The sequence below is a fragment of the Eulemur rufifrons genome, chromosome 20 (assembly GCF_041146395.1).
Source record: "Eulemur rufifrons isolate Redbay chromosome 20, OSU_ERuf_1, whole genome shotgun sequence".
Classification (NCBI taxonomy): domain Eukaryota; kingdom Metazoa; phylum Chordata; class Mammalia; order Primates; family Lemuridae; genus Eulemur; species Eulemur rufifrons.
The window spans coordinates 27,014,843-27,086,931 of NC_091002.1; the positions used below are offsets into that span (position 1 = coordinate 27,014,843).

Here is a 72,089-nt window from a genome sequence, read left to right on the forward strand (position 1 = left end):
GAGGGGAATTGCTACAGCCCTTAACAGCCCCTTCTACAGATCTTTCCTTTTCCTGCCTCCCCACACTTTCAACTTCGCATGTAGGTTGGAGGTGGGTGCTCACTGATGCAGGCATGACACGTTTTTGCAGTCTCTTCCCACGTTCTGCTGAGGAGGTCTGGGCTCCTTGGGGGTGTTTGGCATGGGCTCTGTTGTCCTTGATCTTCTGGACTCGTGAAGACAATGGGAATATTTGCTTCTAACAAAATCTCATTGCTCACATATTAACTCACTATCTTGAAGAAATATCCAAGAAACCAGACTCAGGTTCTTAGAAATAAGCCCCACTTTTGTGTGTGTGTGTGTGTGTGTGTGTCTGAAGGTCCTCGCTATTCATCCTTCTTGCAACAGGGGAGACTCATTATTCAGGCCTGTGGGAAGAGAAGGGAGCCTTTCCTTTAGAAAAGATGCTCTTTATCTAAAGGTGGAAGTTTGAAGAGTAGGGAAGGTTTTTAAGTAACACACTCAGAAACAGAAGTGAGTTATGGGAGACAACTGGATTTCCACTTACAGACCTATAAGGAATTATAATAAAATTTTTTTAAGATTTCTTAACCTTTGGCCGGGCGCGGTGGCTCACGCCTGTAATCCTAGCACTCTGGGAGGCCGAGGCGGGTGGATCGCTCAAGGTCAGGAGTTCGAGACCAGCCTGAGCAAGAGCGAGACCCCGTCTCTACTAAAAATAGAAAAAAATTATATGGACAACTAAAAATATATATATAGAAAAATTAGCCGGGCATAGTGGTGCATGCCTGTAGTCCCAGCTACTCGGGAGGCTGAGGCAGGAGGATCGCTTGAGCCCAGGAGTTTGAGGTTGCTGTGAGCTAGGCTGACGCCACGGCACTCACTCTAGCCTGGGCAACAAAGTCAGACTCTGTCTCAAAAAAAAAAAAAAAAAAAAAAAAAGATTTCTTAACCTTTGAAACATCCTCATTTTTCTTATGCATTGCCAACTTCCTTTTAATGGCTTACAAGAAAACCATTAAAAGTGTCCTTGTTGTTATAGAAAAGGAAGGAGAGTGTGGGACATTGAAACTCAATGACTCTGGTGCCAGGGAGGTGAGAGACTCAATGATCTGTTCCCTATTGAGGCCCAAACTCTGGGCCTATCCAGTGTTGCTGCTGTAACTGTGATGGTGACAACTGAACTGGAGAAATGCCCTCCTGGGGTAACTTTCTTTCCACCTTCCACCATTGCTGGGCATGGTCTTTCTCTGTTTCTTGGAGGAAAGTCCAGGCTGGCCTCATAGTTTCTCTGGGCTCATGGATAGTGAAAAGTCTCCTGGTTATTTTCAGTTGGTTAGAACATTCTCACTTTAGTGACTGGGTTGTCTGTGTTTTAGATTGCTAGCTTCTCGGTTACCTAGTCTGGAATGTATGAGGCAAAAAGAAAAGCCAGGAAAATCATCACCAGGTCATTACACAGGTTCTGAGGTCTCAGCCAATCTTCCCTTTTCTCTCCACTTTTTCAGCATTTTATGTTTGTTTTATTTATAACTACCAAGGTTTTTAGCTGTATTTAGTTGGAGAGATAGAAAAGTATGTCTGCTCCATCCTTCTGGAAGTAGACGTCTCTTATATGTTTTCTTTGTGTTTCCCATTACTAATCAAATTTTATAAATGTTTAAGTCTTTGGGAAAACTACCATGCAAATTAATCTAAATGCCTAACAATGGAGTTAACTTTTTTTTTTTATATGAACCCTCCACATTTTGCTTAAATGTCACTTGGAAACATTTAACCAAAGCATTCAGCTTTAAGGTCTTTTTAGCAAATTGCAATTTGCAATGCCCACCAAGAGGTTTTCTTGGGCTCAATTAAATCTCCAGACTCACAAGTCTACCATAGACTTGGCACCAGTCTTGGCACAAGACTGCCATCCACTTGGCACCAGTCTACTCAGAAGTTTATAGCATATAGTCACGAAATATATATCATGAAATGGTGGTCTTCATGGTAAACAACCGAGAAGGCCAACATTGCAGCCATCCTAAGGTCTCAATGCTAGTTGGGACAAGCAAAAAAAAAAAAAAAAAAGAAAAACAACAAACAAACAAACAGTGGACTGGCCAGAAATTTAACAGAGAGATCAGGGACATAAGGCAGCCAATGGGAGACTTGATAAGATCTCACCTTTTCCTGGGTCTGGAAGGCTGTGTGCATGTACAAGGCTGCACACATGCTCAGGAAAGACTGGAGTAGCTCTAGTGAGCTATTCATTCCGGGATAAACCCGAGATCCTGTGCAAGGAGAAAGGGAAAGCCAAGGCCGACTGGTAAACTGCCTGAACTTTGAAAGCAGTCCCTGAAACATATTTGGGCTTGACCACGAGTCTGTCTTTGACCAATGCCATGTTAACGGACATGACACAATGAGAGATTTGAAGTGTGCTTGCACAGTGGAGCTTGGCCTTCCATGCTCCTGCCTTTCACCACGAGAAGAATATGCTGGCCACACGGAGGAACATGTGGAGCAGACCTGGTCCCCAGCTAAAAATCATAGCCAGCTGACCTCTGACCCTAGCCAACACACATGTGTAAGCAAGAAATAAATATATTATTGTGTGGCATTGAAATATTTGCCATTATTTGTTATATAGCAATAGCTTACTGATATAGTAACTGGTACCTGGGCTATGGTCAAAACAAAAATCTAAAATCTATGGCAGTGGCTTTGGGACCAAGTTATAGGCAGCACATAAACTGTTATAGCAAGCTGAAAAATCAGTATTATGTGAATGCAGTAGCGAGGCATTTGGTAAAACTGTCCTCTGTGATAATCTGAAAAGCAGAAACTGTACCTAGTAAACTTTCCATGTGAGTGGTAGGTATGTGATTGTTCCTGAATAAGCAGATAGACTGTAGTAAGTTACATCTTTTTTAGCAAATATCAGCTCCTTCTCACCAATTCCATATAAAAATATTCTTCCCTGCCTCATTTGTGTTTGGCTTAGCCATAGGACTGCTTTGGCCAAAGGAATGCTAACGGATGTGACATAAACAGAAGCTGGTGGATATGACACAAGCCCATGGTCCAAGGAAAATCAGAGCCTCAGGAAATAAACCTGAACCCATCAGAAGCTTAGATCAGCCAGACCAATCCCAGCCCAGATGAGCTGAATTCCAGCCAACCTGCACATAGATGACTGAGTAATAAATCTTTGTGGTTGCATGCCAGAGAATGCATGGTCATCTGTTACAAAGCAATAACTAACTAATATACTGACCTATTAATGTTCGGGAATGCTGGACTCAGACTTTGTCTTCTGCCATCTGTCTTCACTCTCTTCATTAGTAATCATTCTGCATGCCAATGCCTCCCAAATTTATGTCTCAAGCCCAAGCCTTTTCCCCAAACTTCAGATTTGTATCTAACGTCCTGTTCAATATCTCCACTTAGATATTGAAAGGTCATCCCAAACTCAACACGCATGTTCAAAAATAAACTTCTGATCTCCCCACTCAAAGGGGCTACATGTACTGCTTTTCCTAACACATCTGATGGCTACTGATTATTCCAGTCATTCAGGCCCCAAATCTTGGGGACATTCATGACTTCTCTCTCTTACTCTACACATGAACAGATCCTATGGGCTCTATATTTAAAATATATCCAGAGAAATTTAGCCTCTGCTTAGGATGGAGAAATCCAGAAATAGTAATCTTCACCCTTACAACAAAAATTAAAAGTTGTATAATCTACAAAATGAAATCCTTTCTTCAACCCACCAGACAACTGAGGTTGCAGGGCAACCCACTAACCTGAAATCTAGGGAGAAACAGGTGCCTCCAGGAAGAGATGGGTTATGAGCACATGCCTCCCTGGGGCAGATGCTGGATACCATATAAACTGTTAAGAAAAATTCACATAGTTTTACCAAATTGCTAAAGTGTAAGTGTGGGCTAACATGAGAACATAAAACCCCTAAGAGCCACAGACAAGAAAAATTCACATACACTTTCAGGCTCTTCTCTACAGACCTTACTGAATGCTTGGAAATATTGGGTCAGAACAAGAGTCCAGAAAAAGCTTCTCTCCTGGTACAGGCCTAGGGGAGGAGAGCAACAGCCACTATACAGAAAGACCCAAAGCCCCACAAAGAACCTTCACACCTGTCTCCCATATGGAACAAAACCTTAGGCAGCTGGGAAGGGAAGCAAATCTACTTGTTGTCAGATAAAGGAAATGGAAAAAACATTTTCTACCACTGGGGAAGGAGCAGGAAACTGTCCTGGGCCTAGACCATTAGGGATCCCCTGTTGAGATGCCCACGGAAGGACAGTACCATTGAGAAGGCTCCACCCCTGGGACCCAAGATCATAGTGACTAAGATTGTGACTGGGTCACAACAACAGAGAACAGCTCCCTGCCCCACCTCACCAGGTTAGCAAGTACTGAGTAATCAGTAAGAGCAATATTCTGCTGTGAGAGGAGCAAGAATGCAGAGAGAGACTCACTCTGAGACCCAGGTGCAAAGGGGAGACCTTAAGCAAAGTTAAAGCAGCTATGGAGAAAAATCCCCTGTGTCCTAGCCCATCCTAAGCACAAGGTAACATTAGAGGAATTAGAAACCTGGGTGCATTGAGCATAAACAATAAAAATAAATAGTAAAACAATAAAAACAATTAACAGTACCCAAACTTAGTTTTTCTAACAACTAGATTGACTCAACCTCACACAAAAACTGTCTAGCAAAAGAAAATATGTGCCCATTTCCAGATGTAAATATCATTTAAATTGGTCTCTACTGTCCTACACAGATTTCTAGATTTCTACCAGAAATTACATGACAAATTACAAGACAAAATCATTTAAAATAATTATATTATATATAATATATATCTCATTATTAATATATAATATATAATATATTAATATATTGTATTGTATTATTTATAATTATAAATATGTATTTTATAGTTATATAAGGTATATATTTATCTTATTTTATATTTATTTATATCTTTTAAATATATATATTTATATCTTTTCTTCTCTCAGCTTCTTTAAAGGACAAAACTATATAAAGTAATAATTATAATAATGTAATGTTGAGTCTATAACATTTTAGATAAAATATGTATGACAAATTATATACAAAAAAGAAAAAAGGAATAGAGTTATATAGGAGTAACACTTCTATATCTCACTGGAATTATGTTAGTATAAATCTGAAAGTAATTCTGATGAGATATATATGTTAAACCTTAGAGCAATCAACAGGAGAGAACTAAAAAAATGTAGTGAAAAATTAAGATGCTCTATTGCAAAATATGCACTTGGTGCAAAAGAAAGCAGTAAAGAAGAAATATAGAAACAAAAAATACACGAGGCATATAGAAAATAAAAAGTTAAATGGCAGATATACATCCAACTATATAAACAGTATTATGTGAATGAATTAAACAATTCAATCTCAAGGCAGTTGGACTAAAAAAGATAAGATACAACTACATTCAGTCTATAGGAGACATACTTTATATTTGAAGATACAAATAGATTAAAAGTAAAAGGATAGTAAAAGATATATCATATCAACAGCAACTATAAGAAAGCTGGAGTAACTATAATAATATAAACAAAATAGACTTCAGAACAAAAAATGTTACTAGAGATAAAAAGGAACATTACATAGAAAAAAAACACTGCAGGAGGGGCTTCAAGATGGGTGATCGATAGCATTTCATGCCCACCTCCTCCATTTAGAAGAACCAAAATAGTGTATAGACAATCACACTTCAAATACATTATCTAAGAGAGAGTGCTGGAATCCCAGCACTTTGGAGGGCTGAGGCAGGAGGATCCCTGAGGCCAGGAGTTCAAGACCAGGCTGGGCAACATAGCCAGACACTGTCTCTACAATTTTTTTTTCTAATTCACCAGGCGTGGTGATGCATACCTGTAGTCCCAGCTACTTTAGAGGCTGAGGTGGGAAGATCTCTTGAGCCCAGGAGTTCAAGGTTACAGTGAGCTATGATCGCACCTCCGCTCCAGCCTGGGTGACAAAGTGAGTTCCTGTCCCTGAAAAAATAAAAGAATAGTATGGAAGTTTCTGAAAAAACTAAAAATAGAACTACCATATGATCATACAATCCAGCAATCAATGTATCAAAGAGATACCTGAAGCCTCATATTTATCGCAGCACTATCCACAATAGTCAAGACATGGAATCAACCTAAATGTCCATGAACAGATGAACAGATACAGAAAATGTGGTCTATGTACACACACTAGAATACTATTCAGCCACTTAAATAAAAAAGGAACGAAATCCTGTCATTTGCAGCAACATGGATGAGCCTAGAGGACATTATGTTAAGTGAAATAAGTCAGGCACAAAGACAAATACCGAATGTTCTAACTCATGTGGGGGTTAAAAAAATTTGAGCCCATGGAAGTAGAGGGTAGAATTGTGGTTATTAAGAGAGTAGGAAGGGTAGCAGGAAAGGGAGACTAGAAAGACGTTGGTTAATGGATATAAATTTCAGCTAAATGGGAAGAATGACTTCTGGTGTTCTGCAGCACTGGAGGGTGGAAATGGTTAACTATATTGTATATTTTTAAAAAGCTAGAAGAGCAGATTTTAAATGTTCCCTACACAAAGAAGTGATAAATGTTTGATGTGCTGAATATTCTAATTACCCTGATTTAATCATTACACGCTGTGTGCATGTATCAAAATATCACTCTGTATCCCACAAATATGTACAATTACTATGTGTCAACTAAAAAGACAAAAAAGAACATCTACAAAAAAACAAAAACAAAACCCTACAGCTAAGGCGCTGAACAGTGAAGGACTGAAGGAGTTCTCCCTAGAGGGGGAGGAAAGACAAGAATGTTTTCCAAGTAGCAGCAGCACGTCCTGGTGGAGGTTCTCCTAGTGGTGGTATTTCTCGGACAGCCGCAGTTCTCACTAGAGCCCCAGGACGAGGCCGGTTGTGTTAATCCATGGAGATCTCTCTCCCCTCACTTGACTGTGGGGAATTGGGCTAAAGTGACCGAGTCCACAAAGCAGAGAGAAAAGGAACAGTTCCGTGAACGATTTATGGTGGCTTAAGCTTTGAAACCACCAAAGAAAGTCTGAGCGGCAACTATGAGAAATGCGGAAAACTTACAGACTGTGTGGCTTGAGGGATCCCGGGAGCAAAAGGTCAAGAGGACTTGGTTTGGTCATGTTCTCCTCCCTGGCTGAGGGTGGTGTTGCCATGGCTGCAAGGCCTAATTCAGTTGATCGATTGTGGGAGAGTGGTTGAGCCAAAATGGTGGCTAGAGAGGTTCATGTAACTGTGAAGAAGCCATTTGTTGGTGGAACTAAAGAAGATATTGAGGGACATCTCCTTAGAGATTACTTCGAGGAATATGGAAAAATTGGTACCATTGAGATAATTACTGATAGGTTTGTCTGGCAAGAAAAGAAACTTTGGTTTTGCTACTTTTGATGACCATGACCCTGTGGATAGAACGGTATTGCAGAAACACCGTACCATCAATGGTCCTAATGCAGAAGGAAGAAAGGCTTTGTCTAGACAAGAAATGCAGGAAGTTCAACCTTCTAGGAGTGGGAGAGGTTGTTTTGGGGATTCACATGGTGGTGCTGGTGGTGGTGGTGGTGGACATTTTGGATCAGGACCAGGAAGTAACTTTAGAGGAGGATCTGACAGATGTGGAAGTGGGTGTGGATTTGCGGATGGCTGTCATGGGTATGGGGGAGGACTTGGAGCTGGCAATTTTGTAGGTAGCCCTGGGTATGGAGGAGATAAGAGGAGGATGCAATGGTGAAGGACCTGGATATGGCAGCCAGGGTGGGGGCTACAGAGATGGTTATGACAACTATGGAGGAGGAGATTATGAAAGTGGAAATTACAATGATTTTGGAAATGCTAACCAGCAACCTTCTAACTATGGTACAAGGAGGAGTGGAAACTTTGGTGGTAGAAGGAATACGGGTAGAAGGAACCAAATGGTGAAAGGAACTGTGGTCCAGAAGGCCATGGAGGAAGTGGGGGTTATGGTGGGAGGAGCCAATGTAAGGTTCTTCCTGTCTGCCATGGGCTTCACTGTGTAGCAAAAGGTGAGAGCCCAGAGGTGACAGAACAGCTTCAGGTTATCAGAATAACACTGGAAAGGAAACTCTTACCTCAGTCACGCATAAATACGCAGTGATACGGCAGAAGACACCAGAGCCACTTTGTGAATAGATTGGATTATTTCATAACATTTCCTTACTCTGGAGAAAGGATCATAAAGAAAAATGCCTTTGAAAAAGATCCTTAGCTGTTTAATTGTTGTTTCTTTCTAGTGGTCTTTGTAAGAGGATAGAAACATTCCTTCTCTGGTAAGGTTAAATATGTAAGTTTTCAACTGACATGTGAAATTTTTTACAGACTTTTTTCTTAAAGTGTTTAAAAGCTGTTAGCCAGGATCATGGTGTAGTAAGACTTAATGTTTTTCTTTTAAAAAAATATTGGAGTGCATGTGTAGAGTTAAGAAACTGTTGTGCATTTGTGATTTAATAAAATAATTTTAAAGGGAAAAATAAGAATGTTTTCTCTCATCACTCTTTAAAGCAGGAATGAATAAAAAAATTAGTGATTTTTAAAAGATAATACATAGTAAGAAAGCTAAAACTTAAAATATGTCTACTAGGTGTTTCTATACAGTATATTTACAAAATGATTCTGATTTTATCTTTCCAAGAGCAGTTGCTCTGGAGAAAGTAATAGCAGCCTAATAGTAGTCTCCAGGGCTTACATTGCCCTCTCAAGCCAGCTACCCCTTCACAGAGCAAAGAACTAAAGAAGCAAGTGTCCCCTCCTCACCCCTCTCTCCTGCGCCTTTTGTTTTTACTGGAAGCATTTCTGAATAACAAATACAAAATGATATTTGGACATAAACCAAAAGAGCTACATGACCACCCCGATTCAGGACTGTGTTTCATTTGAAGAGAAATGGCACAAAAAGGACAAGAATTAGCCTTCATCCACAGGGATACGGCAACAAAAGCCAAAGATCACACAGAAATGTCATTTGCAATCTCTGAGCCAAGGCAAAGCTAGTATAAGCTCATCTGTAAAATGAGTGGATTTGACCAGGTGGCCTGTGATGGCCCGTCCGGCCTGGCAAGATAGTGTCACAGCCCAGATCTCCCACCCTGCAAGGACTTGCCCTCTCTGCTAAGGCAGATGCAGAAAGACATCAGCCCTCTGATGTATAGAATAACTACATTGGGATTAAAGTAGATCAGTAAAGTACAAATTTTCACCATAATTGTGGGGTAAATTAATATTCATTAGTTTGAAATTTATGTATGCTGTAAAACTGTGGTGAACTACAGTCTTAAACACATAAACCAAAGACTTCTCCCTGAGTATATAAAACTTGAGAGTAAGCCCAGTGAATTACTCCCTAAATCCTGAGAGTCCATAATCTGCACCCATGATGGCTCTCCGTTATCCATTTTTTTTTCCAGGTCACCTGGACAAGGGCATTTCTTGTCTCATGAAGAGTCTGAAACACCTTCTATATACTAAAAAAAAACTTCAAGAAATTATGATTCAAGGATTTGAAACCCTAATGTTATTGGCAAAGCCTCATTTTTACGGAATATAAAATACTCTGTTCATTCTGCTCCTAATAGCTCGTCAGGAGGAGCCACTATTAAATCACATTCCTGCAGCATTTCCGGGTAGCGGGACACTGCTTGCTCGATTTCCACTGAACATCATACAGGAGTGATGAGCTTCATGTCTTCCATTGATTCCAGGGATCAGGGAGATCTGTAATTTGATGCCAAGATGATTATCCTGTTCTGCCTTCCTTATTTGGGGTGCTGCTGTAAACTGTTCCCTCCTTTTTGGAGAAAGACAGACTTTCCAGATTCCATCTTCTTGGCCAGCTCTTCTGCTGATGTTTTATTAGCTTCAGCAACTACAGAGTCAGAAGTAATGCCTTCCATTGATCTGTTGCGTTTTGCAAAATATTAAGAACAACTTCCTGCAACACTTGTGTTGCTGTTGCACCCTCTTTAATGGCCTTTTCATATAGCCCAATAACACCATAGGTGTCTTTACTTGCTAACAACTTTGCTTTGTAAATCTAGAATTTAGCAAATTTTTCAGCCTCAGAAATAATGGGAAATATGGTAAACATTTCATTAGAAAGTACACCCCTTTCAATGAGCTGCAGACATTCTGTCAGGGCACTGTTAATCACATTGGGCAGTTCACGTTACGCTTTCTTTTCTTCTTCTTTAATGCCCTTCCAGAATGAAATATTCATTTCCTTTATTATTTTTTTATTGTTGTTTTAAGTCTCATAGGAAGCCATTTATAGATTTTCCCCTTAGATTCCTGCTGTTCTTCCAGTTGTTCCCTTTGATCCTCTGCTGTTGCCTTCTTTTTAATATTTGGGTTAGTTTGGGACCTTTTTGGGACTCCTTTTCCATTTTTTATTGTGTCACCAGTTTGAGTTTTGGGAGCTGTCTTGTTCAGAAAATGGTTCTGGGAAAGAGCCTTTTTCAACGTGGAGTCTAATATCCGTGATTTTGTTGAAAGCTGTGGTGGCATTTATCCCCATTGGTTCCATTTGGTCTCACGCTAGGGGTGCTTGGAATGACTGAATTAAAGCTGCCAACTGTCAAACTAGGCTTGACAAAAAGCTTTTGGCTTCTGAGTTTTGCAATACACATGATTATTAAGGTCTAAAACAAGGTTGACTGGACTGCTAATCTTGCTTAATATTGAGATGTCTGTTGTTACATCATCCCTGAAGCAAATCCAGGTATGTCCTTGGTTTGGTATGTTTTACTTTCTGTTCAGTAGGAGGGTATGATTGTAACTTACATGTTTACATATTTAACACTGCAACCTTTATATCCTCGACCTCTGTTTTATTTGTTTATTTATTTATTGATGCTTGAGTCCTACTAAGGGTCTGAACAAAGTGAGAGGAAACCATCCTTGGTGATTTTTCTCCTGGTCTTGCAAGATCTACTCTAGAGAGTTCCTGTGACTTTACTGGTAGAAGCCTGACTTGTGTTTCTCCAACAAATTGTATTAACTCTCTGTTTCAAAACAGCACCATTCATTGAACTTTTGCCTAAAGCTTGTTTAGGAACCAAACTGCTCTTGATTCAATTATGAATAATTCTTTGGCATTTGTATGTACCAGAATTTAGCTTCCTCTTAGAGTCCGATAATGTTTGAGCCAAGTTCTCTTTGTTTATCTCTTAGAAAGCTACCCGAAGATTCATTTTCAACATGGCTATTGCCCACAGAGCAATGTCCTTGATCGGTTACCTGCTGCTTTATGGTTTGCAAATCCTATACATTGCGTGACCCATGGGTTTTCTTGGCACTTCTCCTATAGTGGATGATCCAGCTCATGCTGCTACTGATGACTGCTGGGAGGCTTATAGTTTGGGTTAGAAGAAACACATCTTAAAATTAGCCTTTTGCTCAGCTTTGGTGGCTCCAACTTTGGCTTCTGGGATTGTGTAACATTGGCTGGTCTGGGCTGAAGTTTAATGCTGATGAGCCTTGTAGCTTTGACAGGCAAAATGGCATGGTTGGTAACATTCTTTTTGGGCAGATTTAAGCAGTTACTCTTGGTTTTTAGAGAAGGCTTGGTGTGATTGGGCTCTTTGGGTCTCTCTTGGCTGCTAGGTCCTCCTGGAGCTTTCTCTAATATTTTTAAGTATAAAGAATGAGCATATATAATTTATTGTACAAATCAGAACACTTTGAAAGTAAAAGAAAACACTCATTAAAAATTACATTGTCATTGGTTTTTAACTATGATTCCACACAAAATGTTGAATTTTTTAAAACTTTTGGCTATGTGACCTCCACTCTCTGCTTTAATTTTTAAAGATTCCATAAACTAGGAAATATTAAAGGCAGCTCTAACTGAGGATACATAAGACCATTATGAGAGAAAAACTATAAAATTGCAAATTGAAAGTTATAAAAGAAAATCTAAATAATTAGAGGTATACCATGGCCATGAATGGGAAGACAGTATTGGAAAGTTGTCAGTTTGCCCAAATTAATATATGCATTTAACGCAATCAAGTAATAACTTCTGAAAGGGCTTTTCATGAAACTTGACAAAATGATTCTAAAATGCATTTGGGCCAAGAATAGCCATGACAATTTTGAACAAGAAAAGGTGAGATAAGTGGCCCAAAAGAGGTATCAAAACTTACAGTAAAGCTATTTTAATTAAACAGTGCAGTATAGGAATACCTCAGAGATATTGTGGGGGAATGTTGTGGCTGGTTTGATCAACTATCCAGACCACTAAAACTTTCTCCACGTCAACAATAAGGCTATTTTGCTGTCTTATCATTCATGTATTCACTGGAGTAGTGCTTTCAATTTCCTTGAAGAATTTTTCCTTTACATTCACCACTTGGCTGTTTGGTATAAGAGACCCAGCGTTTGGCTTGTCTTGGCTTTCAACACGCCTTCCTCACAAAGCTTGATCATGTCCAGCTTTTGATTTAAAACGAGGGATGTGTGATTCTTCATTTCACTTGAACACCTGGAGGCCATGGTAGGGTTATTAATTGACTTAATTTCCAATATTGTTGGTCTCAGGGAATAGGGAGGTCCCAGGAAAGGGAGAGAGATGCGGGAATGGCCATTAACTAAGTTCACCATCTTACAGGAGACAGTCTGCGGTGCCCAACACAATTACAATAGTAACACCAAAGATCACTGATCACCGTAACAGGCTTAGTAATAATGAAAAAAGTTTAAAATACTGTGAGAATTACCACATTTTGTGGTACAGACACAAAATGACCCCATGCTCTTGGAAAATGGCACCAATAGATGCTGTTTGTTGCCACGAACCTTCAATTTGTAAAAAATGCAGTATTTGTGGAGTGCAATAAAGTGCAATAAAATGAAGTACGCCTGTATTGACAGAGAGAGAGAGACAAGTAGATCAATGCAACGAAGGGCTCATCACAAGAACCACAGATTTATAGACACTTGATATACAGCAAACGTGGCACTGCTTATCAGGGAGTGCTGAATAGTTTATCCTTGTAGAACAGATAAGATCCCTACCACTTATAATACACATGCACGTGCGCACACACACACACACACACACACACCAGAGGAGTACAGCTAGATTAAAAACTTAAATGGAAAGGTGAAAACTTGAGCAAAAATTGCAAATTTTTTTTTTGTATAACAATATCTCCCAAATGATACCAACACTGCAACTTTGTGGACCACACTAGAGGAACAAGAGGAACTCTCCCACATGTATGTGCCCAAGAAAACAACTATAAGAATATTTGTCGCAAAGTTGTACTAAACCACTCAATAAAAGCTTCAATGTCACTCATGAGAAGAACTGTGATGTAGTCTCACAAGAGAAGACCACAGAGCAGTGGAAAATTAATAAAATGAAACTCCATATATCAACATGGATAAATCCCACAAACTGTGCTAGGCATAAAACATAAAGCTGCAGAGTGCTCTGTGCAGTACCATAGCATTTATATAAAGTTCCAAACATGCAAAGTAGTACTGTATGTTGCTTAAGGATTTATACATATGCTGTAAAAGTCTAAAATCATGCTTGAGACCAGTAAACACCAAATTCAGGACAGTGTTTTTTAAAAGGACCTGAAGAACATAAAAGCAAAATGTTACTGTTTTGTAATGATAGGAGGGTAGGTCCGTGGATTTTTTAATATTATTTTCAATACATTTCAGAAGAGGAAAATGATTATTCGACTTACCGGCGATTTCAAAATGTATGTGTTAAAATGAAATAATGCTTGCAAAAGCCCTGAATAAGGTAAAAACTGCTCTGAAAATTAAGGATTTTTCATGATCAGGGGCAGGATGGAAATTTCTTTTCTTGACCTCTTTGATTCTCTCTTGGGTGGAGGCAGGGCCAGTTTGCAGCTCTGTACATCAGGGTTGAGACATCCTTGTGTCCTGCATAACCAAAGTCTATCCCTGACTCAGTTCCGAAGCTCTGAGGGAAGGAACGTGAGGAGGGTGTGTGGAGGATGGTGTGTCTGCCACAGCGGTGACAGAGTGAAGGACAGGGGTCTTGAGTGACCTACAGGTCTCTGCAGCTTCTTCTCCCTACTGGAGCCCTTTGGAGAGGAGCCCCTTGGAGAGGGTGGGACACGATGTCACAGGGCAGGCAGCAGCTGTAGGGAAAAGATCATTCATTTGTTTGTTCACTCATGTATTAATTCCACAAATATTTATTGAGCGCCTAGTATGTGGCAGAGTCTGCTTGGTCTGGGTTCATGGCACAGATCAGAAATGAAGCCCCTACGTGCTTCACCCCAATATCACTTTCTGGGTTCTGAACTCTCTCCTATACCTACATTCATCTTTGCTACTAGTCAGAACCTCCAACTCCCTTGGACAGGTTCTATTAGTTCACCGTAGCAATACCTTCCTTATTCATCCCAAAGATTTATCATATGAAAACAGAAATACATTTACCAGGGGGACTCTGGAGCTCGGGTCTTGACCTTCATCCCACTCCCACACCTTGGACCCCTACCTTCAGGGCTCCAAGGAACGTAATTTGAAAACCTTTCACCTCCAGGGCACTACACAATACACAGAGTTAGAAGCCTCTGGGAATTCCAACAGTCATTTGGAGGAAATAAGAGTGTTCACAACCTTCTCCTGAGGATGGATCACCCCTGGGGGCACCGTGTGACTTTATGGGCTTACCCTGGACTCCTCTTTCCAGCCCATGACTGTGGCCCTGACCTCCCTCCCTAAGGACTAAGACCCACCCCAAACTCACCTGTCACAGGTTCTACTTCCTGCAGATGTAGGTCACTGTGACACTTATCACCAGCAGCACCTTGAGGCCCAGGAGGAAAGCCACAAAGATAAGGGCAGGCATCTCTGGACCTAAATGCCAAGGAGCAGAAGGAGCCATCAAATGGGGCTCTGTGAGTTTAAATCCCGTCTCTGAGGTCACGACGCAGGCAGGAAATTCCAGAGCCTCCAAGTTGCACCTGATTCTACCTGATTCCAAGCCTATGTCTGTTCTCTACACTTAGCTCTCTCGGAGATGAGATTACCGTGACCCGTGAGCCTCACCTTGAATTTGGCTCAACAAACACCGATTTGAATACCTAACATATACCAGCCAGTATGTCGGGCTTTAGAGGTACAAACCTGAAGACAAATCAGCTCCACGTCCCCAGGGCCTTGTGATCATTTGCCATAACCTTGCTACAATCTTGGGAGTTTGGTATCTTCAGCACCATTTTATAGATGAGTAAACTGAGGCTCTGAGAAGATAATTGACTCAGTTGCCTAAGTTGACACAACTATAATTACTGGAAAGTAAATTTTAAAGTGTTACCTGAATTCATATAATAGTAACAGTAGCTGACATTTTATTGTAAACATATATGTAGATTATATAGAGAGTTTATATGTATTAATTCATCTAATCCTCATAAAGACTATGAATTAGGAACATTTATTAGACCCTATCTGCAGATGAGCAAACAGAGAAGTTACGCGCCTGTACAAGGATTAAGCAGACGAGCCTGCAGTATCCCTGCATCAAACAACGTACAGCCCCCAGGGTGAGGCTATTCAAACAAGTCTTATGTACAGGCAAACTCGCTTCCATACAACTCAAACAGACCAGGCTTTCAACAAGAAAGCCCTGCTGACAACCACCACCAAGTCTAAGTGAGCACACTAAGCTGAACTCTCTCTTGGAAATTTTCAAAGAGGTTGAGAGCCATGGGAACATTCTTTCCCCAGAAATCAAAGAACCTTTCAGGATGGCCACATATAAAGGAAGCCACTGGCCAGAAACCATTCTGGTTATTTAGGGAATCACAGGCTTGTACAAGATCTCAATTATAATCAAGCTTCCTCTCCTCCCTGTGCCTTCTAGAATCCACTCAGGATACAGAAGTTGCTCCAGGTGGCCACGGGAGAAGAGGTGAACCTACCTGGGCTCCCAGTGAACTTGTATACGGCGTGGGCTGCTGTGGAGAGTATGAGGTTGGCCCGTATGGGAGGCTGCGTCTCATGTTGCACCATACAGGTGAGCACCCGCTCAGACCCCTGCACCGACGCGTTCACCAGCAGCAAGCCTTCCAGGGTGTAGGACCCATCGTTATTCTTCTTGGATGCAGGTTGCTCAGTTCCTTTGAGCATATGGCAGTCCTCCTGCCAGGTGAGTTGTACACTCTGTGGATAGAATCTCTGCACGTGGCAGGTAGCCAGCACCAAGCCAGAGGAGGTGGAAGACTGGGACACTGTCACTGTAGGGGGAACTGGCAAAGCCCAGAGAGAATAGGCAATTACTGTGGGATCCTGGGAGCTCCTTGAGGGTGGGCTCATATGCCCACAGCCTAGCCCAGGGCCTGCCACAGGGGAAGATTTAGGTATTGGTGAATAGATGGATGCATAGGAAATACATGATTGAATGAGAGTGTGAATGGATGAAATGCATGGTTGGATGGATAGATGAATGGATGGATGGATAGATGAATGGGATTGATGAAAACCATCCTAATCTTTCTTTTCTTTTTCATTTTGGCCATTAAAGATTTAAAAAATGAGGTATGAATTCCATTGAAGAAGCTATAAATCATTTGACCCACTCTATGACTAGATAATTCTAAGATTTGAAGATTCATAGGCTCTAAGTCTTAGATTTTACACAGGAAGGAACTTCAGTTTAGAGAGGTTAAGTAGCTTGCCCAAGGTCACAAGTGGCAAAGCTTGGATTACACCAGAAATAGTATGTTTTACCTTTCTGCCATTCTGACACCCAGACTAAATGGCCATATACATTTATGATCTAGGCTTACAAAATTATGATCTACTGACTTCTAGAATTTTTTCAACCAGATTTTCAACTATGCAGTGGAATGCATCCACAATGGGGAAAATTTGAGAAATTTGCGATCTTATAAAACGTTAAATATTTCAGCAGATTTCATATGAACACACAACATGGTACAGCTCTAACACTAAACTAAGGGCAGGGGGATCTGGATTCTGGTCCCTGCACTGACACAATAGCCAACTGCCAGACCTTGTGCAAGTCACTTTCCCTCTGTTTCCAGAAATTATGAAATCCTCTAGGGTCAATTCAGTTCTATAAGTCTAGTTAAGACGAATTTCAGCTCTTGGTCGAGGGTACAGAGAGTACTTCCTTACTTAGTGCAGTTTGAAGGGGCTATGAGCATCTGAGCCCAAAATATCCTTTTCTCATCCTCAAACCCAGTCAGACTTGTAAAATTCTATAAATGATGCTGCTAATGGGTTGGACAGCCAAGGCAAGGCACCATCCTGGAACTTCCTTCCTGTGCTCAGTCTCTCCTTCTCAGCACACAGGCACGGCACAGGGTTCTCACCAAGCAAAGTGCTAGATCTGAGAAGGGGGGACCCAGGATGCAGAAAGCCTGGTAACTAGGGCAGTGCCCATGGAGAACAGGCTAGGGTAAGATGCCACCAAGCAAGTGTCATGGGCTCTAAAAAGTGGCAAAGACCAAAAAAATGATGACAGGCTCAAATGGCCCATTCCAACCACCAGTGAGCTCTCCTGGCTGTATGGTGTTTGGGGCAGTGTCAGGAGGACAGAGGCCTGGGCACAGCTGATGACAACTGCTTCCGTGCACTGAATGGCAGTGTTGGAGGCAACGTGTGCACACGTTTTCTTATTTAGTTCTCACAAAACCAAATAAGGTAAATACTGAAAGCTACTTGGTATTGGGGGGAGGGGACAGAAAGCACCACTTAGAAGGGACCCATACAAAATCAGGCCCCAATTTCTAGAAATTGTCAAAAAAGAATTGGATGAAATTTCATCTTGAAAATCATTGAAATTATAAAAATAATTTTATTTAATTTATATTTTTATGTAAGTATAGAATATCACTGCAACTGTGCACCAACTCTTAGAAGGAACAAGTATTAGGAGTGGAAGGAAGCTGGCATAATTTTTTCCCCAAAACTAATACTATAGTACCAACAAATCTTTCATTTTAAAATTTCACATTACCAGCACAATCATTTAAAGGTAATTTTGAAAATGTATTTGAATTATTTGAGTGTTCTAGCAATTTTCACAGGGGCCTCTTTTCATCAAAGTGTCCTCTTCTGAAGTGCCCACAGTGTCATCATTGTAGATTTTGTCTTCTCTTCCCTTGTTAACTGCTCAAGGGCTTTGCCTGGGATCCCAGCAATTCCCCAGTATCATTTGCATCAACTTCTTGAAATACAACTTTTGCAAGACCTCCAATTGCACTTTGCAATGGGTATGAATTCTATTTGCATGGTACGGTCTGATGTTTGCCACACTTCAATTAAGGCAAGACCCACCTCCTTTAGCAGAGGATTTCTGGGCTCCAAACCATCTCCCCAGCCACCTGACTTCAGGGCAGCAGTGCTGGACAGTTCCACTCACGCTGAGTCCCACCTGGAGTTCCCAAAACACTGTCCCACTTCTCTACCTCAGATTTCGCTAGAGCCGTGAAATGCCATCTAGTCCATGCAGGCACATGCCAGCCTCTCCTCTGTCATGGGACAATTCTGAGGCACAATCTACACAGTTACTCAGAGGGGCTTCAGCTTAATAACTCACCCTGTCTTTGTTGTCCCCCTTCCCTGTCTCTTTCTCTCTGCTCCACCACCCCAACCTCTCAGTGTCGCCTCCCAACCGCCTGCCCCTACATCCCAGTTCCAGGCTCTGCTTTCAGGGGAACCCAAACAAAGACATCCACAAAGACATTTCTATGACAGGAGACACACTCTGAAATACACAAAGTGTTGAGTAGGGAGGGGTTTTCAGTGGGAGTTAATTTTTTTTATAGGCAATCAATTAACTTGGGAGTATTTCTATTTTCTGACTTTTGCTTCTCTACAAAATCATCCTAGCTCCAGGGAATGACCTAATACACCCTCAGATAAGGAGGACCCCCTGACCGACCGTTTTCCTATTTTATAGCCAAAGATACTGAAGACAAGACATGAGCAACTTGCAAGAGGTCCCACAGCTGGGAGACAGGGCAGAGTTGGAAGCTGGAGTTCATGCCAAGGTCTCTCACTCGCCAGCTTTGCAACCTTGGGCACCTTCTTTGAACCTCAGTTTCCTTCTGTAAGCCATGAATGGGACAAACAGTACAGGGAAGTTGTCAAATAAGAGTGAGGAAGTTGTTAAATAAGTGAACCCACAAAAATGTGCTCTACTTCCTGTCTGCCATGCTCGGTCAAGGCACTAATATCCATATAAAAGGATGTGTTTACTTCCATCATGATAACACACTTATTCCCCTATTTTTTAGTTAAGAAAACAAACAGATTTTGTAAAATCCATTTTGTTGATTTGAACGTCCAATGCACATTTAAGGAATTAATTTTACTGCTATGCAGCCTTAGACCACTCACTTGCCTTCTCTGGGCTTTGAAGTCATCATTACAATGGGATGATTATTAAGATTCCTTCTGGGCATGATACCTTGTGACCTCCCTGAATTCACAGATCTACCAAGTATTGGTGCAATCCAGGAAAATTAATAGAAAAGTTAGGTTCATACCCAGGTATAAGTAATAATCTAAAGACATCATAGTCCCTGAAATTTAGAAGTTCTTAAAGCCTTACAAATCTTCTTTAGATAAAATAATAATAATAAAATTAAATTCCCGGAAGATAAATATTCTGTCTCCAGACAAGAGAAGTGAGTTCTGAGAGGGAATGTGAACAATAACAGTAATAATAATTAACAACAACAATTGCCACTTCTGGGTGGTTAGTATGGGCAAAGTACCGTCTTAGGGTAATGATACCTGTGTTTACAGGTATTATTTCATGGAAACATTGCCACAGCCAAGCGAGAGTCGTGCCATTTTTCAGTGAGGAAACTGAGGCTCTGAGAAGTCCACAGTCCAACCCTGCGCTAACTCGGCCAAGCAAAGAGAAAGATCTTACCACGGAGATACTGGTCCAGGCTGATGGTTTTCTGGAAAAACTGTGTCGAATTCTGCTCGACGTGGCACACAACGTAGGAGAATATATCCTCATTCTTCAGTGGGACCAACACACTACTTGTCACATTGTAGGTGTGTCCACTATGGCGGACGCTGGTCTGGGGCTTGGGGAGCTTGTCTTTGTTTTTAAGCCACGTCACAGTCACGTGACGGGTGGAGAACCCGGATGTTGTGTAGGTCAGTCGAATGCTTGTGCCCGGCTCAGATCGCTGCAGGGGGCCTTGCAAGTTGTAAGCGTGGGCACGCCTGCCTGTAAGGAGAGACCCTCCCGTAAGAGGGCACAGCCATGCCCGAAATCCCAGTGTGAACAAACCCTCAGTGTCTGCATTAAGAACCCCATTGCTTTCCCATAGGGTTTAAAGATTACTTTCTGATAGGAGCTAGCTTCTGACGCTGATTTCAGAGGCTGGACAGTGAAACTACAGGGACCACAGCAGTTTGTAAGGAGGCCGACACTTGCTAACACCGCATGGCAAAAATCAAACACCCATGTCACATTTACCCTGTTTCTGGGCTCTTCCCTAACTCACTGAGTTCTCCCAGCACCCCTAGGAGTTGTTGCTATCCCCATTTCACAGACAAGCAAACTGAGGCTCAGACCAGCTAGGTAACTTGTCTAAGGTCCACAGCGGGTCAGTGGTAGAGCTGGGGCTCTAAGCCAGGCAGTCTGGCCCTAGGGTCTGTGCCCTTGACCACCCCTCCACCCCACCCTCAGGCCCTGAAGAGGGAAGAGCATCTCAATGCTTAGAGGCCAGGTCTCTGAGAGAGGTTAGGCGCACGGGCCTTGGAGTCCTGCTCAACCCAAGTTTGCATTCCCAACTCCTCCCCTGGAGCCGGAGCAACTGAACTCTCTAAGCCTCAGTTTCCTCATCTGTGTAATGAGGATGATTCTTAATTCTCAGTTAAGAAATTAAGTAAACTAACTCATGTAGAGTATGTGGCACATAGAAAGTACTCTATAATTGGGAACTGTCAGCATCATATACTCATAGCGATCATCTGAGAGATTGTTATTAATCATATTTTTAATGTTAACAGAGAAAGAAAAGGCTCAGAGAGGGCTAGTGACTCACCCAAGGGCCTCACAGTGAACAGAACTGACATCGCAAGCCAGGAGTTCTGACTCTAAGTTAAGGGCTTTTTTGTTACATCACAGCTCCCGCCCCTACTTCTGCACAGCCGGCTCTGCATGAATCAATGGTCTTTGATATTGTCCCACTTTCAGGCCAGCTCTGGGCTAGGCTCTATGGAGACTGCGAACAGTCATTGCAGGGCACTTACTGTGGCCCCACTGTCCAGATACCAGGCAGGAGTGAAGGAGAGGAATCCTCACCAGGGCCTCTCCAGGTGGGTATAACAATTATCATTACACAGATGAGGACACTCAGCAAGGGAATTGCTTTGCCTGACGTCACACAGCTGGGCAGTGACAGCCCTGCCGCAGGCCTTTGATCCATTTGACTCCAAAGTTTGGCCACCTCCAAATAGAAGAGACAGTCCCCGCTTTAGGGATGTGAGAGTCTAATCACGGAGAAAGGTGTCAATGACATAAACCCCAGGCCCTGGGCTTTCCGGAGGCCCCGTAGTTGAAGTACCGATGGTGAGAATTGAATGGTATAGACAGATATGCCCACATAGGTCAGGAAGAAATATATATCAGAAATAGAACATTTGAGATTGATATTTGAGAAAAGACTTGAGATAACGCTGAGGTTTGTATTCTCAGGCAGGACAGGAGAGAAAAACATAGAAAAACTCATTGAATTTGTGAACGGATAGCCCTGCATTCTAGTGCCAGCTCTACTATTTGAGACGTCTGAGACCTTGATCCCGGTGCTAGCTTTCTGGGCTCTGTCACAGGATCAGATAACATGTGTGCACAGTAGGTGCTCTGTGGGTGCCAGCCAGTAGGAACAGAGGCATGGGGGAGGGGTGCTGATGGAGGCTTTCATGGACCAGGTTGGGGAGGGACAGCTTCAAGGGTACATTAACACCCAATAGAAAGGGGCCTGAATGCCAGAAAAGCAGGGGCCGCCCTTCCCCGTGCAGACCACAGGGCACCACGAAGCTGTACAGGGAAGTGCCAGACTGGAAGGGATGCTCCCAAGGGGTTAATCTTGCAGCTGTGGGCCAGATAACGCTGTATGCAGGAGAAAAATAAGACAGAGGGAAAAACTCAGCATGAGTCAATAAAGAAATACCGCACTTGCTTCTGATCAGAAGGGGCCCGCTTGCAGTTTTTCACCCAGACCTGTGTATCCTGCTGGGTGAACGTTTTTCTTATTTCTGCCGGACAACAAAAAAAGCGCATGGAGAAATGTAAAGCCAAGTGGGATCATTCCCCTGAGGGTTCTTACAGCAGCCAAATAAAGGCCAGTCCTGTCGAGGAGAGATAGAAGGCAGGATGGAGGACCCTGTTGGGAAGCTGGGCTGGTTTTGCCTCGCCCGCCCGCCCGCCCCTCTCGGGTGGTGGCCGCGCTGGAATACACGTGCACAGACGCACACAGCCACGCTTCCCAGGGGAGCTGTCCTTCCCCGCTCCACGTGGCTCTGGATACATGACTTACCCCCGGCTCAGGGCCTGGCCAATCTTAATACACCCTCCACTGTCCACCCCACACCTATCCCCCCTGGGGACAGCAATGCATTCCCCCAAACTGATCGGAGCTGCACCAAAGGAAAGCATCGCGCCGCCCTCGGGGCCTGAACTGCCAGCGGGCAGCGCCCCCCCGTGGACAAAATTATCTGAGGCCACGGATGAGACTGGGAGGAACAGGAGGGGAAGGAGAAAGGAAGAAAGAGGAGGAGAAGCTGCACCCATCGTATGTGAGGACCTGCATCGACCCTCTTTCTCAGCAGAGTAAAGAATTCTGGACTCTCCTTAAAGTTGACTTCCAGAAACTTCCAACGGAACCAGTCTTGGTTAATAGCCTCCCCAGAAGGGATTTTGGTTCCCAGCAGCCCTTAATCTCCACCATTTCTTGCAGTCAGGTGTTGGGTGAAGAACTTCCAACACGAAGAGCGCATGGAATTGGGGAAGGGGAGTCCCACTGCTGCTTCTGGGTGAGGGTGTGGGGGAGGGAGCGAGGGCATCCTCCCTTCCTTACCTGCATCCAGCGCTGCCCTGAGTCTCCACCCTCTCCGGCCCTGCTGCCCAGAGGGCTGGGCCAGAGGCTGCACCCACCTTGCCCGTGCCTGGGCGGCTGAGCTCGCAGGGTGATGTTGGCCTTGACCGGGGGCTGCTCATCCTGGACGATCCAGCAGGCAAACGCGCTCCCCTCCAGCGTGGCCTCCGCCTGCCGCGTGTGCTCCAGAGAGTATGTCCCGTCGGGGTTTCCGGTGACCCGGGGGGATTTCACGGTCTGGATGGTGTGTCCGTTCTCCATCCAGGTGAGATGCAGGTGGGAGGCGGGATAGAAGTGGCTGGCGTGGCAAGTGAGGTTCACTCTCTCTTGCACGCGGACGTGCGTCCCAGAGGCCTGGGCGGTGATCTTCAGGGTGGGGATAACTAGACAGAGGAGCAGAAAGTAAGAGCTGGTGAAAGCAGCCCCTGCCTGCGGCCCCTCTCCCCCCACTGTGTCTCCCTCTCCCAGGGACCAGCCTCAGGATTGCTCACTCTTTTTAAAGAAATAATTTTTTCTTGTTTGCTCAATGTAAAACAAATCCGGCTAAATGTTAATATTCATTAAATACAGGTAGAGGTACACAGGAGTCCCATATATACTTCTCTGTAGTTTGAAATATTTCCTAAGAATTATTAAAATGCAATGGCCATGAAGACAGGGACTTTATTTTGCTTGTTGCTGTATCCCCAGCACTGATAGCAGTGCCTGGCAAACAATGGATATTCATTATTTGTTGAATGAATAAACATTTAAAATAAAAACAATAACAGTGATATTAATAGAGCAAGGTACTTGGAAAGGGATGCTGGGGCCAGGTCATGACAAAAAGATCAAACATTCCTAAGTTACTTACTGTGTGCCTGGCACTGTTCTAGGTGCTTTATAAGGAATAACTCATTTAATCTTCTTAGGAAGCCCCAAAATTCCATTTTCTCCTAAGCCCACAGGTCTTAATATCCTTCTCATTTTACAAGGAAACTGAGGCACCGACCCCCACCCAATGCCACTGCCCTTTCACCTCGGAGCACTTGGGAGAGATTCATGGTCGCTTGTAGGGGGTCCTTCAGGGTCCTGTGGGTGACGTTGCAGGCGATCTTGGATAAGACATCTTGTTGGGCCAGTGTCACCCATGCCTTGCTGGTGATGGAGTAATTGCCTTTCTTATCAGTCACCGGGTGCTGAGCTGAGGCTGGAAGTTCACAGCTGTTCTTCAACCAGGTGACATTGAAGTCCTGGGAGCTGAAGGGGCCAGCGGTACAGTTGAAAAGCACTGAATCTCCAGGAGTTGTCCTCTGAGACGGGCCCATCAGAGAGATGAAGGGCTGCCCAGCTGGGATAGAGAGCAACTGTGACTGCACACGGTGAGTGGGATGCATCCAACACACAACAGTCTGTGAGTGGCACCAGGGATCTGCCAGGCCTGTGGACCTACTATGTGCCCTGTCTGCTTCCAACCTCAGAGAACATACAGACACACGATAACAAGTAAACATGCGAATATGAGTATGATTATAACTGGGGCTCAGTGCCTTCTAGGAAACCCAAAGAGTGCAGAGAGAGACAATACAGGGAGAACTTATTCTACAAGGGTGGTGGGAGAAGGATTCCTTGAGGAGGTGACATTTTGAGCTAAAACCAAGGAATGAATAGCAGCCATCCCTGCGAAGGGACAGAGGAAGGACATTCCAGATGGCAGAGACAGTGGTGAGAAAGGCCTGGGGCTTGAGAAATCAAGAGGTCTGTAGGACTTCGACGTCATGGCAAAGAAGTCCAGGTTGAGAAGAGCGTTGTGGGACATGGTGACGATCTTGATTCTACTCTGAGTGTGATGGGACACTGTCAAGACTTTAAACAGAGGGGCATGGTGGTCTGATTTACATATTTTGGAAGATAACTGGGGTTGCTGTGTGGAATGGGCAGGAGAGTGGCAGGAATGGGAGTGGGAGACCCACAGGGAGGCTGGCACTCGCCTCCAGGCCCAGCTGTCTGTGGCCTGGACGAGGGTGGTGAGGAAGGGGGAGGGGCTGGAAACGCATGTGGAAGGTACGGCCCACTGGACTTGGTGATGGACGGGATGGGGGACGAGGGATGAGGGACAGTGAATGACGGATACATGATTCCCAGTCTTTCTCCAGAGCAGCTGGGAGGATGGTGACCTACTTCTTGAGATGGGGAGAACTGGAGAGGGACCGAGCTGGGATAGGAAAGGTATGGTGAAGACTCAGGATGTCCATTTTGGACGTAAGTTCATGATGACTCGAGTGTGAAGTCAAGGGTCGCTGCAGCAGGGATGGCTGGCCTACTCGGGTTCCTCCCCTCAACACCTCCATGGGTGTGCATCCTCTGCTTGCTCACCTCCAGTGATGGGGAGCTCTCTCCACCCTAGGCAGCTTCATTCACCCTCATGTAGCTTAGACTATGACAAAATACTTCCTGCTTCTAACCTGGGATCTACCTGCTAGAGTTATCCCAGGAAAACCTCAGAATAAGACGTGTCCCTCCTCCCCAGGACAGCCCTGCTGAGATCTGGAGTAGGGACCTCTCCAAGTCCTCACTGCGTCCCCTGCCCCCTGCTCTGCACCAGGTCGTGAGTTGGGTGCCGGGGCCACAGAGATGAGTCAGGTAGGACCCCTACCCTCAGGGAGCATCTGGTTAAGTGTGTGTGTCTCGGGGGCAGAAAAATAGACCAGCAAGGAGAACACAAGGTGACAGGGGACAGAGGGCAGCCTGTCCTCTTGGCACACAGCTCTGGTACCTTTTCATGTTATGTTCTCATCACACCACCTGCATGCAGCAGCCTGTGGTTTATAAAATGCTCAGGTGTGTGGGCTCATTTTCATCCATATCCCAGCCGTGGGATGCTATTAATAGCACTATTGTCCCCAATTTCCAGAAGAGGAAACAGGCTGGCTGAGGTTTAGCGACTTGCTGGCGGTTGCACAGCCTGTCAGTGGTGACAGGGGGTGGTAGGCAGGTCTGAGTTAGCAAGCAGAGGGCCCTTCCCGGGACACGCAGGCGCCCTCACTCAGGTTTCTTTCTCTCTGTCTTTCCAACCCTCACACCTACGCAGGACTGGCGGCCACCCAGACCGGAGTTGACAGCAGGGAAGCTGGGTGGGAGATGGGCTCCTCTCTTTCCCCTGACCCACCCTAGCCCCTCACCCTTGTGTCATGCCCTCCTCCGATGCCCAAGCTCCCACCATCTCCCTTTTCCCACAAGGTCCATGTTGAGGAAAAGATGCACGACAGCACCTGGCAGGCAGGAGAACGGCCCAGCCAGTCCTCGGGGCCTCCGTCTCCCACCTGGAACATGAGGTGGCTGGGTTCGGTAATCCCTGCGGGCCTCCCTGCCTGCTCCGAGAGTCTCTGTGGTCAGGACTCGGGACTCACCTGTGAGTCCCAGCAGAAGGGTGGGCAGGAGGGAGCCCAGCGCCTGCCCAGGTGTGGCGGTCATGGTGAGAGGCTCACAGTGTCCCCGGTCTGTGCTGGGCAACAACGCTTGGATGAGGCTCTGCACAAGCCCAGGAGCCACTGCCTGGTTTCCCGACAGCCTGGAGTGGCCCTTATACTCCCCAGCTGCCCAGCCCTCCCCAGCCCCACCAGGCCTGGAGCAGACGTTTGAGCCACAGGGAGAGAAGTGGTCACTGTGGCCAAGGCCTCCTCCCAAACCCCAAACATTCAGGGCTGAGGTCTCCAGCCAGGGGAGGCATCTGTGGCTTTTGGCTGGGCGCTGACGATCTCTGATGTCCCATGAGCCATCGGGGAAGGGGCTCAGCCCCACCTTGAGCTTCGAGCCCCAGAGCAGGCGTCTGAGGGGTGAGTCCCAGTGTCCCCTCTCCCAGGGGCTCCTCCATGCTGAACAAACATCCCTGAGAGCCTGCCCTGTCCCAGACCCAGAGGTGGCTTCTGGAAGTACAGAATGGATCCGAGGTGGTCCCAGAAGGGCTGGGGAACATATACGACCGACCGAGACCAAACACAATGAAGAAAGTGCGTGGATTTTGACACCTAACCCCGGCCTCACCACTTAACTAGGCTCACAGTGTCAGACAGGCCTTTCCTGTCGCCCGGAATTGTCTAGTAGGCTACAAGTTGGGGAAACAGCCAGCAGTGTCCCTCGCCGCCCCGTGAAAACAGCCTCTGCCCTTGGTCTCCCCATTTCCGTGCCTTAACTCGGCTTCCCAGGGGTTAGCCCAGACGTAGGTACTGACTGTTTTCATCTGTTTCCCTGATAGAAAACGATGATTCACCTTGAAGATTGCTGCCTTTTGTTCACTGCTGTCACCGGCCACCAGCACAGTGCTGGGCACAGACTAGGTCTCTATGGACCTTTGGGGCCAGGTGTGTTCTCAGGACTGATTATGAAGCAGCCAAGCCTGACCTGCTTCCCAGGCACCCCATCTCCCCGGGTCTGTACACTCAGCTAACTGAGGGGAGTTGTCAGCCGGGGGGAGACTGTTATGAAACCTCCTCCCTCCCTCACAGCACCCCCACCACCGCCCCGCCAAGCAAAGTGCTCGAGCAAGATGCCTCCCAGAGGACAGGGTGCCTGCAGGACGAGAAGGCTGGATCCCTTTGTCCTGGGTGTCTCCTGAGGCAACAACGGACTTGCTGATCCACCTCGATGCCACCCTGAGCAGGGGAGCAGGGACTGAGAAGAGCCGGCAGGACAGCGGCCTGGGCTTCCTCCATGCGGAGTGGCAAGGGTGCTAGGTCCTTGGAGGGAACCTGAGGCCACTGAGGAGGGTGGCCAAGCTTAGAGCCTCTTGTCTGTGGCTCACTCAAGAGGGCTGGCCGCTGGCTGGGGGGCCCAGGAGCAAGAGGCTGCAGCATGGGAGCTGTGAGCCTGGGTGAGGCACCCGCACAGCACACACACGCATGCACATGCACACATGGACACACGCACGCACATGCACACATGCAGGGCCCTCCTAGGGATCACACCTGTGCCCCAGGAGGCAGCTGGCCTCCAGATTCCAGCCCTAGTCAACAGCACTGTCGGGCGAAAGAAACCTTTCCCCATCTCCCCTCCCGGACCCCAACACACCAGAGGATAGAAGGGGCTCGATTCAGGGAAGGAAGGAGGAACAAAAGAACGCTTCACCTCTCCCCCTTCCAGATCCCTCAGCAGGGACTTGGGGGACAGTGCTGGAGCAAGGGGAGGAAGTAGGCGCTGAACTAGACATAATGTTGGCCTTTTCAACCAGACTGGTTTGGGCTAAATCTTAAACAGGGGCTGACACAGAATAGCTATTTCATAAAGTTTGATGAAATTATTCATCTATCGTCATCCATTTGTTCAGTAATTATAGAGCAGAACCTTTCTGCAAGGTATCCAGAAATGATGGGCTGTGCTTAAGAGAACAGAGGGGGCAGGAAGGAGAAATTTGACAGAGCCAAGTTGAAAGCAGCATTCAGAAATAAAACTGGTTCAGGCTGGGCACGGTGGCTCATGCCTGTAATCCTAACACTCTGAGAGGCCAAGGCAGGAGGATTGCTTGAGCTCAGGAGTTCGAGACCAGCCTGAGCAAGAGTGAGACCCTGTCTCCACTAAAAATAGAAAAAATTAGCCGGGCTTGGTGGCACGCGCCTGTAGTCCCAGCTACTCGTGAGGCTGAGGCAGGTGGATCACCTGAGCCCAGGAGTTTGAGGTTGCAGTGAGCTATGATCATGCCACTGCACTCTAGCCCAGGCAACAGAGCAAGACTCTTGTCTCAATTAAAAAAAAGAAAGAAAGAAAGAAAGCAAACCAGTTCAAGCTGGCACTCCTGCAAAGTTCAAAGTTTCAACCATCACACCCACCATGGTCAAGTTACTGGAACTTCCTGAGCTCCCGTTTCTTTACCTGTAACAAAAGACGAGTGGTGTCTACCCAGTGACTGAGTCTCATGCATACAAAGTCTGGAGTTTCAAGCATAAAATAGGAGCTTAATAAACGTGAGTTTCCGTCCCAAGGAATGTGACCCTCCCCAAATCCTTCACACCCCTATACCTGGTTGTCTCCTACCTGCCCTCGTCTCTCAGCTCATAGGAACAGTCACAGCCACACACGGGGTTTTAGATCTTCTCGTATCCATTTTAAAAAAGTAAAAAGGAACAGATGAAATTCATTTTAACTGCTATTTATTTAATCTGATATCCAAAGTCCTAGCAATTCAACATGCAAACAATACAAACATATTGTGGTATTTGACATTCCTTTCACAAGTCTTTGAATTTTCTACAAAGTAAAATTGTAGTCCTACCAAAACAATAAACTTGTATTTAACAGACAACAAAATCAAAATTTACACTGCTTTAGTTTTGAAAGTTAAACTTCAACTAATTACAACTAAGTAAAATAAACAAGTCAGTGCCTCGGTGGCACTAGCCACAGTGCAAGTGCTCAGGAGTCACGTGTGGCTGCTGGCTACCACAGTGGCCAGCGAGGTCTTGGGTAAAACACCCTTCCTCAGGGAATCTTCCCTACCCTAATGCCTCCCTGTGGGCTCAGGCACTTCTCTTGTGTAGCATTTATGACAGCTGTAGTTAAAATTTTAATTTGCAGTTAGTGCATAATAACTCTTCCCCTTATTTGACTATAAGCTCTGGAGGATGGGGACCACATCCTTGATCACTCCGTGATTAAGTACTGGGAGCTGAGCAGGTGCTCAATGAATATTTGTTGGATGGATGGATGGATGGATGGATCCGTGGATAAATGAACTAGGAGGAGGGTATGTGCTATGGGGTAAGGGAAAGAAGGAGGCACTCCCAGGGAGAAAGCACAGATGGCTTCCTGGAGGAGTGGGCTTCCGGGGCTCCTGCATCTGCCTTTCAGCTTCAAACACATCCTCTGCCCAGAAAGAGGAAATGGCCAATGCCAGGGCTGCAGAGGGTGGGGAGCTGTGGCCACCTACCTTGTGAGGATGGAAGGCTCGAGGAGAAGTGGGGAGGTTGGGGTTTTCCGAGGCGTGGCCTGAGGAATCCAAGGTACCCACCGGGCTCGCCCAGGCTGGGCCACATGCCCAGTGGGTAAGGCTCGGCTTCCTCTGAGTGGAAGGCACCTCCTTCTTCCCAACTTTAGCACCAGTGGGAACTGAATCACACCCAGCCTAGAAGCACAACCTCTTATGGGGGCTGGAGCTCCAAGAGCCCCCTTCATGAGTTTGGGCCCCTGTGCTGGCATAATGGGTTTGGGACCAGAGGGACAGAGAGCCACTAGCTCTTCAGAAAAGGGACATTGATGGTCCCTAAAATTCAACTCCTTGCTGCAAGGACCCATGGATCTTTTACCCTCCCCCCATCTTGTTGGCCCGGGCTCAGACTCAGCCTAGACCAGCCACTCATGTCACTCTGAGGCTCCTACAAACACAGAGCCGTCTGTCCCCAAGGTGGTGATCCAACTCCCTGAGGGCAGGGACCCTTCCTCGTCCACTTGCTCCACGCCCGAGTTCTTGGTGCCTAGCACAGCCCTGACACTGAACAGCCTCCGAACACGTGTTTGTTAAATGAATGTGTTTGATCACTGATTTATTCATTCCTACAACAATTTTTTATAGAGCGCCAGTTATGTGCCAGGCCCCATGCAAGGCACTGAGCAAGTGAGCAGTGAGCAGGACGGGAGAGGGTGAGAGTAAGGGAATAAATATGCGGTGTAATTCCAGGCTGGGGTCGCTGGTACAGAGGAAAATAAAGAAGGCAGAGGCGAGAGAGTGGCGGGGTGTGCTGTGCACAGCCTGCACGGGAGGCCCTCTCTGGGGAGGAGCTTGTGAGCTGAGACCCAACCGAAGGGACAGGGAGGAAGGGACAAAAGGATGAAGGGACGGGGAGCCAGAGGGAGTCCAGGGGAAGAGTATCCTGGAGAGAGGGACTCAGCACGCAAGGCAGACATGAGCTGGGTGCATCTGAGACACAGCAAGGTCACTGTAATGGCAGCAGAGAGAAAAGCAGACAGCCACGGAGAAGCCACAGGCCATGGTGAGGAGGTTGGATTGCAATCTGCGTGCAGTGCCTTGGGCTGAGAGCAGGGTGGGACAGGATCCAATTCACAGATTGGAAAAACACTCTGGTGGCCGTGTGTGTGTGTGTGTGTGTGTGTGTGTGTGTGTGTCTCTGTCAAGGGAGGGGAGTTGGAGGAAGGCAGGGGAGGAGCGGGAGCGAGAGGCCGCTGCTGTTGGGGACGGCTGGGCACAGGAGGCTGGAGCTGGGGGAGACACAGGTGGTGGGGTACTGGGGATAAGCACATGCACGGTTTCAAAAGACATTGCATGGAATGAGACCACCCCGGGAAAGCACAGAGATAGATGGAGAGGGACAGAGGGAGGGTCTCGGGTGGGTTCTGATCTCACTCTGCCGCCAGTTTGCAGGGCGAGCTTGGACCATCTCTCTGGGCCTCAGATTCTCTAACCAGACATGAAGGGGATTGAGCCAGGTGCTGTAAGGACCCTTCTTCCTTGAACACTCACCGGCCTGGTTTCCTTTCAGGGTTTCAGCCTGGTCCCCGCCCCACTCACCACGATGCCTACAGAGCCTGCCAGGGGTGCAGTCCCTGGGGTGCCCAGGGCCCCACACTCAGAGGGACTTGCGCGTGAATTCCTGCTCTGCTGTCCCCGTCTTGAAACACTTAGCAACTGTGGAACAAGGGTGCTGCCACATGCCCGAGGCCTTCCACCGCGAGGGGAGGGAGCAGGCATGATGCGGGTGGGAGGAGGCCCCTCAGGTCGCTGGACCCCTCTGAGGCATCCCAGTCCCTGCTGTCGCCAGCACCATCCTCCACCCGCCTTTCCAGACTCTGCAACCACAGAAAGACAGCCTTGGCATTCCTGCCTCAACTTCCTTTTCTTCTCTCTTTCAGAAGCTGAACAAATAGTCAAGGGTAGATGCCAAAATTTTGAAATTCTGACATAGCCCAGGGTTTCTGAAGATATTAGCCAGGACTGCCATGCAGATCACAGCCCCGGCCCAGACGGAGACTCCTAGAGAGGTCCCAAAATCTGCAGTTAAACAAAACAAAGCAACATTCTCATGAGTTAAAACTTGGGAAGTACTGATTGAAGCTAGTGAACCAGCCGGGCTCGGGAAGATGACAGGGACATTGATTCTGTCTGGGTTGGGGGTTGGGGAGGAGGGAAGCCAGGGAGAGAGAGACTGACTACTCGGCCACAGGCTCCTTGTCCTTCAGTGGCTAAAATGCCACTCCCTGGAAGCCTTCCCTGATCCACCACCCAGTGAACTGAGGTGACCCTGCTGAACGCCCTGACCTTAGCAGAGGACCTACTACCTCTCCTCATAATTGGCTGGTTGTCCTTGTTACTGCCAGACTGCATGTGCCAGGGAGGCCAGGGATGGGGACTGTCTTGGTCTCCATGGTATCTGCAACACCAAGCACAAGGCTTGGCACATAGAAGGTGCTCAAAAAATACTTGTTCAGTGAATGAATGAAGAAAGAGAGTTTGGACTTATTGGGCCAAGGGTATCATTCAGTCCTAAGAATTTGGCACTTATATCAGGGCGAGGGCTGGCTACTGCCTCTCTTCCCACTCCTAAGGAGACCTTCAGGAGGGCCACCGTCAGAATTCCCATCCCTTGGCTGATCTGAGGGTGATGGAGGAAAAGACTGGCTGGGGAAAATTCAGACTAACATGTTAAAGGCTAACATACTCTTTTACCTTTCAACAGTGATTGTGATTCCCAACATGCTATCTGTTAACCCAACTGGGTATCTCACTGGGAAGATTCAAGTAGTGGAGGAAAGGAAAAAAGCCAAAGAGATTTGAGGGGGCAAAAGAAACCCTCTTTAGATATTTCACACAGTCCCAATAAACTTCTCTGCTGCAGGAGCTGAAGACTTCAGCCACTACGGGTAGACTGGCCCAGTGACCCCCGTCCCCATGGGAACAAACAAACGCAGCAATGGGGGATGAAGGTGAAGGTCAATGCCCCAACTGGAACTAAGACTTTGTGTGGACTTTGAGGCGCTGAGCATTGGGCGGGGCCCATGTGTAGGAACAGGGGCAGAAAGGGAAGTCCAGCGAGCTGAGGCGACTTGCTTGATAACACGCAGCCAGAGAGCAGCGAGCCAGACAGGAGCCCATGGGGAAGTTGCAGGAGGCTCATTTCAGCTTCAGAGGAGGAAGGACTTTCTAACAATGAGTGCTGTCCAGCAACGAAACCACTCACCTCCTACGCTGGAACTCCTCTTCGCCAGGGCGTGCGAGCACAGCACTCCTGCCAGGGACGCAGGAGAAAGGTTCTGGTTGATAAGTGATTGATTTTCAAGCCAGAGGTCACAATGCCTTCATGGGGCATGAGATCAATTTAGTGGACCTAAACCAGCAGTTTTTAAAAATGGGAAAGATGGAAAAGAGAGAAGAGAAAAGAAGGAAAGAGAAGAGTTTGAAGGGGCTAGAAGAAGGGGTTAGAGAGAAGAGAAAAGAAGAGGAAATATCTGAGTTTATCCCACATAGCAAGGCCAAGGGCTGTTTCTTGAAGCTGTGTACACGTGTGTGTTTGCACTGGGTGGCAACATAAGACCACCGGGAGAGCCTGTGTTTTAACCACTAGGCTGCACTGCTGTGTGAAGGGCAGAGGAGTGGGCTACGGAGGCCCAGGGAGGGAGGGTGACTGCGGCGGCTGGGGGCGGGTGGGGGAGAGGTCAGGGAAGTCTTCATAACAAAGGGATCCTTGAGATCTGTCTTGGAGGAAGAGGAGTTTGATGGCTTGACAAGCAGGCAAAGGCTCTCCCTTCCTCCAGAGACAGTCAGTAGAAACCATGCCAGAATAGGAGAGAACGTGGGAGTTAGAGCAGGCCAACCTGGTTTGAACTTTTTAGTTCCAGCTTCACTAGCTGTGTGACCCTGGACAAGTTACCTACCCTCTCTGAGCCTCCGTTTCTTCATGTGTTAAATGGAGGTTATTGTGAAATTACAGATTATGTATGTAGTGCATCTAGCATCAGCACAGTGCCTGGCAAATATTAACAGTGGAGGCTTCATGCTAATTACAACCCTTTTATGACAGTTGCCTGAGTTCGAATCCCAGTTCTACCATTTACCAGGTGGGTAACACTGGGCAAGCTGCTAGCCTCTTTGTGCCTCAGTTCCTTCATGTTTAAATAGGAGTAACAGTAGCACCTACTATATTAGATTATGAAAATAAAATTAATTAATACATGTGACATGCTTAGAAGAGTATCAGGCAAAAATCAGGTGGATAATAGAGGTCGGCCACTATTAATGCTTCTACGTGCTACACGCTGTGCTGAGAGTTTTATAATTTTATTCGTTAATTATACTAACAAATGATTGTTGAGGGTTTCTTATGTTCCAGGAAATATTCAAGGAGCATCAGAGAATCTCAAGTACTTTAGGACATGGTTGGAGCCCTGGTGTGAGACAGAATTTGTTTTTGGCAGAGAGTGGGAGGGAGAATAGGCTTTGGGTGGGAGGTGAGGTAAGTGGTGAGAAATGAGGCTGGAGAGATGGAACAGGTCAGATCATAAAAACCATTTCACATCATGTCATCCTATAAACGGTGGTGGGCCCATGGAGATTTTCAATCTGGGGAATTTTTATTCTTAGAATTTATGATTCCCCAGTTGTAAAACTCTATGACTCTATGTGCCAAAGTCTTTATGATTCCGATTATAGTTCTATGATTTTGTGACTCCTGATATTTCTTACGTGCTGTAGTAGTCTGAGATTTAAAAATGGCCACAATGGAGACTTCTGGTTTCAGCTCTGACATGTAAAGAACTTGGAAGTCATTACTCCTGACCTTCCAACAAGAAAAAGCTAGATAAGCTGAAAATCAATCATTTTCCTCAAACCCATTAGAGAATTGGGGTTGCAGGGCAAACTGCCACCCGAAAACCCAGGGAGCCAGGTGCATGCAGAGCAATGTGGGTCCCGAGATCTGCTTGCCTGGAGCAATGCCATGAGCCCGTGGGAACGCCTCACTGGTAATCCTGATAATTGCCAAGGCTAAGTGCAGACTGGCATGAGAGTGGGGAGTGACTGGAGACCACAGCCATGGGGAGGGGAGGGAAGGCCTCACACTTTTGCAGGTTTTCCCTCCAGAAAGCTCATCGGGTTCTAGAAGGAAAGAGCTGAGAAGGCCCCCCTGTGGCCCTGGCAGGGCGGGGCAAAGAGCAGTTGATGATGGAGCCCTCCCAGACCCTTTCCCTGCTCTCCAGAGGCAAGGACTTTGCCAGAGGGCAATTCTAAAGCTTCATCCCAGCTAGGCAAAAGGGGCTCTGCTTCATTCCAGCCCTCTCCAGATGTCCTGTCTCACCTGAGGGGGCAAAGAAGCAGGGAGAGGGGGAAGCTCTACCCATGAAGACGGAAGGGAAACACTTCTGAAGGACACTCTACTGAAGCGACAGGCCCACAAAAGACTGAGACTTAATTATAGGGTTAGAGAATCTCCCCCCTTCCCCACGGTCACACCAATAAGCCTCCAGTAGAACACAGCCAATTACAGCTGAGGCTGAGAGACACAGGCTCTCTCTAAGGAGCAGTACAAAGGAAAACTCCAGAGCCAAGCAGGGAGGAGAAAACAAGGACATTAAAGGAACTTGAAGTCCCTGGTGCCAATGGCTAAAACAAGCATTAAAGGGAGCCCAATTCCTAGCTAGATTAACATCAATCCTCACGCTAAAGATCTATTTACCTCAGTATTTATTTTCCTATACAACACGTTCAGCTTTCACCAAAAAAGTGACAAGCCATGCTGTACAGGGTGAGCATCCATAATCTGAAAATGTGATATCTGAAATGCTCCAAAATCCGAAACTTTTGAGCACCAACATGACACCACAAGTGGAAAATGCCACAGCTGACCTCATGTGGTGGGTTGCAGTCAAAATGTAGTCAAAACTTTGTTTTATGCACAAAATTATTAAAAATATTGTGTAGCCAGGTGTGGTGGTGCATAGCTGTTGTCCCAGCTACTGAGGAGCCTGAGGCAGGAGGATTGCTTGAGCCCAGCAGTTTAAGCCAGTCTGGGCAACATAGAAAGACCCCATTTCTAAAAAAAAAAATATATTGTATAAAATTACTTCAGGCTATGTGTATAAGGTGTATATGAAACATAAATAAATTTTGTGTTTAGACTTGCGTCCCATCCCCAAGATATCTCAATATGTATGAGCAAATATTCCAAAATCTAGAAAAATCAGAAATCTGAAACACTTCTGGTTCCAAGCATTTCAGATAAGGGATACACAACCTGTATTGATTTCCCAAGGCTACTATAACAAATTACCAAAAGCTTCATGGCTAAAAACAACAGAAATTTTCTCTCTTACTATTCTGGAGGCCAGGAGTTGAAAATCAGTATCACTGAGCTGAAATCAAAGTGTTGGCATGGCTGAGGGCTCTGGAGGAGAATCGCTTCCTTGCCTCTTCCAGCTTCTGGTAGCTGTTGTCATTCCTTGGTTTGTGGCCAGTTCACTCCAATCAAGACCACTCTGTGGTCATGTCACCGCCTCATCTTCTGTGGGTCAAATCCCCCTCTGCTTCCCTCTTATAAGGAGATGTGTAAAAAGAACAATGTTGGAGATTCATACTCTCGATTTCAAAACTTGCTATAAAGCTATAATAATTAAAACAGTGTGGTAACTGGCATAAGGGTAGACATATAGCCCAATGGAATAGAATTGAAAGTCCAGAAATAAACCCATACTTCCATGGCCAATTGATTTTTGGCCAGGGTGATAAGTACAGTCAATGGAGAAAGAATAGTCTCTTCAACAGATTGTGCTAGGACAACTGGATTTCCACATGCACAAGAATGAAGTTGAGTCCCTACCTCACACTGTATACAAAAATGAGCTCAAAATAACTCAAAGCCTAAATATAAAATACAAAATCATAAAATTCTTAGAGGAAAACATAGGGGTAAATCTTTATAACCTTACATTTGGTAATGGTTGCAAAAGCATGAGTAACAAAAGAAAAAAATTAATTAATTAAAATGAAAAACTGTGCATCAAATGTCATTATCAAAAGATAAACTATGCAATGGGAGAAAATACTTGCAAATTATATATTTGATAAGGGTTATCAAATATATATAAAGATATATAAAGAGTTCCTACAACTCAACAACATAAAAAGGCAAACAACCCAATTAAAAAATGGACAAAGGACTTTAATAAACATTTCTCCAAAGAAGATATATAAATGGTCAATAAGCATATGAAAAGATGTTCAACATCATTAGTCATTAGACAAATGCAAAATCAAACCACAATGATATACTACTTCCTACCTACAAGCATAAGTATTTAAAAGGATAATTAAAAAAAGAAAACTACAAGTCTTGGCAAGGATGTGGAGGAATCGGAAACTTCTACACTGTTGGGGAGGATGCAATGCAGCCACCATAGAAAAGCTTTCCAATTCCTTAAAAAGCTAAACCTCCAGGAATTCCACTCCTGGCTTTATACCCCAAAGAATTGAAGGCAGGGGCATGCCGATATGCCAATGTTCATTGCAGCACTTTATCCACCATAGCCAAACGGTGGAAACAAGCCAACTGTCCATCAACAGAGGAATGGCCAAACAAAATGTGGTATATACATATTATGGAGCATTATTCAGTCATAGAAAGGAATGAAGTTGATACCTGCTACCAGTATAAACCTTGAAAACATTATGCTAAGTGAAATAAGCCAAACACAAAAGGACAAAAATTGTATGATTCCACTTTTATGAAATGTCTGGAATAGGCAAATTCATAAAGACAGAGAGTAGATTAGAGGTTACCAGGGGCTGGGGGAAGGAGGGAATTGGGAGTTACTAAATGGTTGCAGAATTTCAGTTTGGGGTGATAAAAAACATTTTGGATATAGATAGTGGTGATAGTTGCAGAACTTTGTGAATGTAATTAATGCCACTAAACAGGACACTTAAAATTACTAAAATGGCAAATTTTATTTTATATATATTACCAGAATATTAATAATAATACCAAAAAATGATGTACAATAATAAGTATTAGCAAGGATGTTGAAAAGATGGAACCTTCTTATATTGCTAATGCAATGTCAAATGGTGCATCTGCTGCATTAAAATTTGGTGATTCTTCAAAATGTTAAAATATAGAGTTACCAAATAACTCAGCCATTCTACTCTTAGGTATATAACTAAGGGATCTGAAAACATATATCCACACAAAAACTCATACACCAATGTTCATAGCAGCCTATTCATCAGAGCCAAAAAATGAAAACAACCCAATCCATCAACTGATAAACAGATAAACAAAATGGAATGGTGCAATGGAACATTACATCACACAATGGAATATTATCCAGCCATAAAAAGGAATGAAGTGGTGATACATGCTACAACATGGATGAACTTTGAAAATACTATACTAAGTGAAAGAAGCCAGACACAATATAGAACCACATTGTATGATTCCATTTATATGAAATGTCTGGAACAGGCAAATCCATAGAGACATAAAGCAGACTGGTGGTTACAAGGGACTGGGGGAGAAGGAATGGGAAATAATTGCTAATGGGTATGAAATTTCTTCTTGGGGTGATTATAAGTTTCTGGAAGTAGTGGTGAGGATTGCATATCTTTGTGATTATACTATTAATATAATAGTATAATAATAAGCACAGAATTGTATACTTTAAGATTGTGAATTTTATGGTATGTGAATTATATCTCAAAAATTTTAAGTAAAGTAATGAAGGAAGATACTCTATGCTAACACAAATCAAAAAATGCTGGAGTAGTTACTTACTTTTTTTAGACAAAGCAGACTTTAGAATAAGGAATGTTGTCAGGAGTAAAGAGGGACATTATATGATAGGCGGTCAATTCTGCAAGACTCATAATGATCTTAAGCTCCTAACGACAAAGTGTCAAAACTCATGAGACAAAACTGACAGAATTGAAAAGAAAAATAGACAAATCCACTATTAGAGTTAGAGACTTTAATACTCCTCTCTCATTAATTAACAGATCAAACAGGCAAAAATCAGTAAGGATATAGATGACCTGAATCACACTATCAATTAATTTAATCTAATTGACATTTATGGAACATGTCATCCAATAACAGAATGCACATTCTTCTCAAACGCACATGGAACATTCATCAAGATAGACCACATTCTGGATCATAACATGCACCTTCAAAACTTTAAAAGAATAAAAGTCATACAAGTTATGTTCTCAGACCACAAAGAAATTAGACTAGAAATCAAAAACAGAAATAGAGCTGACTATATTTGGAAATTAAACAATACACTTCTAAATAAACTAACAGTCAAAAAAGCAGTCACGAGAGAACTTAGAAAATGCTTTGAACTAAATGAAAATAAAAGTTATCAAAATTTGTGGGATTTAGCTAATGCAGTGCTTAGAAGAAAATGTATACCATTAAATTTGTATGTTAGAAAAAAACTAAAGTTCTAAAATCAGTAGCCTAAACTTCCACCTTAGGAAACTAGATAAGAAACAAAAAACTAAATTTAAGACAACAGGAGGAAGAAAATAATAAAACACTAGAGCAGAAATCAATGAAATTGAAAACAGGAAAATACAGAAAAATCAAGAAAACTAAAAGCTGGTTCTTTGTAAGGATTAATAAAATGGATAAATCCCTCACCAGGCTAACCAAGAACAAAAGGAAGAAGACATAAATTACCAACATCAAGAACAAAAGAGGGGTATTATTACTGATCCCACAGAAACTACAAGGATAATGAGGGAATACTATGAACAACTCTATTCATATAAATTTGGTAATTTATATAAAATGAACCAATTCTTTGAAAGACACAAACTACCGAAACTCACTTAAGGAAAACCAGGTAACCTGGATTGCTCTACGTCTATTAAACCAATTTAATTAGTAGTTTGAAACCTTCCATAAAAGGAAACACCAGAACCAGATGGTTTCACCGATGAATTCTGCCAGACATTTAAGGAAGAATTAATACCAATTTTATATAATATGTTCTGGAAAATAAAAGAGAAAGGAATAATTCCCAACTCATATTATGAGGCTAGAATTGCTCTAATGCCCAAATCAGATAAATAAACTACAAATATCTTTCATAAACATAACTGCAGATATCCTTAATAAAATATTAGCAAATTTAATCTAGCAATATATAAAGAGGATGATAATATATCACAATTAAATGGGGTTCATTCCAGGAAGAGAAGGCTGGTTCAATATTTGTAAATAAATCAATGTAATACATCATATCAATAGATTAAATAAGAAAAAGCTTATCAATAGACACAGAAAAAAAGCATTTGACAAAGTGCAATGTCCATTCAAGATAAAAGCTCTAAAAATGCTAGGAATAGAAGGGAAATTCCTGGCCGGCTGCAGTGGCTCATGCCTGTAATCCTAGCACTTTGGGAGGCTGAGGTGGGAGGATGGCTTGAGGCTAGGAGTGAGCTATGATCATGCCACTGCACTCTAACCCAGACAACAGAGCAATACCTTGTCTCAAAAAAAAAAAAAAAAAAAAAAAGAAGAGGAAGAAAAAAAATTCCCTAACCAAATAAAGAATATATTAAAAAATCAATATGCAGCATCATACTTAATGTAATAGAGTTAATGTCTTCCTGATAAAGTTCAGAAAAAGACAAGAATGCCCTCTCATACCATTCCCATTCACCATCATACTGGAAGTCCTAGTTAGCGCAAGGAAATAAAATAAAAAGTATCCAGTTTGGAAAGGAAGAAACGAAACTGTTTTTATTCATGGATGACATGATTATTTACACAGAAAATCCCGAAGAACCTACCAAGCAAACAAATGAAAAACTTCTGGAATTAATAAGCAAGTTCAGCAAGGACATAGGACACAAGGTCAATATACAAAAGTCAATTTCCTTCTTATATGCAAGCAATAAACCAGTGGAATTTTTAAATTAATAAATAAGATTTATACCTAAGTACTTTGCCTGGGGGGATGCTTTTACAATAGCATTTTACAATAGCTTTTACAATAGCATGCCCCCAGGCAAAGTACTAAGGTATAAATCTAACAAAATATGTAGAGAATCTGTATGTAGAGAGCTATAAAACATTGACAAAACAAATCAAAGATCTAAATAATGGAGAGAGTAAAGAGACAACCAACAAAATGTGCAAAAATACCATATTTGCAAACCATACATCTGATAAGGGGTTAAGATCCAAAATATATAAGGAACTCGACTCAATAGCAAAAAACCAAATAACCCAATTAAAAACTGGGCAAAAGACCTATATAGGTATTTCTCTAAAATAGACATACAAATGGCCAAAAGTATGAAAAAACATTCAACATCACTAATCATCAGGGAAATGCAAATTAAAACAACTGTGAGATAACACCTCACACCTGTTAGAATGGCTATTATCAAAAAAGCAAAAGGCAAAAGGTAAGTGCTGGAGAGGACATGGAGAAAAGGGAACAATTGTCCACTGTTGGTGTGAACTTACGTTACTTATTAACTTACATTAATACAGTCACCATGGAAAACAGTCTGAAGCTTCCTCAATGATTAAAAATAGAACTACCATATAAGACAGCAATCCCACTACTGGGTATATATCCAGAGGAAATAAAATCAGTATTTCAAAGAGATAACTGCACTTCCACGTTGACTGTAGTGTTATTGACAATGGCTGAGATATGGAATCAACCTAAGTGGCCACCAATGGATGGATAAAGAAAAATTTAGTATACATACACAATGGAACACTAATCAGCCTTAACAAAGAAGGGAATCCTACCATTTGCAACAAAATGGATAAATCTAGAAGACATTATGTTGAGTGAAATAAGCCAGGCACAGAAAGACAACTGTGGAGTATAAAAGATTTGAACTCATAGAAGCAGAGAGTAAAATAATGGTGACAATGGGCAGGAGAAAAAAAGGAAAACAAAAAAGAAATAATGGAGAGATATTTTGTGTTCATAGATTGAAACTCCCAATATCATTAAGATATTGGCCGGGCGCGGTGGCTCACGCCTGTAATCCTAGCACTCTGGGAGGCCGAGGTGGGCGGATCGTTTGAGCTCAGGAGTTCGAGACCAGCCTGAGCAAGAGTGAGACCCCGTCTCTACTAAAAATAGAAAGAAATTATATGGACAGCTAAAAATATATATAGAAAAAATTAGCCGGGCATGGTGGTGCATGCCTGTAGTCCCAGCTACTCGGGAGGCTGAGACAGGAGGATCGCTTGAGCTCAGGAGTTTGAGGTTGCTGTGAGCTAGGCTAACGCCACGGCACTCACTCTAGCCTGGGCAACAGAGTGAGACTCTGTCTCAAAAAAAAAAAAAAAAAAAAAGATATCAATTCTTCCTAATTTGATCTATAGACTCAGTGCAATATTAATCAAAATCTCAGCATGCTTTTGGGTAGATACTGATAAACTGATTCTAAAATTTACATAGAAAGGCAAAGATACCAGAATAGCCAACAAAATTCTGAAAGAACCAAGTTGGAGAGAACTCACACTGTCCGATTTCAAGACTTACTACAAAGCTACAGTAATCCAAGACAGTGTGGTCAAAAAAACAGACACATAGATCAATGGAACAGAATAGAGAGTCCAGAAATATACCCACACAAATAGTCACCTGATTTTTGACAAAGATGTTGGAACAATTAGATGTTTACATAGGCAGAGAGAGAGAGAGAGAGAAATTCTCAGCATAGACCTTATAATTTACATGAAAATTAACTAAAATGAATGCAAAATAATTCATAGACTTAATTTAAAAGAAACAATAAAACTTCTGGGAAAAAACATAGAAGAAAATCTATTTGAGTTTGGTGATAACTCTTTAGATACAATACCAAAAACACAATCTATTAAAGAAAAAATTGATAGTTGGACTTTATTAAACTTTTCCTGTATAAAAGACACTGTTAAGCGGATGAAAAGATAAGATATAGGATGGGATAAAATTTTTGCAAATCACATATCTGATAAAAGATTGTTTTAGACAGGGAATTAAAATACTTTTAACTCCAAAGGCCTGAGAAGGGGGCAGAGTGACAGCTGGTATAAGATCCATAGTTCAAAGATCCAACAACTAGGAGCTCTGATGTCAAAGAGCAGAAGAATATGAATGTCCCAGCTCAAGAAAAGAGAATTTGCCCGTTCTCTGCCTTTCTGATCTATTCAGATCCTCAATGGGTTGGATAATGCCCACCTGCATTGGTGAGGGCAATGTTCTTTACTCAGTCTACTGATTCAAATGCTAATCTCTTCTGGAAACACCATCACAGACATACCCAGAAATAATGTTTTACCAGCTATCTGAGCATCCCTTAGCCCAATGAAGTTGATGCATAAAATTAACCATCCCAAAGATCATATCCAGAATATGCAAACAATGTCTAAAACTCAGCAATAAGAAAACAAAAATACAATTAAAAATGGACAAAACATAAGGATAGACATCTTACCAAAGAAGACATACAAATGGTAAGTAAGCATATGAAAAATTCTCTTTTTTCATTGGAGAAATGCAAATTAAAATAAGATACAAATCAAAATAACTAGTACACACCTAGTATTAATAAAATGGCTAAATTCTAAATACTGGCAATATCAAGTGCTGACAAAGATGCAGAGAAACAGGCACTCTCACTCACTGCTAGTGGGAATGGAAAATGGTACTTTGGAAGTACAGTTTAGAAGACAGTTTGTCAGTTTCTTAATAAAATTAAACATCGATTTACCATACAACCTCACAATTACATTCCAAACCTCACAATTACATTATTTACCAAACTAACTAGAAATCTTATGTCCACACAAAAACCTGCATACAAATGTTTACAGTAGCTTTATTTGCAATAAAGCTGGAGGCAACCAAGATGTCCTTTAATAGGTGAATGGACATACAGTGAAACATCCACACTATGGAACACTATTCATCGATCAAAAGAACAAACTCTCAATCCACACAACAATATAGATGAGTCTTAATTCATATTGCTAAATAAAAGAAGCCATTTTCAAAATGTTGCATACTATATGATTTCATTTATATGATTTTTTTAAAAAAAGAAAACCAGGCCGGGCGTGGTGGCTCACGCCTGTAATCCTAGCACTCTGGGAGGCCGAGGCGGGTGGATCGCTCGAGGTCAGGAGTTCGAGACCAGCCTGAGCAAGAGTGAGACCCCGTCTCTACTAAAAAATAGAAAGAAATTATATGGACAACTAAAATATATATATACAAAAAATTAGCCGGGCATGGTGGCGCATGCCTGTAGTCCCAGCTACTCGGGAGGCTGAGGCAGTAGGATCGCTTAAGCCCAGGAGTTTGAGGTTGCTGTGAGCTAGGCTGACGCCACGGCACTCACTCTAGCCCGGGCAACAGAGTGAGACTCTGTCTCAAAAAAAAAAAAAGAAAACCATTGAGATGGAAAACAGATCAATGGCTGCCAGAGGATTTGGAAGAGGGAGACAGCTGGCTCCGTGAGGCACAGTGGATATTTTAGAAACCTGAAACTATTCTGCATGGTACTGTAGTGACTGATACATCTGATAAGGGCTTAATACCCAGAATATATAAAGACGTCCTATACTGTTCATTTGTCACATCCATTTGGCAAAACCATAGACCTTTACAACACAAAAAGTGAACCTTGATGTATACTAATTTTTAAAAAATCCACGAAGATGGTAGGGGATCACAGGATGGAATGCAGACTATGACAAAAGAATCTAATTGTATTACAAGTGCATGAGATAATCTCACTGAAGGACATGGGGAATAGAGGTTATGACCTAAATAACTTTGGAAATAACTGGAAAGTAGAAGACTAAAGACCAAAAGAACTATCCAGAAGCACTGTACTCTAGTTGGTAAAGTTGTTTCTCCTGGGGGTATGGGTTGACAATTCTGATACCCAAGTACATGTGTACTAGAATTGAACAATTAAGTAAATGGATGGCAGATGGCAGGAGTTAAGTTTGACACCGCTGAAGTAGGAGCTTATAGATGAGCAAGAAGAGAAGGACAGAATGAACCATGTGAATGCCTTAGAGTCAGAGATGTTAGCATGAGAATGAGCTCATGTTTGGCTAAATATAGATACTGAGGATAGATACAGAAATAATTATAGTTATGTGTATCCACAGGCTAGTATACATATATATATTTCCTAGCTATACCCACTGAGAGTAGGTCCCCAGTAGCAACAAGCACACCCAGCACCCAGATCTTGGTTTCTAATACCATTCTCCAATAAAAGGTACCAGGCTTCTTGGAGAAATGGCTGATTCTAGAGGTGGGCAGAAAATATACAAGATGAACCTGGAGCATCTTATAGTGCCGGAAAGTAAGAAAGGGCTCAAAAACAAAACAAGAAAGGTATGTCAAAGGGACATGGGAGCCAACAGAAAGAGCTCCCAAGGGCCAAAACTGAAACAATTTAAGCAACAAAATAAATAACATGGTATTGGATTATAATGCAAAGTATCCAATCAATATCCGTGGGTGCACATTGATATAATAAATGATTGAATAAACAAGTAAAACAACAATTCCAAATAACTTATGTAGCTACTCCTCCCTCAAGGAGGCGAATCATAACTCTCCAGCCCGTAAGCGGGGCCTGTGCATAGTGACGTCCTTTTACATGTGCACAGCATGTTCTCTTGATATAAATGTGTTGAGACTGACACTTCACCTCTGTGGTCTTCCTCCCCAAAACTCATACCCCCAGTTTAACCATGAGAAAAACATTCGACAATCCCAAATTGAGAGACATTGTACAGAATACCCGACCAGTACTCCTCAAAACTGTCAAGGTCATCAAAAACATGGAAAGTCTAAAACTGTCACAGCCAAGAGGAGCCTGAGGAAATATGACAAGTAAATGCAATGTGACATCCTGGGTGCAGTCCTGGTAAAGAAAAAAGACATTAAAGAAAAACTAATGGAATCTGATTAAAGCATGGATTTTAGCTAATATGATAAAGAGTTTTTATATTTTACTGATTTGGGTTCTTTAGTTGTCATAAATGCATCACAGTAATATAAGATGTAAACAGTAGGGGAAACTGGTTAAGGGGTATAGAGAAACTCTCTGTACTATCTTTGCAACTTTTCTGTAAATCTAAAATTATTCTAAAATAAAAAGTTTATTTAAATATACTCTTACAGGACCACAGTAGTCCACGTCCCCTGCATCATATGCTTTGCAATGTGACTTTGCTGCTCCTCCCTGGGAGAAGTGGTTTCTACTTCCCTACCTCTTGAATCTGGCCTGGCCTTGTGACTTGCTGGGGCTGATAAAACGTAATAGAAGTAAATTCATACCAGTCATGAAGTCTCAAGAGGCCTGGCATGTTGCTAAATGATGACAGACACATGGCCTGAACACCCCTCTGACCTCAGCGGATGGCTAGCCAACTGCCAGACATGTGATTAGGACCATCCTAGACAAGCCAGCCCCCAGCAGACCTACCCTCTGATCCTAGACACCGGAAGCCGAGGCAAAATTAGCCCAGCTTGGCCCGGACTGGCAGCGCTACCCAGCTGCCCCCAATGAGCAATAACAAAAGCTTTTTGTTTGTAGACAGTGAGTTTTGGAGCAGTTTGTTGTACAGCAATAGCTACATGCTTCATTCTTACCTAGACATAACAGGGCTTTCACAAGGTTGTTTGTTGTAACATTATAAAAGAGCAGGTGCAACCTCAAGGCTCATCAATAGCAGATGGATCAAATAATTACAGGAGATCCAAACCATGGAATATCATGCAGCTGTTCAAAAGAAAGAGGCAACCCTATGAGAATCAATATGGAACAAACACCATGATACATTTTTAAGTGAAGCAGCAAGAGGCAGAAAAGTATACAAAGCCACTGATCCTGTAAAATATTTGTATTTGCATAGACTCCGTCCCTGTCTCTGGGAGGACACACAAGACACGTGTAACAATGACTGTCTCTAGGAAGGGAAACTGGGAGGCCGGGGAACAAGCGTGGAAGGCAGACTTTCTTTTCACTCAACCCTCTTTTTTATCTTTTGAATCATGTAGATGTGTTATCTATTCAAAAATAAATAAAAGCAGAATGTAAAAAACTCCCGTGCCTTTCAAATTCAGAGAGTCTATTATTCTTTCCCAAGTTCCCAGGATGCACCGGGACCGCACACAGCAGCGGGGGGACAGGACGAGCTCCCCGCTCCGTCCCGGGCAGCCCCCGCCGCGCGGGGAAGCCGGTTTCCCTCGCCCGCCACCGGGGGGCAGCGCGGGGCTTCCTTCCCGGGAGGAAGCGCGGAGGGCGCGCGGTCTGCCCTGACAGCACGCTCGCTCCTGCAGAGAAGGTTCCGGCGGGCCCTGTTACCACAAAAAGTCTGCCCTTGCGGGGAGAACCCGGCCAGGAACCCCAGTCCAAGCGGTAGGCCCCCCACCTGTTACCTCCCAGTGCCAGGCAGAGCGGCGGTCCGGGGGGAGCCCGAGCCTCTCCTCTGCGGAGAGAGGGGGTGCCCCGGGGCTCCTGGCCCTCCCCTTCCAGCAGGTTCTACAGAACCGTCTGGGGAACCTGCCCTCCAGGCTGTTGAGAAGGTTAAGAAGTCTCATAATCGGGAGACCTGGAGGGTTTGCCATTGACCCCCGGCGTGACCTTGAGAAGGTTCCTTCTCTCCCCCCCCCCCCCCGCCCCCCAGCCTGTCCCGTATCTATGTGCTGGAAGTGGTGCCTGTAAGAATGAATTAAGCGCTTGATTTGTGACGTTGACTGAACTAAGCAACTTAGAGATCGCGTTATGCCCCATTTTACAGATGAGGAGACTGAGGAACTCGCTCCTGGTTACAGGCTGGTAAGGGGCGGGCGGGATTTGCATTCAGGGCTCCCTGGTTCCCGAAGCCCTGCTCTTACCGCTTAACTTACCCTGTCTCCGACGGCTGCTGGGGCTGGGGGGCGGTTTCAAAGCAGAGGTGGCTGAGGAAAAGCTGGGAAAGGGCAACGGAGCAGATACTCACCAGCCCTTCTGCGTGCCAGGCCGGGCAGCCCTCTAGGAAGCGTGCTTTCCTCTGTTGGTTGTGACATTCTTGCACCCCAGTCGCACAGGCGAGGACAGGCTCAGAGTGGCCCGCAGCTGCAGGAGGGTGGGCTGCGGCCCCAGATCTGCAGGCGCCACCGGGCTCCTTCCGCCCCTCTCCTCTGGGCGTGCAGGGGCCAGCTGCCCGAGGCCTCCCGGGATCCCTCCGCGCAAGGGCGCTGTGCCCTGGACTCAGGCCTCGGTAAATAGTCCTGATGAGCGGGCAGAACTGCACCCGCCGCCCCAGACAGCACTTCTGGCTGTAATGGGAGGGACGTAAAATGGTGACATGCTCAAGAGAGAGCTGGGGCTAGACCGGAGCTGCTCCCACGAGGGTGTCAGTGACCTCTCTGTGCGTGGGGCCATCTAAATGGAGGCCTGAACGGTGAGAGGATCCAGCCGTGCGAAGAGCTGGCACCGCGGCGGAGAGAACGGCGAGGGCAATGGCCTTGGAGCGGGAGAGTGGACTCCATGAACATATGTTCCATGAACATAAGGGTGGCCGGGGCACCGGGGCTGAGCGAGCCGTGCCGTGACACAGCAGACTGGAGGTGGTCAGAAGCTGGGGGGAGCAGGCTTTGCTGGTCTTGGCAAGGAGCTGGACTTTTATTCCAGGTGTGATGGGGGAGTTAGTTGCATTGTTATGGCTGAAGTTGTTGTGCAGGTGAACTAGTTGGACTAGATGGTGGATGCCCTTCCTGCTCTGCTAGCCTTGGGTTGGAGGAGGAGGTTGATCACTCAGACCTTCAACTTGCTCTGTCCCATCTGACCTCCTGGCTTCTAGGAGATGCATGTGGACATTCAGGAAGTCCCCAGCACTTGGTCTCCCACACAAACTTGGAGGTGTTAGATCAGCTAAGCCCTCCTCTTACGGATAAGGCTGGGCCTGAGGCCCAGACTGCAGGGATGAGCCCCCACCTTCCATGGGTGGGTGGGCAGCAATGGGATCTGCTTCACTGACTCATGTACCCTCAGCACCCAGCACAGTCTTGACCGAGCCCACCCCTAGAGCCAGGCAAGGTGGGCCTTGCCCTGGCCATCCTCCAGCTGCGTACATCCCCACAGGGCAGAGGGTCCACAGTGCCAAGGGGACATACCCATCCAAGACTTTGCCCCTCTTTCTAGAATACTCCAGGTTCCTGGGATCCCTGAGTTTCCTGCCCAGAGGTCCCAAGCCTACTGCCAGGCCTCTTCCTGGTTTGTTAGGAGGCAGAACACTAGGCCCAGGGTGCAGCCAAGGGACACCACGGAGCATGGGCGTGAATGGAGCTTGGACGTGCAGCCTGAGGTGTCACACACGCATGTGGGGTGTGCGCAGTAAGAGATGGGGCTGAGCATGAGACCGGAAAAGGCCAGGTTGTCGGCTGAGAGATGAGCCCAGGAGACGGGGACACTGTCCCCAGCACCACCACACTCCGGTGCAGCTATCTGAGAAGTCTGAGGTTTCTAAATTGATCCTGGCCTTTCAGGTTGTTATGAAGTTATACTTTTCGAGGAGAAGGCTAGAGCATTTAAAAACGAGCTATTCATCTGATACACAACTCTTAAATATTCACATTTAAGGATGAGTGGACACCAGGCTCCACCAATACCAGGGGTGGGTCTGGCCTGGCCCCTAGGATATATTCAATATTTATCAAATTAGATGGATTAATCTCATTTAATTTAATCCTCACACAGACTCAATGGAGGGAAATCACATTGTTAGTGTTTTATTGATGAAGAAACTCAAGCTTGGAGAGATTTAGTGACTGGCCCAATTTGTCCAGTGGAAAAGTAGGAGAGCTGAGCCTCAAGCCAGGACGTGTCTGATTCCAAAATCCACGGCCATTGGTCCATGGCCAGTTCACAGCCATTATGATCACATTACATATAGTAGGACTGTTTGAGCATGTCACTCACTGGTCTTTCCAGACATAAGCACTGTGCATATTACATGAAAAAGGCCTTCTCTTCTTCACTCATAATGACTCCACCTTCCCAGGCACCTTTGGGAGGTAACGACAGGAGCTAATGTTTCATTTAACAAATGGGAAACTGAGCCCCTGAGCAATAGCCCAAGGTGTCATCAAGGCTTAAAGAGATAGGGTTTATTTTTCTCATGTAACAAGAAATCTGGAGATAGCCAGGTCAGGGCTGGTATAATCATTGCACCATCGTCAGCAAACAACTCTAACTTCTTGGTCTGTTATGGTTATTTATTGCTGCCCAACAAAATGCCCTGAAACAACAGCCATTTTATTTTCTGCAGTTTTGTGGGAAATTTGGGCAGGGCTCAGCTGGGTGATCCTTCAATGATGCATGGAACATTGACTGGAGTCACTCAGTGATATTCAGCGGATGGTCAGTTTAATTGGGCGGATCAAGTTGGTTTCACTTGGGTGCCTGCTGCTTTGGTGGGGACGGCTGGAATGCTGAGCTCTGTTGGGTTCCTCTCCCTCTCAATGGAATCTCAGGGCCTCTTGCAAGTGGTCCCTCCAGCAAGGTACTCTGAAATTTTTTTGTGGCAGCTCCTGACTCCAAGAGGCCATGGGAGAAACTGCTGGTCCTTTTAAGGGCTTGGCCCAGAATTGGCATAGCATCATTTCCACCATACTCTACTGGTCAAAAATGTCACAGGCCAGCCCAGATTCAACTAAAGGGGAAACAGTCTCCTCCCCTCAGAGAGGAGGATCAAAGAATCAACAACCATCTTTAATTCACCACATGGTCCAAGACAGCTGCTTGAGATGTAGTTGTCACATCTCGAATTCCAGCCAGCAAGGAGCAAGGAGGAAGAAGCTGTTTGCCCTTCCTTTAAGACATTTTCTAGAAGTCATACATAACATTTCCCATTGGCCAAAACTCACATGGCCATACTTAGGACATGGAAGGGAAGCTGGAAACTATAATCTTTATTCCAGAATGCCATAAGCTTATCTTAAAACTAGGGATTCTGTTGACCAAGGAAGAAGGGGAGCATGGATACTGAGGATCAACTAAAAATCTTTTCCACCATTGAGGGTATTTGCTACCAGCAGCCAAAGACATTGCTAGCAGAGATGTTTCCCAACCAGTCTTGTCTCTCCTAATGTGTCCTCCACACTGTCATTAAAATAATCTTTCCTTTTGTATTATTGTTATTTTTCAGGTAGAAATCACGTTTCCTTTTAATTGAGTATGTAATTCACACTGTTTCCTCTCTTGGCTACTCCTATGGTAAAAATTAGGTCCTCACCTCTCAAGAACATTGCATCTGAGTGTGAACATGGGCCTCAAACCAGGGCTTTCAGAATAACAGGGAACAGCAAAAGCCAGCCTTTCCCTTCACCTAGAAAGGGAGGGTCCAAATCTCCACCTTCCAAACATTGAAAACCTGGAGCTCAAGGCAGAAATGGAAACCAAAATGTATCAGGAATGAAGTAGAGTACCCCGCATATACTCAAGGTCAAGACGGTTTGTGAGAAATAAGTACCTGACCATCTGGCCTCTTCTATTACGAATGGGCCAACCCCAGCATTTTTAAAGGAAGATGTTTTCATTTCGGTTTCATTTCCCAAAGGGGTATAAAAGCTACTACCTGGGATATAATGAATCAGAATAAATCAGTTCACTCACAAGTAACATGCCTGGATGACGATTTTTGGTTGCTGAGAATATTCTGCACATTATTTCAAAGTGGAAAAAATCAGGGCACTCTGAGAAAAGAGAATTCAAAAGTGGTGGCTACATTTGCTGACAGGTTTATGTAGAACACACATACACACAAACGTCATTTTTTTCAGTGTATATATGTCACGAGGCCAAGACCCCAATCATCAAAATCAGTTATTTTGTATATTACAGCGCACAGAACAACGGAAGGAAAGACATTTTCTTGGAAGGCGACTGAAAGGCATTTTGCAAAAGGTCCATATCCCTCTGAAATGGAAGGACTGGAGCCCAGCGCCTGGTGGCCTTCATGAACTTGACCTTTCCTCTTCTTTGGTTGCAGTGGAACCAGTGAAAGCTGTTTCTTCTGTACATTCTGCTGGCTGCTTCTCCTCTTCCTCCTTCATATCCTCTGGGAATAGAGGTCTGGGTATTTTTGCATGCATCCCTGCATGGCCCGGAACTGGCCTACACAGTCTCACCCCTTGACATCCTCCATGCTATAGTGGAAGCAGGAAAAGGCCGAGTTGAACTGCTCCCCACAGGGGTCGCTGGCTATGTCCCCCGGGCACAGGCAGTTCCCGTTAACATCTCCATTTGGCAATCTGTGCTCCTCCTTGTAAGGACCACTGGGGTTGCCGGCCACCAGCTCTGCATTGCTCAGTTTCGTGGTTTTCTTTGGTCACTGTATGATTTGATCTTTCTCTTCCTGCCAGCAGTAGGACACGGCTATTGCCTGGTGCTTAGACCTCGCAGAAGCAGTGTCGGCAGCTGCAGCTTCAGGAAGTGACCTCCCTCCTTTGGTACTTTTTCTCCTAAAGGTAAATCTTTTCATCATTCCTGTGCCAACAGCAAGTGTCCAAAGCTTTTAGTGTTGTGTGAAACAGCAAGAATAGCGTTCACCACCCACCAGGCACTGTGCCAAGCCCTAAATGGAAATATCTCACTTGATCTTTGAGGTAACACATTGAGGGAGGATCACAGAACGGAAACCCAGAGAGGTTAAGTGACTTGCCCCAGGCCACACAGTAAGAAGGTGCAAGGCTGAGATTCAAACCCTCTCTGTTAGATCCCAGAGGCGTGCTGTGACACCCACACATGTGAAGCCCAATGATGACAGCCCTGGAGCAGGGGCAAGGCCTGTGCTTGGTGTGTGAATGTTGGAGGTGATAAAAGTGAGCCAGGAGCCTGTAGACCCCTACCCCCTTTTCCCCTGTGGTCCTTCAGTAGGGGAGTCTGCACCAAGCCCCAGGGTCAGGTTGGCATATTTCATGAAATTAAGCTGGCATCACGAATTCATGTCATTCTATATCCTTTACACCCTGAATTCACCCCAGGCCACAAGTAGGAGACCTTGCAGAACTGGCTATGTTGCTAAGCAGCATGTGAGCACAGGCCCAGTTAAATGGGGTGCCTTCCGGTTCCAGCTCTGAGGTTCTCCGCCGTGACCCCAGTCCTTGCTTTTACTTCACCTCTATTCAAGAGTCTGCAGTGGCTCCCTGTCTCCCTCAAGTTCAGTTTTGCCCTTCTGCAAATGCCCCTGCAAGGAGGGTGGAGGAGGAGGAGGACAGATCTGGGTTCAAATCCTGGTTCCATCCTTTTGGTGAGTCTCAGTTTCTGCATCCCTCAAATGGGAAGAAATAATTTCTGCTCTGCGAATTAATCCAAGTGTTGAGGACCACATAGGACAAGGGATGGGAGTGGCCTTTGCAAGCCAGAGCCAGTGAGGGATGCAGTCCCCACTTCACAGAGTTGCATCTAAAGGACTAGGTGTTATTTCCTTGGAAGGCAGAGGGGTCTGGGAGTGGGGTGGGGGGAGTTCAGGGAGAGTGCTGCACCTTCGGGGGGCTCCCGCTCACAGCCTCACAGAGGAAGTGGCCCAGGCTAATACCCTTTTGGGGGGGCACAGTAAGACCACTGGTTCTGGAGCCAGATAAACCTGTGTTTGAGTGTCCCAACGTTCTCCCTTAGTAGCTGAAGGACGTTTGGATGAGTCACATAACTTCTCTGTTGCTCCATTTTCACATCTATAAGGTGGGGCTGAAAAGAGAATCTATCTCATTGGGATTTTGTGAGGAATCAAAAGAGAATGTGCCTTTAAAGCATCTAATTTAGTGCAGATGAACTGTTCAACCAGTAGTAACGATAACCGTGACTGGTATTTGTTGAGCCCTAATTAAATTCTGTGCTATAAGCGTTTCGTTGATTAGCTTACATCCTCCTCACCACGACGCTAAGATGTGGGTAACTGTGTTATTTCCCACTTACAGATGCAGCGACGGGGGGTACGGTGAGGTTGAACGAACTGCCCAAGGTCACACAGTGAGTGGTGGAGGCTGGGCTTGGACCAAACCCAGTCTGTCTGACCCAGACGCCACCTTAATCAACACACCATGCTGTTGTTACTGTCGTCAGGGCTATTGTTGACCTTGGATTCTGTACTCCGAATACCTCTACAAGTGCCACGACACCTGATTGGAGCAAGAGCAGTCACCTGATCCAAAGACTGCCGAAATGCAGGCTGGCCGGCAGCCAATGATGTCGCCTGGTGCAGAAGCTCCACCCAGCAGGGCTGAGCCCAGAGAACTAACCGGATCAGTAGCTATTGGGCTGCCAGTTTGAATTTGGATCACGAAGAGTTGGGACAGTGCGTGAAAGCTGAAGATCCTAGAAGATCAGACAGCTTTTTTAAAAAATGTGAAGGTACCGAGGCACGAGTAAGATAAAACTGCAGGAGAGGGACGGGGAGCAGAGAGAAGGAAGTGAACGCCAACACACCTCTGCTCCTAGAGGGCCAGGGACCCACTCAGGCCCTGGAGCACTGGGTCCCGAATGATTTTCCAGTGGCTAAACTGCGTTCTGTTGTAGAGGAATTCTGACACACAATCAGAATTCTCTACAACAACCCTTGTGGCTCAAGTTAACCTGAGAGAGGTTCTGCTCTTTTCAGCTGAAATGAGGCTCACTCAACCCTCACCTTCACTTTAGGGTAAGTGCTAAGGATTGGAAGTGGCAAATGGAGAGGGACGTAGCACCAGGACATCCCTTCATCAAGCCCAGGCGAGGAGGCCCAGGAGACACGGCCTGGCCTGGCTCCCGTTACATCAGAACCCTGGCTCAGTCCTTGGTTCTCCTCTCCTTTGTACCCGCGATCATGCCCTTGGTGATCTCACCCACCACCTGGAGGGACTCCAGGCCAGACCTCTCCCCTACACCCCAGACCCATGTCCAGCTGCCAACTTGAGAGCTTTATTGGTGTTATGCAGGCATGTCACATCTACCTGTCCCTAAGAGAACTGAGTGTGCCTTCAAAACCCACCCCTCTCACATAATGTCCATTTCAGGAAATGCCAACTCCATGATTCTAGTTGCTTAGATCGATTACCTGGGAGTCCTCCCTGCCTGCTCTCCATGTCTCGTCTCCAACATTCCTTCAGGCCACAAATTCCATTGCGTTGGCTCTACCTTCCAAAGGTAACCATAACTGACCACTTCTGACCAAGCCAGCCACAGCCACCCTGGTTCGAGCTGCTATCATCTGTCACCTGGAATGACACAACAGCCTCCTCCTGCTTCTGGCCTTCCTTCTACAACTTGTTCTGAATTCAGCAGCCAGAGAGCTCTTGTCGAAACTCAAGCGAGAGCTTGCAATCTTCTTGCCCCAAACCCACCAATGGCATCCTTTCTCACTCAGAGGAAAAACAAAAGTCTTTACAAAGAACTTCAAGGTTGTACACAGCCTCCCCAATTTTCCCTACAGACTCCCTTCCTTGACCTCACCTCCCAGGCCTGTCCCAGCCGCACCTCTGCTCCAGCCACTCTAGGGTGCTCACTGCCCCTAGATGGAGAACTCCCACTCCCCAGCCTCTGCATCTTCTGTCCCCTCACCTGGAGTACTCCTCCCTGCCTCCCTCCCTCACCTGTTTGGGTCTGCTCCAGAGAGACCCTTCTTGGGCACCTTGTTGACAATGGCTGTCCACCCCAGCACTCCCCCCCCAGGCTCCTTCCCTGCTTTAGTTTTCTCTGTAGCACTTATCACCATCTGTCGTGCAATGGATTTTACTTACTGCCTATTGTCATCTTCCGCACTAGAATGTAAGCTACATGTGGGGAGGCACCTTCCTCTATCGAATGTATCTCCCTTACCTCGAACACAATATCAGGCACATAGTAGGTGCTCAGTGAAACCTTGTCAAATGAATGAAGAAACACACATAAGAGGACTTCCTGGCGGCATCCCCCCTGGCCATTCCCATACCCCCAGCAGCCACCCCCTGGGTGCCCTAGGCACATCCCCTCACCTCTTTGGTCCTATTAGGGGAAAGCAGCCCCTAGGCTCTGTCCCAAAACATGAGAAGCAAGGAGGAATTAGTCCAAATAGGTGGGGATTTCTTTTTAACTAGAACTCTTTTTTTCCCCTTAATACAAAAGTACTTGTGTCCCTGCTGTTGGCTCTCCTGTCAAATCTTGTCCTATGCTGAAAACCCGTGCTCTGCGTTCCCGCCAAGGATCTGCTGTCACAGAATCTCTGGGGTGTTACAGAAGGTTCTCGGGGCCAGCGGAGACGCATTGCCTCCCTGGAGGCACACACCTGGACACCCCACAAACAGGAAGGACTCAATGTGGATGACTGATGAGGCTGGGAACAGGCACCTGAGATCACTATCCTATTCCCTCCACTTTCTGTAGTTTGGAAATTTTCTTTTAAAAAAAGAAAAGAGTGTTTTTCCCTGAAGTTCTTTCTCCCCCACGCATGCCCAGAGGACTTCCTGTTGCTCTCTCCCACCGTCCTCCACCCACAACTTCTCTTTTCCCCTCCCGTCTGGTTTGAGGAGAGAGCAGTTCCTCTCTGTGCACTAGCTGCCTGTTTGCATCTGGGAGTCATCTGGGGCCACTTACGAACCTCTGATGCCCAGATGTCCCCCGCACACTCCCCAAGATCTGAGTCCAAATGGCCTGGTGAGGGGGTGCTGGATACTGACTGTTGGCAAGTGCTCTCCACATGATCCTAGCACTTGCTAGAGCCAACCTGAGCCTAATTCTTTGCTGCACCTAGGGCCCTCCTGTTAACAGGGTCTGGTCTCCTTTGAAGCCCATCCCTAGGGTTCCACCACAACTGCCTAAGTGACTCGAAGAGATATTTCTTCCAAATTCAGACATGAGCCTTATTCCCCACCAGAACTCCTGGTGGGTGACATCCTCCCCACTACTTACACAACTCGGGTTCACTGGCGCCCTTTCGAAAGTGCAGAGAGGCACACAGGAGCCAGCTATAGCCCACTTCAGGCCCAGGAATTCCTGAACAGAAAGGAGCCATTGTCCCCGAGTCACTTTAAGGGAACAGCTCAAAAACACATTCAAAAGGCCCTGATGATAATGAATATGCTAATATGATTTCCATTGGGCACCCATGCTACCTCTAAAAATGCTTTCTGACCTTCCTCATGGATTCAAAGCTTCCATTGAAGTCGATGGGGGATTTGGGTTAAAATAACATGAAAGTTTTCACTCAAATGGACAAAGCTGGGGAATTACAAATTAAGCATGCGACCTTGAGGGGAAATACAGGCTGTGGTAGGTCATCAGTGGACCTTTTGGCCAGGTGGCTATTGCCTTTGGGTGGACCAGCTAGCAAGCATTGGAGGGGCTCTTTTGCATGACAAATGAGCTCTGGAGGCCTCAGTTTAAATCCCAGCTCTGACAGTAGTTGAGTGACCTCGGGCAAGACAACTCATTTCTCCGATTGAGGCTCAATTTCCCTATCTGTAAAATGGCTTGAATGATACCTCCCTTGCAGCATTGCTTCCAAGATTAAATAAGATGTGTGTATGTGGGAGGGGTTAGGAAAGTAGAAAGCATCTTGGAGCTCCCCACCCTCTCGCCCAATCGCAGGCTCAGCAAGGGTGTGAACATCCCCCGCCTCCCATCTCCCAGACTTTCTTTCCTTCATTCAACACATATTTATGAAGCACTTTCTGGGTGCCAGGCACTACTTGGGGGCTGCAGATTCAGCTGTGAACAAAACAGATGAACTCTGCTCTCCGTGGAGCTGCCATTCTAGTAAAGAGACAGACACCAAACACATGAACAGATAGATAGTATTAAAGTGGTAATAAGTGCTATAGAGACGGAAAAACAAAACCCTTAATGAAAGGGGCAGAGCTTTAGAATCAGACAGACCTGAACTCAAATCCCAGCTCGCCCCTCCCTGGCTGTGTAACTCTTGGGAAAGTGATTTATCTCCCTGACATTCTTCTCCTATGTCCAGTGAGATCCATTGATCATCTGTCCACCCATTGGACAAATATTTATAGAACTTTGTCCTGTGTCAAGCATCGTTTTGAGTGCTGGGGTAGGGGGCCACAGTGAATGAAACAGACAAAAATCCTTGCCCTTGGGAGCTTAAAATCTAGAAGAAAGAAACAGACACTAAACAAATATGCACATATACACATATTGAGTGATGAAAAAAAAAATGCCCTGGAAGGAGGTCCCGGAGGATGGAGGGGCACTATCTTCCGGAGGGTGTTCAGGGAAAGCCTCTCTGAGGAGCTGGCATTTAAGCTGAGACCTGAAGAACATGGAGTTACCTATGTGGTTATCTGGAGGAAGAACATTCCCAGCCAGAGGGGACAGCAAGGACAAAGGCCCTGAGGTGGGACCATGCGCGACCGTGGGGAGGATCAGGGAATCAGAGGCAACGTATGAGAAGCACCCAGCACAGCACCCGGCTCTGAGTAGGTGCTCAATAGTAGCAGCTATTATTTGTGCCCGTTTCATGAAAAATGGGAGAGAAGTCAGTTTTCACTATCACAGAAGTTCTCGAAGGCTTTGTGGATTGGCAACTTCTTCATTCCCTTTTCTTCTCTTGTTTTTCTGAGAACCAGCAAGTCCAACTTCTCAGCCCTCCTGCCAGCCCGCCTGTGCGCCTCCAGTCCGAATCCGGCGGGAATGCGTGACATGAGGTAGCGATGCTGGAGGGAAGGGGTGCGTAATTAATGATGGTTATTAAATAATAATGGCAACATCTTGAATTTCTTTCCTCTCTGTAGCCTCACAAATTAGACGCCCTGGAAATGCTGTGCCGGTCGCCAAGATGCACCTCCATCTGGGGTGGACCGCAACATCTGCTAAACAGCTGCATCCTGTTTAAGAGCTGGTACTTAATTCAATTACTCAGCTCTGGCAGGGACAGGAGGAGCTGAGTGGGAAGGGGCAGGCCCAGGCATGGGCATATGTGCCACCTCTTCCCAAGTTCACCCAAATTCCACTCGGATGGTGTCTTCCTCACACCTGCTGATGCAGCTGACCTGGGCATCTGCACGTTTCCAGACCTGGCTGTGCTCACACATGCCACCTCCTTACCTTTACTCGAGCTGTGCCCCTGCCAGGAACACCCTCCTCCTGCCTGTCCGACTCCTACGAGTCCTTCAAAAGGCCCAACTCAAACATCAATCTCTCTTCCATGAGGTCTTTCCCAACCTCCCAGCCACAGGGAATTACCTCCCAGGCGCTCTCTCGGTGCTTTATGCATTCCTCGACTGAAGCATTCAGACCATTGCATTGCAATTTCATGTACCCTGTTGTTTTGTAAGCTCCTTGGGTTGGGGACCATGCTTAATTCATCCTTGTACTGTCAGCATTGCACCTGACTCCCTGTAGACACTTAATAAGTGTTCAGTTAATAAATGGATGGATGGGTAGAGTGAGGGAGGAATGGAGAAACAAAAGAAAAAGAGGGATAGATGAACAGATGGAGCCACTGCCACCATCCAAATCCAACTACCGTCATTTCTCACTGGAACAAACACCACGATCTCTCTCTGGTTATTCAGTTTCGCTCTTCACCCAATAGTCCCTTCTACTCAGAGCACTTAAGAATCTTTTGAATATGGAATTACATCACATTTAAAACCTTCCAGTAGCTTCCACATTCCTAACCCTGACCTCCAAACCCCTATAGGACACAGCCCCTCCGATCTCATCTCCTCGCTGTCCTGTGCTCCAATGACCTGGGGAAACTGCCAAGCTCCTCTCACCTCAGGACCTTTGATCTGGCTGTTCCCTGTCTGGGACTCACTTCCCTGGCTGTCTGTCAACCTGGCATGCTCTCAAGTCTTCTGGTCTAGCTCTAATCTCACCTCCTCAAAGAAACCTCTCTTTGCTCCCCTAGGTAAAATAGCCACCATCTTGATCCCAAAGGCAAAAGGGTCTGATGCAGCTGACCAGCACTTTGGGCTGCTGAAACCCAGAGTGTGCAACTCAGCTGCAGCGATGGTGCAGACCTGCCCCCAGGACCAGCCACGGGCCATCCCCTCCCCTGGTGCTCACTCCTCCTCTCCAACAACTAAAGATTCCTCATGAATGGGCTTGTCTGGAACTGCTGCAATTAAACTATCACAGCAACATCGGACCATTTGTTTACTATGGCACTTAGAGCTGGAATGGCTTGTTGTTTTGACTGTTTCTATTTTCGGCTCTGTTTCCTAGGGGTAGTGGGGAGAGGGTAGGCAATGAATCCTGGTCTATTCAAGCAAAAAGATGCTTCCGTGAAGCCTAGAATTTCAGACTCACAGAATTTTAGATTCATTGTCATGGAAGATGAGAGCAGTGAAAATCTATAATTTTGCTTATAGGTTCCTAAATTCGTGGGATCCTAGAATCTCACTCAAGGAAATTGGAATCTTAGAGTCAAGCCAATTTAAAGTCTTTGAGTGACAGGATCTTAGGAGACTCTTGCTTTGTTGAGGTCCCTGCTCCATGTCCCCTCCTCGGGAGATCTTCTCTGAGCACCTTGCCCACGTGTGCCTCCCCCGGCAGCCTGTCACTCTCTATTGTTTTACTCCTGTTCGTTTTTCTTTATAGCATTGATCACCACCTGACATTTGATATATTTCTCTGCTTATTTGCTTAGTGGCTGTCTTCCCACACGTTAGATTGAGGTCAGGAACTTTGTTTTGTTCACTGTTTAGAGGACTACTCATAACAATGCCTGGCAAGTAGTAAGGGCTAGGAAAAAAAAGTGTCCATTCATCCAACAAATATTTATTGCACACCCACTCATGTTGGTCCCTTGGAGATGATCTTGTCCCAGGGTGGGAGGGAGGGAGGTCTTGTTTTGCATGCCAAATGCAATTGGTAGGAGCTAACCAGAGCACCGTGTTGAAAAGGATGCTCAACGTGGGAAAGGGCGATTGAAGAACAATGTGTGGCATGGATCAGCAATGGCGAGAGTGGCCATCTCTGCCATGGCCTCTAATCTTACACCGAGGTCCAGAAGGAGATGTCCCAGGGTTGACTTGCTTGGGGACTCTGCAGCCTGGATCAGAACCCCCGACATTCTGTTTGAGCTCTTCAGTCTCACCTCGGCACTGGTCCCTGAGCACGAGGGGCACCTGTGTGTGCCCTCCCTCCCCACCAGCCCTCAGTGCCCCCCTCCTCCCGGCCCTTTCCCGGGGTGAAGGAGCTGCTGGAGTCCCTGGACCTGAACCCCCAGCCTGGGAACCCAATTCTGGAACACTGCCTGCATGCACAAGCCAGTTATTTTTAAAAATCCAAAAAGAAAAGGAAAAAAGAGAAAACTCACTGCTTCGGTCTCTGCACCAGCCCTGGCAGAGAGAATAGAGACTTGAAAGGAACAAAGGGTTTCCTCAGACACAGCAGATCAAGGGCTTGGCTTATGTGGTAACCGGTAACCGACCACGGTGCTTTGTGACAGATCCTTCAGAAGGCGGCAGCCTCTGTTCCCACTGCAGTCTTGGCAGGAGGGGCTGGGAGAGCAGGGGACACCCTTCCCCGTGCCCCCCCAGGCCAGGTCGCTTACAGTCACAGACTCGAGCACCCCTGACCATTAGGCCTCAGAGGAGCATGGAGTCCAACCCCCTCGGGGTCAGCCAGGCAGGCAGAAGCCCTGGAGGGGCACAAGGTCACACTTCCCTCCTCCCCAGGTCCCTTTTCAGGGGGGTGGAGGCCAGCAAAGTGCACCAAGGCCCCGTTACTTATTGCACGCACTGCTAGAGAGGCCTTTCTGGAACCCTCCCAGCCACAGTGACTTCCTACTCCCTTTCTCCTGCAGAATTCCCCATTCGAGGTGCCTTTGGGGCATGGTGTTTACCCCCAGATCTCTGGGGGTAGGCGCTGGTCACTTCTGAGATCACAGGACTATAGTTGAGCCTCAGACTCCAGGTGGGACGACGTCAACTGACACGTGATGGGCAGAGCGTCTTCGGTCCCCAGGTGCCGCGCCAAGCCCTTCATAGGCGATGCCTCCCGCAGGCGCCGCAGCGACCTGTGGTGCAGGCACTCTCATCCCCATTTCTCAGATGAGAAAGCCAAGGCCCCCACAGACCGAATAAGGTGCCCTAGGTGACACAGCAGCATTGGCAGAGCTGACATTGAATTCGGGCCTGCTCTGCCCCCTCCGTGTGTCACAGTGGGCGCCTAACTGAGGGGGGCGCCAGAGGGGCCAGACAGGGAATGGGGGGCTACCCTCCAGCGGAGCCCATCATGCACACCAGCCACATGCCTGTCCACAGGCCCACCCGGTCTCCTCGTCCACCCTCTGTGTCCCTGTGCCACCGTGTCTCTTCCCTGCCTCCATCTCTCACAGTTTCTCTGGCTGTTTTCTCCCCCATCTGTCAATCTGTGTCATCTCCAGTCTGTGGGCCTCTCTCTCTTTATCATCTTCTGCTCTAGCTCTGTCTCTTCTCCTACCCTCCCGGTTCCGCTATTCCTATGTTTTCCCTTTTTGTCTCTCTGCATCTGTGTGCTACTTTCTCGCGCCTCCATGCTTGCGCCTGCGCGCGCGCTCTCTCTCTCTCTCTCTCTCTCTCCCTCCCTCTCTCCTCTCTCTCTCCATATTCTCGCCTTTAAACCTCAGCCCCCAGGAGTTCGTGTCTCCACCTCTCTCTCCGCAGCCCCTTTCTTCCTATCTTCACCTCTCTCTCCCTTTCTCTCTAGCATCTCTCTCCCTCGCACTCTCCCCATCTCTCTTTTATCTCTCCTCTGTCTCTCTCTATGTCTCTCACTTTCTCTCTCTCTCACTCTCTCTCTGGCTTTGGCTCTCTCACCCTCTGTGTCTCTCTGTCTGTCTCTCTCTGTCTTTGTTTCTCACTCTCTGTGTCTCTCTGTGTCTCTCACTGTCTCTGTCTGTCTCTGGCTCTGGCTCTCTCTGTCTCCGTCTCTCTCTCCTTCTCTGCCTCCATCTCCCCCTCCTTCCTCACCTTCCTCCGGCCACTCTTCCCAGAGCCTGCTCCTGTCTCACACCCCCACAAGGACACCATATTCCAGCAGATCCTGGCTTCGCTGCGGGGGGACGAGGAGGGGTTGGTCAGGGGCATTCTGAAAGGTGGATTTGGGAAGGGGGGTGAGTAGGTGTCATGTTCAAGGAAACTGAGCCAGCCTCCTCTCTTTCTTCCTCAAAGATGACTAGTTGCTTTCCTGGGAGGTAGAAGAGAAAGTCCCTGAATAGAGATTTAAAGCACTAAGCTCGGATTCCTTCTTTTTAATATTTATAAAGAGAGAAAGGGGATAATTTCAGGAAGATCATTTCAAGGCGAAAACCCACATATTTTCAATAGAATTATTCCAAAAGCCCCTTTCCGGCTCATTGGAGTGTATAATTTTGTAAGTTAAAGACACGAGGCCTGGTTTCTAAGTTCCCTAAAATGACGCAGCAAGGGCCAGAAGGAAGTAAGATGAGAAGAGAGGATGGTGCCAGGGCAGGGGGACAAGCGGCAAGCAGCAGCTAGCGCCCGCCCTGCCCTCCCCTCCTCAACCCGCCTCCTCAACAATGCAGCCAGGCTCAGGGCTGTGACTGTCAGCAAACACCTGTCCCCCACCCTGAGACCTCCCTCCAAGGCTGGACCTACAGAGCCACTGTCTGTGCAGAGCCCACAGGTGCCTCAGCAAGGTGCATTCAGAGCTGCTGACCCATCGTCCTCCTCTCCAGACCACCCGTGCACCCAGTTGCCCGAGCTGGCATCTGGGAGCCGGGGTGTGTCCTCCCACACTCCTGCCACTCCTAGTCAGTTGCACACCGAGTTAGTCCTACCCCTCCATACCTGTGGGATCCCCCAGCCATGCTCCTGCTGCCCCAGGTCTAGGCCGCATGCCCCGCCCAGATCACTGTGATGACTGCAGCAGGTCTCTGGGCCTCTCATCTGTATGCACCTGTGTGAGCTTCCCGAAGCCCAGCTCTGATGAGGGCCTCCCTTCCTCAGAAACAGTCACCTCCCAGGTGAAGGCCAAGTTCCCCAGCCCTGGCATCCATGATCTAGCCACAACCAGACAACGCAGACCCACCCTCCCATCACAAGTGCTTCACTATGGCCAAAACGAGTCACTCTCTTTTCTGCCTACCCAAAAGGAATAGAAGCATTGTTCCACCTCCAAACCTTGGCCGAGGCTCCTGCCTTCCCCTGGAATGCCATCCTGCCATCTTGCCATGGGTCACTCCCACCCAACCTGAGGGTCCAGCTCCAACGCCGCCTGTCTACAAGGCATGTACATAACCTCTTGTGGTCCTCCCTGTCACTGGTTATCTTTCCTTCTCTGGAGCCCATGACATTTCACTCTGGACACAGACAGGCTGCAGGGCCTGAGAACAGGTGAGCTCCGTGGCTAAGACAGAGAACACGAAGAAAGGACCACGAGCTGGCATTCACCCAAACCAGATGGAGCTAGAGTCTAAGGTTCTGCTGGGTGCCTAAAGGTATGGGCAGCATCCCCTGATAATAATTACAGTTATCACAGTAATTAGCAATTTCGGTTAATTACTGAGCACTCACTATGAGCCAGGCGCTGTGTGAAGTGCTTTGCACATGTTATCTTCTGTGATGCACAACAATCAGTGTTGCGGGATTATCCTCCTCTCCGTGGCACCGATGGGGAAACTGAGTCTCAGAGAGGGGGAGTAGCAGGCACAGCATCACACTGGGAACCAGAGGGGTGAAGACGGTGGCAGGACAGCCTGACCCTGGAATCCACGTTTAACCTCAGACACAGAGAATGTTGACACTGCAGTAGCATCAGGAACTGGTCCCTGACTCATCTCCACCAAAGGGGGACATCATGTTGCGGGGCCACGGCCACAGCCCTCTCTTGGGCCCCAGCTTCCCCATCTTCTCAATGGTCCAGTTCCCGTTTAGAAAACGTAGACCTTTCAGATGCCAGTTCTGCAAACCCCAGCGGTGCAGTTCGTCTTCCTTTCCCTGGAGAAAGGCCCATCCGGGAGAGGCAGAGCTCAGAACTTCAAAAGAAGCCACAGGGGCAAAAGTGTGCTTCCCCCCTGGTGCCCCGGCCCCAGACTTGGCTTGACTTGGCTGAAGCTGCCCTGGTCCACCTCTTAGAGCCCTCGGGGATGCTGCCAGGCTGTTCCCACTAGGCTCCGCCTCCTTCTGACCCTGCTGTGGGCCGGCCCTAACTCCCACACTGTGGCTTCATCTCTCCCAGGGCGTCTGCGCCGACCTCCTCACTGGTCTCCCTGCTTCTACTCTAGGCCTTATCTACCCAGCAACCTTGTCATTTTAAGTAAAAATCACAAGGTCTCTTTCGTTCTTAAAACCCTCCATGGGCTCCCATCACAGTTCGAATCAAGGTCAAATTGCTCATCCCAGGCCCCAGGCCCTGTGTGCTCTGACTCCTAGGCCTCCTTGGGCTCTGGCTACATCATCCTTCCAAAAGGGCCCAGAATAAACCAGGTTCTTCTCCACCTCAGGGCCTTTGCTCTTTCCCTTTCCTCAATTCATTTCCTGGCTTCTTCCTTCCTGTTCTTCAGGTAAAAAAAATTCAGACCTTTCCCAAGGCTGTTTCTGCTCCCAATTAGCCATACTACCCTCCTCCCTGCGCACATGGACGCCAGCGATGCTGCTCATTTCCCCGTAATGTGCAGTTGGATATTTGAGTGTTTCGAATGTGCTGTCCATAGGAGGAGTGACAGCAGCAAAATTACAGACTAGGAAGCTCCAAGTTCTCATTCCCCTCCTGGAAGCATCAAGAAAAAAAAAAATACAGAAACGGGCTGAACTAACACAAGGGCTCTAGTAATAGTCAGAGGTTTATAGCAACCAAGTGATCACCTAATCAGGCAAAAGCCACCTTCGAACAGTAGAAGAAGTTTTGTGGCATTTTTACTCTCTCCCTTTTGCCCAATCCCCTTTCTGGCAGCACAGCCACCTTGGTCTGGAGGACGTGGCAGCCCAGTTCCCAGTTCCCTCCCTTGAACCAGAGGGAGCACACTGACCTTACCTGCAGCATTCTCACCAGGAGGGCTGCCTGGAGGACTGCTCTCTGTTTTGCCTAACTGGAGCCTCAGGCAGGGAGAGGCTGCGGGCACTGTTGGTGGAAGCTACAGGAAGACTATAGACCCCCAGACGATGGGTGGACACAAAGAGTAGACCATCGATGGCCCTGAGGAGAAGCGGGGTGCTGGGGTGAGACTCTTCTGGAAATTAAGACATTCAAAAGCAGCTGCGTGCATGGGGGACTTGAGAAAGCCACATGCAGACTCAGGCAAGATTCCTGCTCGGAGAAGACCTGGGATGACCCTAAGCTGTCACCTTGGTGAAGGGCTGTGCCTACACACAGCCAGTCTGCAAAGACTGGGAGAGGCAGCTGTTTCTTCAAATGTCCTATTTTCCATAAAAAAATCACAACAAAGAAACAGAAAACATGGCTCATTCAAAGGCATAAAATAAGTTGGCAGGACACCCAGACACTGGAGTTTGTGGGAGCCAAGGGAAAGGCTTCCCCTTCACCCTCTGAAGGTTTGCTGAAAAATAAACTTATGAAGTGCAGATTAATTGGAGGAAAGACATATATATTTATCAATATGTGCACGGGGGAAATCACAGCGTGATCACCCACCTCCCAGTGAGGATCAGGTGGTCTTGTTATGCAGATGAAACCTCACAGGTAACAACTCTCAGAGAGAATAGGTGGTAAACGTTTCTTTCAGACTTTCAAAGGTATCAGACTCCCAGGTAATCTTTCCTGGTCTGGACTAGGGAAGGCCTCAGAGAAAACCTGGCTTCATCAAAGCAGATTCTCTACAGATGCAAATCTCCCCACCAAAGCCAGCTTTGCAGGGTTACTTCTGTTTGCTGGCTCTCTGAGCAGCCATCGCAAGATATGCCAAAGAAATATATCGGGGGTAAAATGTTTTGATTTCCTTCAACTGGTTAGACAAAGACTTTAAAGCAACTATCTTAAATATACTCAAAGAGCTAAAGGAAACCGCAGACAAAGAAATAGAGGAAGTCAGAAAAAATTATTTCTGGAGAAAATGATAATATCAACAAAGAAGTAGAATTATAAAAAGGAACCAAACATAAATTCTAGAAATCAAAAATATAATAACTAAAATGAAAAAGTCATTAGAGGGGTTCAATTAAGATTTGAGCAGGCTGAAGAAAGAATCAGTGAATTCGAAGATAGGACAATTGAAATTATGGAGTCTGAAGAGCAGGGGGGAAAAATGAATGAAGAAAAGTGAACAGAGCCTAAGAGACTTGTGGGACGGCATCGAGCGGATCGATATAGGCATTATGGGAGTTGCAGAAGGAGAGGAGAAGAGAAAGGGAAAGAGAAATTATTTGAAGAAACAATGGCTAAAACTTCCCAAATTTGATTTTTTTTAAAAGACATGTGTTTATAAATCCAAGAAGCCCAAAAACGCTAAGTAGAAAAATCCCAAAGTGATCCACACCAAGATATATACAGTACTAAAAGAAAAAAAAAATATCAACCAAGAATTCTAACAAGTAAAATTGTCTTTCAAAAAGGAGGGAGAGATTAAGACATTCCAAGATAAATAAAAGCTGAGAGAGTTTATTATCAGTAGACCTGCCCTATAAAAATTGTTAAAGAGAGTCCTTCAGGTTGAAACAAAAGGATGCTACACAATAACTCAGAGCTGTATAAAGAAATAAAAGTCTCTGGTGAAGTAAATACATGGACAAATATAAAGGCCAGTGTTATTGTAACTTGGTTTTTAACTTCACTGTTTATTTTCCATAGGACTTAAAAGACAAATGAATTTTTAAAAAATTATAAATCTATGTTAGGTACACAATATATATAGGTATTAATATAATTTGTGACAGCAATAACATGAAGTGGGAAGGGGGCAGAGCTGTACAGGAGTAGAATTTTTTGTACACAAATAAAGTTAACTTGGTATCAATTCAAATTAGATTGTTATAAATTTAGGACATTATGTGTAATCCCCATGATAACCATATTGCTTGTTATCTATAGAATATATTTCTATAAATATCCTAAGTTTCTATAGAATATACACAAAAGGAAATGAGAAGGGAATCAAAATATATCACTACAAAAAATCAACTAAATATTCAAAAAGGCAGTAATGAAGGAAATGAGGGGGGGAAAAGCTGTAAGACATACAGAAAAATAATAAAATTGCAAAAGTAAATTCCTCCTTATCAGTAATAGTTTAAATGTAACTAGATTAAACTCTCCAATCAAAAGGCATAAATTGACAGAATGAATTTTTTAAAATATCCAACTATATTCTTACTACAAAAGACTCACTTTAGATCCAAAGATACAAATGAGTTGAAAGTGAAAAAATGGAAAAAGATATTTTATGCAAACAGTAACCAAAACAGATGAATGGCTATACTAATGTCATCCAAAATAGACTTTAAGTCAAATACGGTTATAGGAGACAAAGAATGACATTATTTATTGATAAAAGTGTCAATTCACCAAGAACACATAACAATTATATACATACATGCACCAAATAGCAGAGCTCTAATGTATTGTCCATTCCCCCCACCCCCGGATGTTAGTTGCACTAGAGCAAGAACTGGATCTGGCTTGCTCACTGCTCTGCTCTAGCACCAGGCGCTTGTGCTGAACACGTTTGCTCAATTCCCACCACCCCCAGTAGGCGACCAGAGGGAAAGCAGACAGGTAGGGTCTGGGGATTGTTACCAAGCCTCAGGCAGGAAGCCTCACTGGCCCCTGACTGTTCTCAGCTCCCCCAGCTATCCCCTCTAGGAGTTGATATCCTTTCTTTGCCATCCATGGGCCAATCATGAAGATGGGAGTAAAGATGCTTAGGAATTGTGGGCAACTCTAGTCTCCCCAGCCAAGCACTTCAGGGCTTGTGGCTGCACATAAGAGAATCCAAAGGCCCAAAGTGGGGAAATGGGTACACCAATGGAGATCATTCAGTCTGACCAGCTGGTGTTAGCCATGAGGACACTAAGGCCCAGAGAGGGCAAGGAACCAGGTTAAGGTCACACAGAGGGCTGAGGGCAGAGCTGGCATTCGGACCCAAGTCTGCTGACTGCCCGCCACATGCTATTTCTCTAAGTTGCCCTGAGGACTGCCCCGGGGATTGCCCATAACATACAATTCTTCTAAGTTGTGCCCTCCCCCTCCACTTCCCCTTTCACTCCTCTTTCTTCATGACGTTTTTTGCTCGCTATCCAATACCACGTCAGACCTCTTCTGACCTTTCCTGGACTTACAAGTTGGACCATCTCATTTGACTCCTACAATGGCCCTGTGAAAGAAGTATCTTTTGAAGCCCCATTTTACAGATGAGATAACTGAGCCCTGGGATAGAAAGAGGTCAGCAAGTGAGGCCGTGTGAGTCTAGAAACCTGCCCAGCCTTTTTACTCCAGGTTTCAAGGCCCTGTCTGCCCTCAAAAGTATCAAGAGATTTGTTTCAGCAAAAACCATCATGCCCACTCCCAGCTTCTTAGGAAAGCCTTCTTCCAACCGCAAACACTCCTGGCTCTTTCTGCCATGGATTTCCCCTTTCATCTCAGGATGGCCATGAGCTATGGACGTTACTCTCCAAGCTGAAGCAGGCAGGGAGGCTGGGGGCCACACCCCAATCCAGAGGCATGGCGGACGGTGTGGGATGTGCCCAGGTCGGGACAACCTAAACCTCAGCAAGCTCACTGCATTTGCCACTTGGTAAGTGCTGAGCTAAATGCTGTGCAGGTATTATCTCAAGTTCATGTCTGCCATGCCCAGCAAGGTCAAGGTCCTCACCCCACTTTGCAGTGGAGGACGCAGGTTCAGAAGGTAAAGGTGGATGCACAAGAGCAGCCGTGGTCATTAGCTGGGCTGCTGGACGGTGCTCCTGCCCCTTCACTGTCTCAGATCACAGGGCACGGGCAGCTATGGGTGGGGTGCGCACGAACCCGGATGTATGGAACAATCAGAGCATGCATGAGTGTGTGGATTTTTCCAGGTTGCCTTGGCATCACTTGCTTTTTCTTCTAGAGAGTGAAGGGCTGGGAGAATTGGAGGTGGGAAGACCCGAGATATATTTACTCAAAACACTTGTTCACGGCCTACTTCTGAAGGGGCCTGACCCACCTGGGGAAGGGGGCAGAACTGAGAGATGGTTGGGGGTCTGGCCAAGTTCTGGGGGTGAGTAGGAGGGGCTCGGAACTCTGCAGTTCCCCCCACCAGTCAGTGGGGGCAGCCCGGGACTGTGGTCAGCCATGAGGTCTGGGAAGGACTCGGGATGGAGGGGGAGGTGATCCTGGGGGGAGGCAGGGGACTCCAGTTTGTGGGAGCAGGCTGTGCCTCCAGGGAGAGTGAGCCGCTGGCTGGAGGCTCCTTACGCCTGCCACACACGCCCCTCTCTGGAGTTTCTCTCACCCTGGTCACTGGATCCTCTTACTCTTCCTGTCAGTGAGGAAGCTGTTTACTCCCAGAAAGTCATTCATTCCCTGATAAGATCAAGCTCATTGTTAAGGAGAATTCTCACTTCCTGCCTGGGAGGAGGCCAGGGGCCAGTGTCCAGCACTGAGAGCCCCATAAACAGTCCTAGAGACCACATTGCCCAACAGCTCCTGTTGTAAAAATGGGGAAACTGAGGTCCAGAGAAAGGAAGAACAGAAGGTCAGTGTTAGAGCTGAGCCCAAATCCAGCGCCCCATTCCCAGGCCAGGCACCCCACAATTCCACCAGCTGCCTTTCGATCGTAACATTGAACAAGCCATTCTAAGAAAACAGGCTAACAAAGCATTCCAACACAATACAATATTTTAATGTAACACTCTAATATGCTAACAATGCATTCAAATATAATGTTCTAACACAGATTAATATCGTAATTCAACATTGTAGTGCAGTTCTAACCAATATTTTAATCTAACATTCTAAAGCAACATACCATGCTAACACATAACATTACATAATGTCCTCATACGATATTATAAGACTTCGTACCACAACATTCTAATCTAGGCTGCTAACCCAATATGACATTTCTGTATTATTTGAACACAATTCTAACATAATACTTAAAATAACTTTCTGAGTTATTACTCTAATATTGAGGATTCTGGGATTTTAAGCTTCTAGAGTTTCTGTTGGACAAGGTGATGCCATGCCTAGCCGGCTTCTGATCCGTGAGGCCAGACTCCTTCCCAGTTCTGGGGGACCCCCAAGACCCAGGTCAGACAGACCCAACTGCCCAGCCTTATAGAGGGAGGGAGGGCACGTCCTTCCCAAGGCACAGGCTTTGACCTCTGATGGCTGCCTCTCCCCCTCCCCGTCTCCTCCAAGCCCCATGCTTCTGTGGGCTGGGGGTGGGGAGTGGGAGGTTCTGATCCCACTTTGAACATCATATTGGGATGATCCCAATATTCAGACCAAGCTTTTCTTGCCACCTTCCATTCAGGTTACTAACAGCAAGGATAAGAGGTCCTATAGCTGGGGAAGAGGAAGGTAGTCAGGTCCCTGGGGCAGCGTTAACTCCTTCAGGCCTGGGAGAACCACAGGGTGCCTCTCCACCTGGCCTCCTCGCTTCCTGCCATGGGCTGCCCTGCTGTTCATCACACTCACCATTCCCAGCCCCTGCACCTTCACACTTGCTGTTCCCTGTGCCTGGACCCCTTCCCCCCAATTTCCCATGCTCCATCACTGACTCTCTTTGGGTCTCTCCCTGCTGCGGGGTGGCCTCCCCAGTGACCCCCCGCACCCCCCCCCACCCCCCGGCTGGGCTATCTTAGGCAGCAGCTCCATCATGCTGGGCCCCTGCCCTGTGCAGATTCCCTTGTAGTCCATAGGTCCCACCGACCCATCTGCGTTTCCATACTGCTGGCCTCTGGCATCATGGGAGTGGCATTTAAAATCCCCATGCCCCATTGCAGACCAAGTCAGTGGAAATGACTGGGGTGGGGCCCAGGCATCAGGAATTTTTAAAGCTCCCCGAGTGATTCCCACGACATGTGGCCAAG

The 72,089-nt window shown here is 46.0% G+C and overlaps 1 long non-coding RNA gene, 1 pseudogene and 1 gene segment (V, D, J or C); 1 reads left to right on the forward strand and 2 right to left on the reverse strand.

The window, feature by feature from the left end:
• Nucleotides 1-979: 979 nt before the first annotated feature.
• LOC138400979 (signal-regulatory protein beta-1-like) lies at nt 980-48,295 on the reverse strand. The segment is given in 13 exon segments: nt 980-1,407; nt 2,173-2,279; nt 5,939-6,060; nt 13,806-14,228; nt 14,846-14,955; nt 16,023-16,349; nt 20,012-20,320; nt 23,255-23,578; nt 24,214-24,525; nt 28,997-29,257; nt 30,094-33,403; nt 46,809-46,938; nt 48,161-48,295. Coding segments are annotated over 5 exon segments (1,347 nt in total).
• Nucleotides 9,591-10,608, reverse strand: LOC138400717 (cytoskeleton-associated protein 2-like pseudogene; annotated as a pseudogene).
• Nucleotides 48,296-54,749: 6,454 nt separating the features above from the next.
• LOC138401087 (uncharacterized) lies at nt 54,750-60,058 on the forward strand. Of its 2 annotated transcripts, none has more exons than XR_011236412.1 (4): nt 54,750-54,838; nt 58,731-58,814; nt 58,902-59,008; nt 60,023-60,058. It is a non-coding gene; the product is annotated as an uncharacterized lncRNA (long non-coding RNA). The 2 variants fall into 2 exon arrangements; XR_011236413.1 differs by having other exon boundaries at nt 58,737-58,814.
• The last annotated feature ends 12,031 nt before the right edge of the window (nt 60,059-72,089 follow it).